Here is a 72,089-nt window from a genome sequence, read left to right as displayed (position 1 = left end):
CACTCCCAGCGCGATCTTGTGTTGAGCAACCCAACACCACAGCCAACAGCCCACACATACTGTCAAAACACTAGATTCTGTGTAGCAAGGATGCAATCTAGAAAAAGAGAATATATGGTGGCCCAACCACAGGGTGATAGTGGACAATTGTATCAATTGAAAAGCTAAAATAAGAAAATTTCCACAACTTGTATGCAGGGTTTTACCTAGGGTTTTTAAAGGGCTTTGGCGCAAGTTACATCAGAGGCCAATTTGTGAAGGTATTGTGTAATCATTAGCATAAAGCTTGTTGGTTGTTGGTTACAGCCGAGCCCCAACCACAGCAACTTCCTGGTTGATACAGAAGTGTCAAAAGTTGCAGTTCCCCCGGTAGTAATAAAGCAGTTTCTGATTGACCCCCATGTTAAATCGGCCATTTTTGTACAGTGTAATTAAACCTATTTTAGGCCTGGTACAAAAAACATTGTAGTCTGTATGTTTAGGTCATATCTCTATGACAACACTGAGGGGGGCAAACTTTTTCATACCAGGCTAGTTTTTCAGTATTTTATTGGAGGTTGAGGTTTCTGAAAAATTAGGGGCGCAGCCACTTGAGTGACAGCTAGCCGCTGGCCCTCACTTCTCTTCGGAGGTATACCTCAGCCAGATGGACATATCTCCTTCCCCCCAACGTCACATCAATGCCCTTTTTGGTAAGAGGAAATGAGGCGGAGTCAATGTCTGGCAAGATGGTGACTCCCGTAGGTGAGGGCGATTGGATCAAGTTGAGACAATGGACCTTGACAGAGATGCTACGTCCGCATTTTATACAGTCTATGGTTACAGCGAGAGAGATCACCTATACTAAATCAAAACTAGCTAGTTGTCTCTATCTGCAGCTGGTGATGTTAGCAAGCAAGACGACTTTGCTTGAGTCTGAAAGAGTTGTAGCATGTATCCACTGACAAATAAGCTGTACAAACACTGCTCTGCTACTTTCACCACTATACTGTTACTGCTGACTTCATACTCACAAAAGCTCTTAATGTGCAATGGCCAAACTACATGGGCACGACACCCACATTTCTGCTGCGCCCTGCCTATGTACGCTGCATGTCCATTCCCCATGAACTTTGTTGCCAGTGTCATACATTTGGAAGTTCCTAAAATGAAATTTTCTATTTTTTTCAAAATTTTAGTAAAAATCTCCTTTGTAGATGACTTTATATTATGGTGATTCACATTGTTTACCAATCCCAATACTCCGCACAATAGCATGCTCACATCTTGTGCAGGGGAGCAATGTGACAAATAGTAATATATGCATACACATACGGCATATAATGGAATATCTGTTAGGCCAGTAGTACTACATTATAATACGATAAAGAAAACTGGAACTCTTTTTTTTTAAGATTATTTTTTTGGCAGTTTTCCAAGCCTTTGTTATACAGGACATGCAGGAAATGGGGCTAGAGAGAGGGGGAGACATGCAGCTAAGGGCCGCAGGTCAGAGCTGAACCCATGGCCACTGCCTGGAGGACCTTCAGCCTCTTTACATGGGCTGACTGCCCTAACCACTCAGCCACCAGCCGCCCCTTGTGCAACAGTGTAGAATGCACCAGGCTTTCAACTGTAAACCCATCTGCTGTGATATTAGATGCTCAGAGCAAGTGCTGCAGGATTAGGAAAAAAAAACCAAACACTGGACTTTGACCTCTTTCACCCCAATAAACCAAACTACACTAAGGTACCTCCACCCACTTTAATGTCTATACTAAGTGTGCTACAGTATGTGGACCTAAAATTGACATACACATGTGCTCTTATCAGGAATCATCTCTCAAAGCAGTCTTTTGGCACAGTTTGTATGGCACTTGGGAACCTCCTGCAGGGGAAAGAAAAATAGTTGCTAAGCTTTAAAAAATAAAGTCTAATTGAAACATGCTAAACATTCTGAGCTGTATCTGAGTAGCCTTTCCATAAACTATGAACATGCTACAGAAGTAGGCTTGATTCAAAATATTTGAGAGACACATCTGTTATGATATTTTTAAAAGGACTGGAATTTAGAGAGCAGCACGGTGGTGTGGTGGTTAGCACTGTCGCCTCACAGCAAGAGGGTTCCTGGTTCTCCGGCTTCCTCCTACAGTCCAAAGACATGCATATGTTAGGTTAATTGCCTGTAGGTGTGAGTGTGAATGGTTGTCTGTGTGCCCTGGGATAGACTGGTGTCCTATCCAGAGTGTACCCCGCCTCACGCCCGATGTCAAGCTGGGATCGGCTCCAGCGACCACGATAGGGACAAGCAGTTGAAGATTCAATAAATCTCAGCTATGGCCACTAGTGTGCATTGTCTCTTTGACCAATGGCAGGATGTGTTGCTATAGTGATGGACAATGACCACTAAATGTAAACAGCAAAGACAAAAAGAAGGGATCAGTGTGTGTTTGTGTGCTCACAAATATTAACTTCCCAGCCTGTTCTATTAGACCAGACTGGTTAAAGTTTACTAAAGTGCACAGCTTTTATATGACAAAATACTGTACAACTTAGACTCATCTTTTGTCAAACCAACTTCAACATGTGAAACCCCTCAATGGATTTTTACACAGCACTGAATGAAGCACTTAATTTTCTGCAAGGTATTTGAAGTATTAATGTCCTATGATAGGTCATTCTCTCAGCACAGGCCTAACGTTACCACCACTGTCTGTGGAACAGTTAATAATCAACCACAAAGCTGCTGCTGTCAAGACTCTCTTTACCCAAGTCACCTGATCCTGATCACTGTGCACACAACACACATACAGACACACACCTTAGAGATAAAGTTCAAACCTGGGTGGAGATCTATTGAAGCAATTACATATGATGTAGTCTAAAGGTGAGACAATGGATAAGATATATTCTTATCCAAAGAAACTTAACAGTTCCAAAAGGACAGAAGAGGCATTCATGCATGTCGTAACTGCTGGAGAAGGGCAGAGAGTTTGTTCTTGAGGGACAAATTAGAGCAAGGCACTAGAGATGGGTAAAAGAGGAGATAACCTTTTTTAAAATTCAATTGGCTGCAAGGTGAGCAGGTAAGACAAAAAAAACTGAGCCATGACAGAGGGACAAGAGGGATTGTAAATACAAGAAAAACTAGATAACTAAAGCTTCAGCCTCCCAGTATAGTGAGACAATTGTTTAAGGTGGTAGCACTTTTTTTATTTCATCAACAGGTAAAAATGAGGAATTTATGTCAGCAATCTCCTTTCAAAGTTGCTGCTGGTCAGGCCAGTTCTGTTGGAACTTTTCAACCTGAAGCAATCATCAGCCAAGATTGAATAAATGATCCAGTGACAACAAGCGCAGCCACATTCCTACCTGCAAAATGTGCTTGTGTACGTGTCTATGTGTGCATGCTTTTGTGTGTATGCTCAAGCGCAATCATTGTTCAAACTTTATTTTTATTTGTTTCTTTTTTACAGCTCCTAAAAACCTCTCCCTCCCTGCCTCTCCTTCTGTCATAACCTGCAGATTAAGCATTATGGTTGAGTAATCCTTCAACCCCAAACCTTCGTCAACCATTCAGAGTGTGACGGAGTGTGTTATGCAACTTCTCCTTTGCTAACTGGGTTATTTGGAAAGCACTACCTTTTTTTTCTTGGAAAAGATAAAAACCCGAGAGGCTAATGCACCTTAAAATACAGTACTTAAACAGGTTATCTGAGCTCTGTCCCAAATACTCCCCCTAAACCGCCTCTTCATTTGGTAGTTTCCTGCAGTGTGGAGTGGCCTGGTAAACTAGTGTATCTCTACAGCACCACTGAAACAAGATGCAAGTCATGATCACAATCTATAAAGAAAAGTAACGAGCTGAGAAGGGTCAAACATTCTTATTCTTCTACTTGTGCCGTTTAACAGCAATTCACGTCCACTTTCATGTCGCATTACTGCCCTCCACTGTTCGAGATGTTACGGGTCTCCCATTATGCTTAGCGCAGCGCTCATGACTGATAGTATTCTTTAGTCACCACTATGATTCACGTTCACATGCAGACTGAAGGAGATAAAAGAGAAAAGTGAATCTGAATAACTGAGGAAAATAAAGATTTGGGAAAGTCACTTTCAAATATATATTTTCCATTATTTCCCAATTATTCGGCTAACTCTTGTTCAAGACGGCGTGACTTCTGATTATTTTTAAAGCAAAAGCTTAATGGGAAACTTCTTCCATTTCACTAACCGCTACGGGCTGTTATCTATAAGCAGAACTTTGTTAATCCTAAGCTTTTTCATTGTTTATCCACAGTGCACTCATTTGGAATACCACATGCCGATTGCAGCGGAGTGTATGCAAATGACTGAGGATTAATTTTTCCCCCCAAATGTATTACACACAAGGAAGCTTTTAACATACTCTATTTATCCATTTATCCATTTGGTACTGCTGAGTAGTCTAAGATGACTCTCCTCTAGCTCTATATATTTTAAGAATGCAACTTTAATGTTTGAATAGTTTTTTTTTTAGGAACAAAGCAGAATCTAATTGACATGATACATGCTCCATGCACATACAGTAGATTCACCTGCCTATCCATCCATGCACCAAAAGAAACATCCCTCCTGCTGCTAACATAGATATTTACCGACGTATTTAGCTGGAAGAGGGGAGGAGAGACCCAGAGAAATTAGGAGAATAGCAGCGTCAGTAAGTCAGTCTTGGCAGGCAAGGAAGGAGGAAATATTTGAGCAGTGACATCACAGCAACAGAGTGGAAGTGCTATCCTTTTATAGCCATGTTCTCTCCCTCTGCCACATTCCTCAGCAACAGAACTCAATCAACTCCTCCTCCTGCCCTCTTTTCCTCCAACTTCACTCCAGCCCCAGCCCAAGAAATGTGACGCAAAAGCAGGGAACAGGGGGAGGAGACGGAGGAGGAGGAGGGGGAGAGGAGTTGGCAAACTCTGTGAAAATCCCTGAACTCCCCCGTTCTTAAGCCCTCCTGACCACTTCTCTTTCCCTTTCACTCTTCCTCTCTACACTTTTACTTTCATTGGCTGGTACAATTTGACAAAGGTAGAGGCAGACCTGGAGGAATTCATGACAAAGTTCCTAAAAGTTAATTTCCGATTTACAGGAACACTTTCATTAGGTGTTCTAATGTGTCTTGAAAACCCCCGCTACTCACAGAAAGGCCTCAGGGGAGCTTGTCATAGTTTAATACTAAATAGTATGTTTATTTCAAATAAAAAATCCCCCGGGTCTTGCATGTAAGTCACACATTAAGAGTTTGTTCACAAACTTCAAATGAGGTTAACAAAATATAAAAGTGAGGAGAAATGACTGCTACTATGAAAAACCTATTCATCCACAAGTATGGCTGTTACGTACATTATAATCTAATTTCTGTGATCTTCCTTTTTTACAGAACAAGAAGTGAAATCTATTTGAGTATGTACGAACTGATCTGAAAAGCAGAAACGGCACCCATGAGCTGCTGCGCAGATACACACAAAAAAACAAGACGTATACAACTGGCAGCCTTCTGTAAAGCTATGATCATCCCAGAGATTTCACTCATACCAGACATTTGAAAATGATTTACACAAATCAATTCAACAGTCATTTATAAAAGTGTTTCTTTCGATGGTATTACATTCCCCAGGGCACGTCCCCAGATTTAAGAGGCAGAGAATATCCATCGTTCAGCAGATTTCAAAGATTGTGATGACTGATGGCCCTCCAATATTCAGAGCTCAGTGCAGGGAAGCCAAACACTGTGTGTCTGCACACATGAAACAGAGCTGGATTTAAAATGAGTAAAATATCTCTTTAAAAATATTGAGACAGAAAGACAGACACACAAGTTTAAAACAATACCAACGTCTCTTTCACGGGTGGTCAACATGAGCGGCATTTCACGGTTGGTCAACATGAGCGGCATGTTTCTGTTGACCTTTACATGATTTCCTGTGTAAAGGCAAGTTAAACTTCGCCCAAGCTGCTATTGATTTTAAACACAAAAGCCTTTCTTGCTACACTGACCTTGAACTGGAGAGCAAGATAAGTTTTCTCCTTCTTTGACTTTGGCTTTAACTGATGTGTTTGCTTTACAGGCGTCACTTGTTTGTTTTTTTTCCTTTTCTTTCCTGTTAAACATAAGTCCAATTTATGCTTGGCATTGCATTTTACTGTCTGAATACATTTTGCCAACTTGAAACTTGATAAACTCACTGGAGTGAAAGCTCTCTTCCTTGTATATTTTTCCAACATAATTAAGATTCATTTGACTTTAGATCTACCCCAGAATTGTTAGACTTTTATAAACTTCTATGGTCTGATCAGTTGCCTTAGGGTGTTGGGCAGGAGAAGAAAGTCCCTCTAGACAGTTTCACATCTGTTTGTGTTATTAAAGTAGATCTTTCACAACTCGCTGGCCCATACATGTACACTGCACACTTCCTGTTCATGCTCACACTCAGTACATGCTTCTCCTTTTAGACTTCACACTTCCTGTTTATATGTCCTTTTCTTAATATGGTATGAAAAAAAGATTTGTACTGCGTCAGTGTGTTTATTAACAGCAGATGTGTGACCTGCACGTAAGGAAGGAAACAGCTATCTGCGTTAAAGGCTAAATACCTTAGGAGAGGCCTGTTTGGTTTTAAAACATAAACTGAGTGGACGGCTTGACAGCTCCCTGAAAATGAACCTAAAAAATCTCCATTTCCCCCCAGTGGCTGGCTGCAGTATAGGTCATAAGTCCTGCCCCCTCCACGACTGTAATACATTTTTTTCCAAAGCTGCTGACAATGTAGGTAGTTATCACACTGATCATTGTTCAAGTGGTTATCTTCTGATTAGCTTTGTTTTAATTTGTTATTTGATGCTATAAAAACAGGGTGAAACATCACAACGACAGCTGTGATTGACTTTGGTTAGTAGGGTGTATGGGCGGGACTTTGATACCACCTGATCATTACTGGGCAGACAGGTTGCAAAATTACAAAATGTCGGCTTCACTTTTATACAGTGGGAGGAAGTGAGGACGCATTGTCCATCTTTATATAAAATCTACATTTGAGACTGTATAGTATGTAAATCAATTCATATTATATCATATATGTGATAAAAAGGCTGCATTTGAATTTGCATGATTGAATATAAAGTGGAGTGTATTTTACCTGGAAGCAATAGAAGAATGGATAGGCACTAGACTAATAATGATAGTTAGTCCATCCTCCCAAAAATCTGTGTAATGAGCTTACACAACTTATATTGACGTTTATTGTTATATGGCCAACTGACCCTCAACAATTATGATGGACACAGGACTTTCATCCAGGAGACCATTGTTTATGTCTCATGTGAAAGCAAAAGTCAACATTGACTTTTTTGAAACTACTTTCTGTACTTAACTTACAACAAGAACTTAACTTACCACATACAGAAGTAACAACCTTACATGTGTATGTCGTTTTGGGAGTCAGTGGCAAAAGACCTCTTCCTTCGTTTAGGTATGAAGACTTGTTGTTAATATAATCAGTACACAATCACTATATATATTAATACCAATAGTAATATTTACAAAGTGGTGTCTTTTGTCACTTACACCAATTTTACTGGTCGTTTTCTAGCGGTCCTCTGCTACTTTCAGGTATTTATTTGGGGGGGGGGGGGGGGGGGGGGGCAGATGTACATGGTCTAAATATTGAGGGGAACATGACCATGAACTGACCCCCCGTGAACTGACCCGCCGTGAACTGCGCCCATGGCAAACTTGGGACTATTCGTTCTGTGGTCTAAGCTTTTGTTTTATTTGACAGTTCTTCTCCACTTAGATATTCACATTGATGATCTGTTCTCTAAACTGCCGTCTCTACAGAAAGACAATATCCTCGTTTTCCACTGTATGACAAGGTTTTCTGTGAATCACATATTTCAAGACATTGTGATTTACATCCTGACCATCAGAAACACCAAAGTCTCAATGCTGAGAGAGCAGTATTAAAGCTCAGCTGCTCCTTGTCAGTGTAAGTGTTATTTTAGGTCTGGTGTTTAAGTTTTAAGTTAAAATCAGCAGTGGGCTTGTGGCCGCCGAGCCAATCCATGACACAGCACACACATCCTAGCCTGGAGGACAATAGGCCTCTCTGTGAGGAAGCGCTCACACATATGCACATATACACACTGCTATGTTTGTACAGGTGGGCAGAGAATTGAGTGGTTAGCGAAATGTGTGTGTGTGTGTGTGTGTGTGTGTGTGTGTGTGTGTGTGTGTGTGTGTGTGTGTGTGTGTGTGTGTGTGTGTGTGTGTGTGTGTGTGTGTGTGTGTGTTTATGTGTGTGTGTGTGTGTGTGTGTGTGTGTGTGCGTGTGCATGCGTGTGCATGCGTGTGCATGCGTGTGTGTGTGTGTGTGTGTGTGTGTGTGTGTGTGGCTGGTTTGGTTATTGAAAGGAAAGGAATGGATATGGCATATGTGTGTTCAGCCTTGGCTTCCCTCCCAGGGATACATACCACAGTGACACTGGCAGTGCAGAGACCAGCAAAATTCCTTCTTATGAAAATAAGCACCACAGAACCTGAGAGGGAACAAGAGGAGAGGAGAGAAGACAAAAGGGAAAAGGGACTAGAAGAGACTAGAGGAGAATAGAGGAGATGTCAGGATATGAGAGGACGAAGGCAGTGGAGGAACAAAATAAGGCATATGGACACAATAACATGAATACCTTTGTTCAACAATGCACGTAATGTATATGTGAGAAAACTGGTTTCAACTTTGTTACTGTCATAATAAGAAAGCAGCGGTCAAGAAATCACCATTACAATCGTCAACCACACATGGTTCTGAGCTGATCAAGCTCATATTGGGAATTTACAAACGCCAGGGTACATCTATACATGAGTACCTAGCGACGGGGTGAGCTTTTGGGAAGTGACATGTTGTGTGAGATGGTTTAGCGGTACTGATGGCTGTAAAAAGAGGAAGCAGAGATTATGATGACGCTCGACAGAATGTTTGACTAGTGGCACAACAGAGTCTTGTTGCGCGCGGGTTAACACAATGAGGAAACACTGATCGAGGCGTGTGTTCTCTTCTCTACGAAGGATTTGTTCCCAAGAAAACACACACACACACACACACACACACACACACACACACACACACACACACTGAAGGCAGAATCATATCAATTAGAGACGCTCCCAAACAACAAAAACTGAATGTTAAACCCATGTATGGTAATAATTTCTGTCATAACCTTCACACTTTTCAAACTTTAATATGTTAGATGTTCCTCAACCAAGCATGCTATCATTAAAAAGAGCAACTTTCATTCTAATGAGCAACTTTTACTGCTGTGTAGTAGATCCAGACAGTTTTGGATGAGCACCTACAATAGTCTTTATTAATGAGGCTGTAACAATGGTTACAACATGAACATCTGGTCATTTCCACAGGGAGACATCTTATTAAAGTCTTTACTGTCAAGACACCAACAGAGGTGTCTAAATGGAGAGAGGAGATTCAGGAAGTTCTGTCGGTTAAGGGCCTATGTCAAAATTGTACTAGAGAAATTCAAGGAAAGGCAAGAGATGCAGTTCTTTGTGACCAAATTACAAACCGGCTACATGACCACGGTGTAATCCTCTTTATGTCTTGCCGCCTGCACGCTCTAACCAGGCGACACCCCTCGCCTAAACCAACAGAGCCCTTCCAGTAAGTGAGAACACGTCTGACAGACAATCTCCTGTAGTGTACTACATGGGTAAAAGGGAAACTTGGGACAATGTTCAGTCTTGCTTTGTCAAACATTGTCAGGAATTAATTTGAGAAAACGGCTAAAGACCACCAATTCAAGTTCCTGGTGAGATTTTTGATTAAAGAACATAAACAAATATTGTGTGGCCGAGTGTAACATTTGAATCCAAAAGTTACAGAAGCTGAGGTAACATAATTTTAGGAATATGAAAATATTTATTCAATAATCATAAAATAAATAATTGCTTCATCCCTCCAGATAAAACTTTGGACTTCACATTTTGTGCTAGGAATCTTGCACCAGGAAATTTGGTCTACACGAGTGCTGGTATAGCAGGTTTAATTTCCTGTACAATATGAATTTTTTTACATACCGCCACAATGGTGTTTAGCGACAAAGAGTGTTATGGCCAGGTCAGGCCAGGAGAGTATTGACACATTATCTCTATTAACGGCGTATAATTCTCACGATTATACCTTTTCACAACAAATGAAAACGAACTATCTTTAAATAGGCACACAACACTTTGTGTGATACTCCATACACACATTGAAACTGTAGTGACAGTGCTGTTATGATGTCAATATCACTGTCAAAAACCAGTCACTATCTCTTTTTGCTGGGCACGTGTAACAAAACAAAAACCAAAAAAAACTTTGAAGACTTTGAATCTCCAGATGATTCACTGCTGAGCCGCACTGCTCACAAGAGATGTGTGGCTCAGATGTTACTCCATCACCTTCATAAAGCACATGGTGGAGCGACACTACGAACGCATTAACAATCCACCTATGCAAGGACATGAACCCGCTGCCTTTCAGTCAAGAAACACAGGTTCAGAGCAATATTCAAACACTGGAGGCGAGGTAACGTCTTACTAGGGCGAAAAAATTGTTTACAATGAAACATTTTCATGCATTCTGATTCCTTCATATAGCCTATTGTATGATTTTGTGGGACAAAGCAAACCCTGTAGTAATCACAGTCTTTGGTACATGATGACATTAAAATGTTTTTATATTTGACGTACTTCTGAAAGTAGACTAAGCCACTTTAAACCTATATAAAAGGGCAAGCCATACAAAAGGAAAAAAAATACTGATATTCTGTAAAACTGACAGAAACTTTGAAAATACTGAGATAAAAAATATATATTTTGGACATATCGCCCAGCACTAATGACAACATCAGTATTTTTTTAAGGACGTTGACATCATTCACAGACAGTTAAAACACATACAAGCAAGTACAAAACATGGAAACTACTGGGGGAAATTGTCACAGGAAACAGTGTGGCACAGACACTTCCTACCGCACACAGAACCCACGTACCATAATGACACAAACACTTACACATGCAGACATGGGCAAATACATCCCAAGTCTCATGCCAATAAGTAACATAGAGGAAAGACAAGGAAAAGGAGGAAAACTACACCAAGCTGCACACAAAGAACTGTTTTTATAACAAGCTCCCTGGATACCAATACATAAATAAGAGAAAGTGGAAGAGGTAATGTGATACAAGGCTCCAGATCCATCAATATCCCTCTGATCAAACACACTGATAGTATGAGCTGTTGCCTGGATACAGTTGGATGAGAGTGCAGTGCGAGAATAAAGAGACCGGGAATCATCCTTTGGCAGACATTCAGTGGCATGGAGACTCACACTAATGCTCACATGCACACATCAGCTACTATTGGAGCGTAACTATTTAGCTTGTGTTAATGTATAAATTTTGTTTCTTAAAGGATTTTTAAAGGATTTTTATTTATAGAAACAAATCACACACTCCATGGCCATTTTGTATAAACAACGTATTCTCACCAACCAGGTTCGTATGACATCTTAAGAAATATGACGTTCTATTTATCGCTGTAAAGCAGCATCACATATGTGACTGCAATGGTTAAGTTTAGGCAACAAAACAACTTGGTTCAGATTAGAAAATAGTCCATGCTTTGGCTTAGTACTTCTGTGAGACAAACAACAGTCTCCCAGGGGAAAGTGCTGTGTTTTGGGACCCATCCAGTGGAGATTGCCCTTAGACTGCAAGGGAAGCTCTGTTCGACGCTCAGCTTCTACTGACTTAAATGGGGAAGCGTAGAGCGGGTTGCTCCACTGCAGCGAAACTAGACAGTCATTGGATAAAAGCTTGACCTTGTCCCGCCCATTGGACGCTCAGCGTCTCTGGGGGTCTATGGGACAGTGGGCTGGCCCGGACACTCAGCTTCTGCATGATGATTGGATGAGCTTTCTATGGCGGAATCCTTTTTTGATTGACAGCTAAATGAGCAAATCAGCGATCTTAAGGAATAAACATCCAGCAGAGCATTTTCCCAGTTTTTCTGTCCGTTGTTCTGAACTGATCTGGAGACTTTACTGATCCCCAGCGACTTTATCTTTGTTAAAAACTACTAGGGTTGTGTTTTAGCAACTCTGTTTTGTCACTCTGCAGTTTCTTTCCCCAACGAGCAGCGGCAGCTGCGGAGCTTCTCCCCCTGTCACGATCACGCACACTCACGGGTGGACACACTTCACAGCAGTCTGGCGCAGCAGCTCCAGCTGGGCCAAGGCCGTTTAAGCAGCCTAGCTCTGCTGGCCATTGAGAGGACACTGGTCAAGTCCCTGGAAAAGATGCCTAGTGGGTACAACAAGTTCACAGATCATTTTCTTGAAAAGGAACGAAGGGTAGAATTTACATATAAATAAACAAACACATTTATGATGTAGGCCATAAAATGAGCTTCCCCTCCTTGAAAGACCAGCAGCCACCACTGGACCATCGACCACCCCGGCCATCCTCAACACGGTTTTTGGTACTCTTCTATTTAGTCACCTGATTTGCTTCTTTGCTCAGGACTAGATTTCTACACTAATAAATATTGTATGTGGATTACATACAGATTACAGTGCATAACTTTTCATAGTGTACGAACAGTGAATGAGAGCCTGATATACAAAATATCTTGAGACACAGAGTGTAAACACAAAGCGTTCATAGTGTAAAATGAAGGTAGAAAGAAGTCACAGTTGACTTGAATAGAGGTTGTAATGTTATGGGAGACTTTAGACTTAAGAACAATTTTGGTTTCTTCGACTGAACACATTTGTGTCATCCACAGACCGTCTGTCATTATATTTAATCTGATAAGGAACATGCACACCCATCATCTCATCATTATCACACTTTCATCTCAACATGGTACCAAAAGGATTTGCCTGACATCTAACAGGATTAAATATTCCTGTTCTCTTTCAGTTGTCACAAAAACTACAAATTGGATGATGCTGTAAGTTTCCCTCGTCTGCAGCAGTCCTGACACAAAACTAACAAACCAATGGAAACATTTTCTTGGGGAATTTGACACACAGAACATGTCTGACATTACAGATATGGTGTTGAACAGCTCCAGTAAATAAATGTGGCAACACTCTTCTTATGACGTTCTTTCTGCATTTGGCTGCACTTCAGTATCCAAACACCTGACATCACTCTGCACTCTGTCTTTTTACGTTAGTGATCTTGTTCCTCTCTAAGCCTGAGGCAATTGCGAAAAAAAAACCCTTCACAAGATTTTATTGGATTAGATTTGTACTGATTAGGGCCAATTATTTTTGATATCTCAGTTAAGTCTCTTTTGGGCACTGGGATAAACTTTTCAAATGACATTTTTTTAGTCTTTCACATTTCTCTCAAGGTAGAATGTTTGAGATGCAAACAGCTCTGTCTTTCTCTCTCTCTCTTGTGTGTAGTGACTACTACTGTTTGCTTGGCTTTCTTGCATTTTTAAAACATACTCAGAACAATGAAATTATCACCTAAGGGTGCCCAATTCCGGTCACTGTCCTGTATGTTTTAGGTTTCAGAATTAGAAATACTTTAATAATCCCAGGGGGAAATTGAAGTTGTTCTACCCGCTCTTACACACCTGATTTTAATGATGTTCTCATTATTAAGCAGCTGAAGGTTATCGCAGGATTGAAAATCATTAGAATCAGGTGTGTTAGCAGGCAGAAACCTAAAACATGCAGGGCAGTGGCTCTCCAGAAGCAGGATTGTGCACACCCGACCTAAGGGCTCCCTCCATAGTTTTCTTTCTGTTCTCTATCCTCTCTTTCTCCCCACTATCTATCACTTACAATCTCTCTCTGTGTCTGTTTGGCGCAACATGTTCATTTAAAACATAAAGACTCCACAGACTTTACCTCTTTATATTTTTATGTTTTCATTTTTCCTAAATTAACCTTATATTTAAGTCTTTGCTTTTCTTCCTCCTCCTGGTCGCACATGATGCAGACAGAAACGTGAAGTGATAAACCATATCTGTGTTATTGCAACAAAGATTTGTTTGTTTTGTGAGGATCTCCAAGAACTGTTTCCACATACACACACACGCACATGCACACAGAGTAAATTCCCCTGTCTACTAGTCTCTGTGTTCACTCAACAGCTCTGGCTCTCTGCCTTGGCCTCTTTCTTGTCTCTTGTGGGTGTGTCATAAAACACACTTGTTTCATGTGTTTAGTATGCACAGACATGGAAACAACAAATACACATATACAGCCTAAGGTAACAGATGCAGATGGTGTTAGTCATGTCTTAACACACAGACTGAATTAGCCAAATTATTATTCACTCAGTGAGGTCCACAAACCTAACTGGAAACAGTGCAACAGCTCCCCTCGCTGGTGAATCAGACAATTGGAAGTAAATTGCAGGATTGTGTTTTACAAACATGCCTCTATCATGGAATCCAATCTAATGCATATTATCTCTTAACATTAATCAACAATCACAATTATAATACAGCAGCAACTTTTCAGTGTGGCAATGGTATCACACAGGCCTTTGATCTACAACCTGTCACAACCTACACTTTGTCAGTAAATTACACAGTATGTCCTTCATTAAAAATAGCAAGCACAGCACTTATATTCAAATAAATTGGACATATTTCTGAGAAAATTGGAACCTTTTATTAACCTCCTACCACGACCTGACCTTGATATTGACATATGTTTTGTGAAAATAGCTATTATTTTTATTTACTTATTTATACTTATTTGATTATTTTATATTTCTGTTTTTTATTTCTGTTTATTATTAATTAATCTCTTTTTTTATCAGATTTATTATTATGATTATTATAATTGTTATTATTATGTTGTATCCATTTAAATGTCTGGCATTGTTAAATGTGGAAAATAATAAAGAAATAATTTGAAATAAATTGCAAGAACTTTACTCCATAAATCAGAGTGTTGTGTGTACACCAAAAAGATGAGAGTAGTAGAATATTGTAGTCAGGTAAAGGGACTGTTACTTTAAAGAAATTAAAAAGTAAAAGTACTTGTGTAAAAATGTACTTAGATATAAGAAATATCCATCTATACTGTACTTGCAGCCTAAAAAATATGACTTCCTCAATAGAATTAACCAGATAAGAGACAAAACTCAGACAAACAAAAACGACCAACAATAAATTTAAAAAAAGCTGCGGACAATGTGGCGGGTGCGACAAGCACTATTATGCTGCATGAGTTAAATTACATTTTAACAGAATATGCCATAACCAAGGCAGCAAACACATAAACACATAAACAATCTTCCACAGCAGATCCAGCCACAAACACAAATAATGCAAAAGCAAAGAGATACAGTTTTTACACACTGTTGCATAGACACAACACTATCCTGCTAGCACTGGTACTACTTCCATGAAGATGGGTAGGTTACTGATGAGAAGGTGGGTATACTCTTCTATATATTCCAATTCCCTTTTGGTTGATAACCACACATGTGACTCACGTCATTTGGTCCATGTCTCAAGGGGCGTCTGTGTATCAGTAGTAGAGTGGGTCGTCCTCCATTCGAGAGATTGGCGGTTTGATCTCCAGCTCCTCCGGTCAGCATGTTGAAGTGTCCTTGGGCAAGACACTGTACCCCGAGTTGCTTCCCGTGCTGTGCATGGGTGTGTAAACATGGTGTGAATGGTTAGATTGGATGGTATGAAGATGCCATCGGTGTAAATGGGTGGTGTGACAAGTAATGTGAAAGCGCCTTGAGTAGTCAGAAGACTAGAAAGGAGCTATATAAGTACAAGTCCATTTACCATTACCATCAAGTAAATCCAGAGTCGTTTTTTCTAGATCAAGTAATTTACCTGGGCAGTATCAGGTCTTTATAAAGAGAAAAGACAAGGTATTAGTAGCTGTCTAACAATGACCAATTTTCAAACATGTTCAAAAGTATGACTGAATTGAATATGAATATTCAGTGAAATACATGAAATCAAACAAAAACAATATTTTAATAATTAAACTGAAAACATAAAATGAACACAAGTAATTCGAGTCACCATGTCTCAAGCCACAAGTCTTAAACTTGCAAGTCCAAGTCAGGAGCCTTGTCTTTTAATTTATGTCAAGTCAAGTTGTAAGTCATCAAAACAGTCACTTGAGTCACCTCAAGTCCAAGTCACCAAGTCTCAAGTCTACATCTCTGCTGATGCGTGGGTATACTGTAAACCACCAGAAAAAGAGGTGTGTGTGCCTGTATACTATACCCTCCACTACACCACTGATTGCTATGTGTGCAGGTTATTGATGTCCCTCTCTGTGGTGAATTACATCCATGTATCAGTGTGTTTGTACTCACCTGTCTGCACGGCATCCTGCGTCTCGTTTACAGCAAAGTCCTGCTCAGTCTGCTCAAGATTAAACTTCTCTTCTCTCTATTTCTCAAAGCATATTGTAACCAGTTCACTCAACCTCTCTGTCAAACTGACATCCTTTTCAAACACGTAGAGGTTAATGAAGCTCTGTAGTCAAATGAAAGAGAAATGCCACAGCAGAACGTTCTCACACACCGCACAGAAGGTGATGATCCACTGGAAGCATTGTAGCATTTAGCAAAGCGACACCCTGCACACACCTGTCGGTCACACATTACCATAGATGTGTATGACTTTTGGATATTTGGGCCACTTAGCGTGCAAGCCAAGTTAAGACGGATATATGTGGCCTTTTTTTTAACTATGCAGAGAATATCCCTAATCCTATCAAAATAATGACTTGATCCTTATTTTAAACACATTATTGTGAATATTTTGTATTGTATTTATAATAATAATTATTATTATTAATATTATGATTAGAATAATAATTGTGATTTTTATTTTTATAATAATCATAATGAATGCTTTATCTCGAACATGTCACTAAAAAAAAAAAAAATTTGATGAAAGCTAAGGTAGGAAAAGAAACATGTCCGAAAAGGGATCGAAGAAGGAAGAAGCTTATTTAATAATAATAATAATAATAATAATAATAATAATAATGATAATAATAATAATAATAATAATAATAATAATAATAATGATGATGATGATGATGATGATGATGGTGATGATGATGAAGTAGGCTTCACAAAAACGACTTTGTTACGGTAAGTGGCCCAAATGTAATTCGTCACTCCTACGTCTGATGTAGGCCACAGGCTAAAGAGTCAACATTGCCTCAGACAAAAGCCATCCTGTGACACGTTTGGTTCCAAACACATCCCATTTTTTGTTTGTTTGTTTGTTTGTTTTAATCGGAGGTCTCTCCATGTAGCGTGGAGGACATCACAATTATTGGTCATAATGCAGATTTGTAATCACACTTTAATCCAGCAGAGGGCAGTAGCATGGAGCAAATATCTGCAAGATCCCAGTGTGATCATACAGGATTTAAATATTCTGTACCTCTGAATATACATAGCATACATATAGTGTGGTCACACCCTAACAAAGTAAAGGCCTGGAGAACATCTGAACATTTACACTCCTATGTGATTGTTGAGCATCTCACTCCCGAACCACAGCTGTTAATAAACCATTACAGCCTTCACCTTCAAGCTAATGTTTGGCAGTGAAGTCTGCCTTACAGCCAGTGTTCCAATTATTTCGAGTGCAGGACTCTGGACCAGTAAAGTTCTTCCACACCAAATTCAGAAAACAATTTTTTCTTCACCTTTGTGCTCTGGGGACATTGTCATGTTGAAACAGAAAAGGGCTTTTCCTAAACTCTTGCCTCGATGTTGGAAAGCATGGAAACTTTATTTCCTTTCAGGAAGGCAATACAAAGTGCTGCTTTAAGACACAAAAGGAACTAAGACAAGATATAGAAGAAACACAAGCCAATAATAACACTAGGACAATGTAAAAAAAAGACACACAACGGATTTAAAAAGAAATGAATAAAATAGAAGATAAGAATGAACTAACACAGATGTGAACAAATCCCAAAAGCAAAACTCTGTCACTATGTCTGTTGTTGTTACCACTCTCCTCCAAAACAAATGAGATAAAAGAACTTTTCTAAACTCTCCTCCATTATTCTCTCACTCTCTCCACCCTAAGTCATTGTCTCCTCTCCCATTGCTACACCTTCTGCGGACATTTGTCACTGTTATCTCGTTTTTTGAACCTTCTACGTCCTCCTCTCTTGCTCTCCTCCTCTCTAACTTTCTAATTGAATCCACAGGAGTAAATTCCAGTGGGCAGGAGAGGGAGGAGGTGATGTCAGAGGTCAAAGGTTACGTTATGACCTCTGCCATGTGAGTAGAACCCTACTGTGCGGCGTTTCTGGATGTGTGTGTAGGTTGTGTGTGTGCATTAAACTGAAACAAGACATAGTCATAGTTTGTATGTATTTATGCACAACTAAAGATTCCAGTGCAGTCGCTCTGGTTATCGTGTCTATTCACGAGGTAGCTGCAATGCCTTTATGTTAATGGTTTGATATGTGTGTTACTTAATGTGAAAGTGTTACTTAAGAGTCTATGATGTCTTTTTTTGTGTTGGTAAGTATATTTACAGAAAGTATCAGTTTAAGGAGGTGGCACATTTGTTAAAAAATTATGTAATTGGAGCACTGTATAACAGAATAGATGCTCAGACTGGATGAAAAGGTGGTGTGACTTTGCTCTTGATCACATCCCATAATACTTGGTGTACTGATGGTATACTGTAGATTTGTGACCTGTTAAAATTCCACTGTCAGGGAATCTCTCGTCCAAACTCTCTCTCTGTGAATCCCAAAGGCTCTCTTTAAGCACAAACACACACACACACACACATGCACACAAACAAGTGAATGGGGCAGGGGGTACATTGTGAATTAAGGAAGGTGGTGAGGAGGAGTGGGGTGGGGTAGGGTTGAAGAAAGGGGAGTAAAAGAGGAGCAGATGTTCATAAGGTCTACAGACCCCTCCTCCGCTCTCCTTAATATTGCAATGGCAATAGTAGCCTCTTAACTGAAGAAGCCTGTGTGGGTCTGTGGAGGAATGACTTCACTTAATCATGAGGGTTTCAATAGGCTGAGTGTGCAAGTGTATGTGTGTCGTTCTCTGTAACATACAAACACACATACACACACACATACACACACACACACACACACACACACACACACACACACACACACACACACACACACACACACACACACACACACACACACACACACACACACACACACACACACACACACACTGTTGTGATTATGGATTAGCTCTCCCACCCTGACGATTCGCCCGTCTAATGAACTCTCAGACCTCCTTCCCATTCTTATTGATAATGAAAACCTACTGCAGTGTTTGTTCATCGTGAGTCCTGTCAAGTTTTTTTTTAAGAAGACATGTATTACTTAATGTTTCACCCAATTTTTAAAAAGACAAAATTGGTGCACAACAGCTGCTTCCTGTGGTTAGTTGTCTTTGGGCAACCCCACGGTGCAATGCCACCGCTGTAAATCTCTTCTAATATTAAACAGATGTTGAATCAGCCAATGCTTTCCTAATGACTTGGTTAATTATTTCACTACAGGAACATTGTGTGACAAAGCAAGGGAATGCGTCCCATGACACATATTTATGCATCTTGATTAGTCCCAAATCTGTATATTAAACACTTGTTGCAAGCCCGGTCTTAACGAAACCATCTCTTTCCTCTGATTCCTTTCCTAATGCCTTCCTCTCATTTCCCGTTTCTTCTTAAATAACCCCCAATCCTGCCCCCTTCATCTCTCTCCTCACCCCCATCTCTTTCCTTCTAATACAAGCCCTTCAATCCCACCTATTCACCGTCTGTGTGTGTGTGTGTGTGTGCGTATGTGTGTGTGTGTGTGTGTGTGTGTGTGTGTGTGTGTGTGTGTGTGTGTGTGTGTGTGTGTGTGTGTGTGTGTGTGTGTGTGTGTGTGTGTGTGTGTGTGTGTGTGTGTGTGTGTGTGTGTGCATGCGCGCGTATGGGGGTAGTCTCAGAGGGCGGACCATTAGTTTGTTAGTTGGTTCTACAGCTTATTGTGCTCCAAAGGCCCTCGAGCCCAGCTGGGCTACTCAACAAGAAGTAAGAACTCTCTTTCAAATCTTTCCAATACCACCCCCACACCCCACCCCCCTACCCCTTACCCCTTTCCCTTCACCCCCACCCCATCCTTACCCCCTTCCTTTCACCCCCCCCCCCCCCCACACACACACACACACACTTCCAGTAATCCCCAACTCACCCAAAAGGGATTTGTTTATAGAAGTAAATTCTACTCACTGACCAAATAGCTTGTTTATAGAAAACTATTTGTTTACTTAGCCAAATTCACACAAGGGCCTGCTTACCCCAAGGCGATCGCGTTGTTGACATCTTGCTAATGGCTTGTTGTTCACAGTTGTGGTCTTCATCTCAGGGTAAAAAAACAAACACAGAGCCAACCTCTTATGACAATGAACTAATTAGGGCAGTGTCTCATTAGCACCTAAAGGTCAGTCGCAATATAATTAGGCCTTGTTCCCACTTAGCATTAATACACCTTAGGTGAAAGCAGGCAGCTTTAAATACAGTAGTGACCACAGCCATCCTGGAAATTTGCCCAACTACAGTACGTGGGGCTGGGGCATCATGATGGCCTGGTCATCAGCCTAGCCTGGTGGTTAAGATAGTGTTCAATGTTTGATTTTCATCTGTGTATTTTCTGCAAGATTTGAACATGGGATGTCATGTTTACACAGATCCGTTGGACACCAAGATATCTCTAAGTCCCCTTTAATTGCAGTGGAGGGACACCAATTCAGTTTCATACAAAAATCCCACAGGTCAAAACACAGCTGGCTGAGACAACATTCAGGCTGTATTGAGTGGACCTATACCGTTACATCATCATAGTACTGGGAAGGGGGGCTTTCGAACACACACAAGCATGTATACACTCACAAACACACACTTAATGGTGACCACTTGGCTGGACTGAAACAAAGCTGTTTGGCAGGCTTTGTTCTCAGCTGAACTCATCTTTAAAGGGGCTCAGAGCTTTAAGCTGGTTGGTTTAAAGAACTTTCTTACATTTCTCAGAGTGGGGGCCCGGCATTTCAATTTTTATTTATTAATGTACACCTTTTTGACCAATTTCTGAAATGTCTTTATTTACCTTTTGAGAGCTCTTGCGAATGCTTACTGCCTCTTTTAGAAAAGTGAACATTGTCATCTTTAATGTAAGCTACTCTTACCTTTTATTCTACATGCTTTCCATTCTCAGTTTAAGCAGTGCTCCAGTGGGATTCAAACCTCTATATTCAGCCACTGGAAACTCTGAACTGTACAGAACAAAGCTGTTTCTTTTCACTTTAGTTGCAGCCAACTGTTTGCCAACTTGTCAGGCTACTGGTAATGCTGTCGCAATCCTCTTAACAATCCCAGAGGTGTGACAACATCACTCCTGTCAGACTTGTGTGGGAGTTCTGGAAATTCTGTCTTTGTGAGGACCATGTCTACCAGTGATGGTGGAATCAGCCTGTGTGTGTGTGTGTGTATGTGTGTGTGTGTGTGTGTGTGTGTGTGTGTGTGTGTGTGTGTGTGTGTGTGTGTGTGTGTGTGTGTGTGTGTGTGTGTGTGTGTGTGTGTGTGTGTGTGTGTGTGTGTGTGTGTGTGTGTGTGTGTGTGTGTGTGTGTGTGTGTGTTTGTGTGTGTGTGAGTATTCTCATGGTTCTGCAGTGGCATTTCTCACACATCTACCTTTACCTTTGAAGTCAAAGACCTCACTCCTCCTTGTCTGTCTCACCGGACTAGGCTGTCTCCATACTGTCTTTTCTATCCATGTGTTCAGTCCTCCTGTTTTCGGCATGCGTTCCTTTGGTCCTTGTGGTTGCCTTTTCCCGCTGGTGTTAGTCTGGAGTTCTATTTCTTATGTTGACCTTTGTTTTATTACATTTCTTTAGTGATTTGTTTTGGCTATACCAGTGGCATAACCTCTGTCCTCTCTGACAGAAAAAAAATGGCTTCACATCAACTTTACAAGTTACTATCTGGCTTAAAATGAGCTTTTAGGATTTGGAAAAAAACCAAAACATTTTTATACTGTAGCTTTAACCCACAAATGAGTTGTATGTCTTCCTGCTTTCATACATTATCATGTCAGGATATGATTTAAAAGTGCACATTGAATTAGGCCTTATTATATTAATAGCAAAAATTATATCAGATGATTTCAGTGACACAGCCTGCACTTCTCAGCAAAGTGCTTGTGCAAAGCAGAGTGACAACATTGAATGTACATATTAACTTCATATAAACAGGTTTCATGGGCATCATTTTCAGCAAACTCAACACACTACCCCTTATATGTTATAACAACTATATATGCTTTGCAAATATCATGGGCCTTGTTGGCCTGCTTAGGTGTTAACTTTCTTGCATTAATGTATAACTATGAATATACGTATACGTATATTACGTATATTCCAGGACCCTGAGGAGAGCGAGGAGGATAGCTGCTGATCCCTCCCATCTTGGACACTATCTGTTTGAACCTCTCCCCTCTGGCCGGAGGCTGCGGTCCATCAGGACCAAAACCTCCCGCCACAAGAACAGTTTCTTCCCCTCTGCCATCAGGCTTTGGAATTCTGCTAAAGACACTTAACGGTCATTCGTTATATTAACGACATCTGGAACTTATACGTTATATTAACGTACCCAAATCACAGGTGTTATATTAACAGCCCCCCCCCCCCCCCCCTCCTTTTTTTTTCACTGGACACTTTAACTTGCACATTACCACCTGCACTGGTCATACAAATACAATCACTTATATCTCATGTATGTAATGCCATATGTTTAGTTTTGCTTGTGTTCATGTTTATATTTATGTAGGCACTGTCAAATCAAGTCAAATTCCTTGCAATGAAAATTGTCTGGCAATAAACCTGATTCTGATTCTGATTCTGATACTATGAATATATCACAACGAGAATGCAAACATGGTGGTGTAAAAGCTGTTTCAAAATTTCAAGGGCAAAAATGCACAACATTTTGTTGTTTGTAACTGATACATGTTACATAATTTGTTATCAGAATCATAAATACTTTAATAATCCCAGGGGGGAAATTATTTTCGTTGCAACAACAATATTATACCGATAACATATATGGTATATATGGTATAGTATCTTTTTCACATTTTTCTGGTATTTTTCTATGTATGTCCTTGAATACAGTACTTTGATTAATGTTTATTTCTTTTTTAATTAGTGTGCGCATTGAACACATACTTGGCAATAAACCACCATTCTGATTCTACATAATTTAAAAGGATGTAGGCTTTTATTTTTTGCATTGTCGCTTGTATGATGAAGTTAGCTTTATATCTACATCCTGAATATAGAATGATACCAAAAGATAGGGTTCCTACATTGAAACCAGACTCTTATTTATAAAGAATTAAACAAAAGTAACGTTACCCTCGTGCAGTTCAGGACTGCTGCGTCTGGTGAAAACAACTTTGGGCTGACTCACGGCGGCGTGGGCGGGGCTAATAGCAGTGTTAGGTTTTAAATCCACACGTGGTCTGGGATCTTGGGCTTGTTTTTACACCGCGTATACAACGAGAAACTTCTGACCAACTCATGCTAGAGAGTTGCCCACGTCTATAACGGCGGGGGGCAGAAGACGGGATCGGACAAAACTTTTTGATAAGCAAACATGCCATCTTTCCCCCTGAACCAGTTTACTGACTTGGAAGACATGATGTGCAAGGTAACAAACGAAACGGCGCAGAGAAAGTTGAGCGGAGCAAAAGTTGGCTAACGCTAGCAAGCTAACGTTACACTGCTCACTTTACGTTGTTCGCTTTCTTCATCTTTTTTTTTAAAGGTTTAGTTGATATTGTCGTCCTGTATTGACCGTTTATTGTTTATTGTTTACCGTGCCTTTATCGAGCTGTTTGCTGTATTAATGTTATTAGAAAGTGAGCCTGGACTTAGTGCTAACTTGTCACAAAGTGGGAGCGTTAAAAGTTGGTGTCGCGGTTCGTCGTAACATGGCCACATTTAACCGTTTAGTTAGTTAGCTGATGTGGCTAGTTACCGTGGTAACCACTGTAGACGGGTGAAACCTCTAAACTCCTTATTAACGGTAAACAATGTCAGCGAGTTGAATCACACCATCGTAGACAACCTAACGTAACTGTATAACGTGTGCTCTAAACCAGAGATATTCAACAGGGGATCCTCAGTTACAGCAGGGGGTCCGCCAAATTGTTAATAATCTTTCCAAAGTTTTTTTCCCCCCTCAAAAGTATGCGTGAAAATATGCAGTGCTATTAGCAAAGTTAAAGTTGTGGACACTTGAATTCTAGCGTGGTGTTTTCAAGGTTTGAAAAGTGCTTGCAACGGCTTGAAATGTTATGTTATATGGGATAGCATATATGATATAAGACAGAGAAGAGAAGATAGCCACATTTGAGACTGAAAACCGCCTTTTCTAATATTTTTGCATGAAAAATGACTTGATATTTTACAGAATATCCAAATCGTTGGTGATTAAATTCCTGTCGATCTATTGGTCGAGTTAGTGTTCCTTTCATTTGTCGTCCTTCTGTAGAAAGCTGTCTTAAACCATCATGTTTGTTATTTATAGGACAATAACATCTAACTTAATGTTACTAAACAAGTGCAATAGTAAGTGCACTGAGTATTGTACTGTGTACAGACATGTAGTTTACCACAGCTATAAGGTGTTGGAAAAGCATGAAAATGCCTCAAAAGTGCTTGAATATGACTTTGGAAAAGTTGTGGGAACCCTGTAAATGAACAAATGCATTTACACAACCTTGCTGATAGGCTTACTGGCTTATTGGCAAGGTAGCCATTACAGCAGCCATGCACATATAAAGTTGAGCTGAAGGATTCAATGTGCCTTCCAAATGTAGGTTTGCCATAAAATATGATATGCATATGTTTATAAGGATCACTGTAATCTTAGTATTGTATGCAGCATAAAAAGCTGTGTGTTGAGGCTTTAAGCCACCCTAGCTGTTAATACAATATTTGTAGTAGGGGTCCCTGCTTCGACTCTCTTTCAGCTAAGCTTAGAAAAAACCCTGCTCTAAACAACAGTTGTCAAGTGGTGACGATAGCATGGAGAGGTGTTTAATTCACTGATGCTAGTATGTAGAAGCAAGTTGTTTTTATTTATACAGGGGTTGTACTGTAACGTATGTAGTACGTGTAGGATGCAAAGTTAAAACTTTGTGGTCTCTTGTCTGATTTGAAAAGGGAAGAAAGATTGTTGCTCCATAATAGTGTTCATGCAAGACGTTTGGTCAGTTGTTAACTTACCGTGCAAATCCATCTAGCAATTTTGAAAATAATCACTAGCTTCTGTATCCATCTACTCAATTAGCAGCAATGTAATTATCATTTAAGTAAATTATATTCAGCATAGCATACTGTTATGGCAACAGTCCTATAATGTGTCATTTAGGTAAGCACGTTTGGGTTTTAACTACTTCTCTAACATATTGTAGGTACAATAATGAAACAGGTCTTTATTATACCAATCGGCCTTAAATATTGCATCAGAATGCATTCCTATGTCTGCATATTCATGTACTTTCACTTTCTGTCAAGTAGCTGTTCCAAAAACAAAATGGGCCTGTTTCATCCAGAGAGGAAATTTGTGTTAAACAAAGTTAAGATGGGCTGATCAAATTAGAAACCTAGAGGCTGAGTCACATTAGACATTGCAGACTTTAAAACCATGCAGCCAACTTTAAAAATAAATTGTAGGGGTGGACAGAAGTTCATAACACTCCTGTACCAACAGATAATTGAAGAATAAAGTTAAATGCTTTCTAGGTTTGTTAGATAATTAAGTAAATGGGGGGGGGGGGGGTATTTTGCATCTTCCAAAAGCAACCATTACAACCTTGTAACAGTAAGTAGCACAACTGTTCCTTTGTTGTTCCACGCATTTAGGGGTATGTCAACAGATGTCATAGTATAGAAACTTACAATCATCATGCTACAAGGATTTACTACTCACTTGATATTAATTTTAAATATGTTGACTTATGTTGTGTGGTTTGTTCTTTTTACAGCAGTTACTGCATCTGGACTTGAGGGAGCAGAACGGACCAGTACCGCCCCTCAGTCTGGAAATGAAAACACCAGGGTGCATCGGTCAGCCTCGCAGCAACATGTCGTTTTCCCTCTCGTCTCTCTCCTGCCTCCCTACTGATTCTTCAGATGGTGTATTTCTAGCCTCCAACCAATGGGGGCAGCAGTCAGAAAGCCTTTTGCCCACCCAGCTCGCTAATTCCACACACTGGGGAAAGTCAGGCTTCCTTGCCCAGCGCTCCATCAGCATGGTAGAGACCAGCAGCACCACATCAGCAAGTCTAGGCTGGACAGGGAATGACATAACGCAGTCCCAAAGTGACATCAGTCCCACTGCACTGAACACTAGCTCCTCCTCTTCCACCTCATCGGTTTCCTCTTCCTCATCACGCTATAAGACTGAACTGTGTCGATCCTTCACTGAGAGCGGCTTGTGCAAGTATGGCGGCAAGTGCCAGTTTGCTCACGGGCTAGATGAGCTGCGGGATCTTAACAGACATCCAAAATACAAAACTGAGCCGTGTCGCACGTTTCACACCATCGGCTTCTGCCCCTACGGGATCCGCTGCCACTTTGTCCACAACAATGAGGAAGAAATGAAACACTCCCTCTCTCGTTCTTCCTCTTTCTCCTCCTCCTCAAGCATTCCCCAGCAGCCACCTTCCTCCTTCCGCTCGCACAGACCTCCTCTTGTCAGACAGAGCTTCAGCTTTGCTGGGTTTCCCTCTGCTCCCCAGCAAGCCCTTCAGCCTGCCCTCAATGCTCACCCTCCTCCTGCCACTGCTTCTTTATCACACGCTCCATCAGCCTCTCCCCCCTGTGCTGACATTACTGACCTCCTGTCAAATGCCTTCCTGGAGATGGACTCTGCCTTTGAGGCCTCCCCTGCCCACCAGTACCAGCCTCCCATGGGCCAGGCCACTACAGCAGATCCCCGGTCTCCATTTCTGCCTTCCCCAGACTCCGGCTGTTATCCGTGCGGGCTGTCTCCGACTACCTCCCCTTCCCTGAGGCAGAGCCCCAGTGCTATTGGGGTCTTTGCAGGGCCAATGGGTGCCCGATCCCTGTCCTACACCTCTCTGTCAGACCAAGACCAAGATGGAAGCAGCTCTGCTAGCTCGCTCAGTGGATCTGAATCCTGCGGTGGCATTAATGACGTAAACGGCAAACGTCTGGCGGTATTCAGTCAGCTCTCTGTTCCTGAGGATGCTACTGGGTTCTGCCTTTAGGCTGCAATGTGCTGTGAAAACAAACATAAATATTTACATACATTCAGACACAAACATACAGACCCGGGATACTCTGAGACACAATGAATGCAAAACACACACACCCACATTCAGTGCTCACACACCAGAACCCTAAAAATGCCACATGTACACGTACCATCACACCCACAGCCACTGGACTGACACCTCAGTCTTTTTTTGCACCTGTGTGGCATCAAATAATACAAAGACTTTGTGACTGACTGAGAACACAGAGAGATTTGCCCATCAGATTTTTGTTGTTAAAATGTCACTGTTATATGTTTAAGGGAAGCCATAGCGATGCTGAAACTGAAATGTGTTTCCACCTAAGCAGAGTATATATCAAGACAAGTTAGTTAATAGTGCTGGAAGTGTTTGATGCTTCACTAAAATAGTAGGTTGGCATGGCAAATTGCGACAAAGATATTGTAATCACAGTGTGACTGGCCTCAGTGCCGCCTGTTGTTGAGTCCAACCATACCATTTATATTTATAGATATTACCAACATCTAAAGAATGTGCCAAAGACATTGTAGCTCAAACATTTTGATTATGGTGGTACAAACACACAATGTAACTCATGGAGGAGTCTTTGATTTTCCATTAACTGTACATGTGTTGAAACGATATTTGCGGGTTTGTAAGGAGAGATGTGTGGAGCGGTGCGTGTCTTTTTATGTAGTCAAGGTAGCGTTAGTGAGTTCAGGTCTCTCTGTTGTTAAGATGACTACAAGTGTTCTTCTGTCTCTTGTGCGTTTTTGACAAACTGCCACCAGTAAGATGCCAAATGCCCAAATTTAACCTGCCTTAAAGGAGGAGGAAGGGGGACTCACTCAAGCTCAACAAAAACAAGCCAAGTAGGCTCGATCATACTTGTTCTTGATCCCATGTTAATGGCATGTCGTGGCAACTGCATGACTTGCGAGCTGGAGGAGCAGGACACAAGAATTTTATGGGATTTGATTTGCAAAGTGTGCCTGCACAAACGGCAAGCATTGCAGAAAATCCATTAATATTGAGAGTCAAAGATTGGACCAAAAAAACGGATGCCGTGACATTGGGTTTAAGATACTGTTGAGTTGCGAGGAAAATCTCACTGAGTCATGTGAATGTTTCATGCAAGTCCTGTTTTAACTCTGGATTTTTTTTTTCTCAAACTTTGTGGTGCTAATGTGTATTTTAGATTATCTTAAACATAAGCATTCCCAGGAGTTGTTTTTCCCCCCTCCCTTGTCCGCAGGCAGTACTGGTGTTACATTTATGATCAATATTCATGTTCTTGTGACTCACCCCGCCATATTTCATCTCTCCGTCAGTATTAATTCTTCCTGTTACGAATGTGTAGCGTTCCTAGTCACATGTACGTGAACTGTCTACCCAGATCTGTTGCCTTACTGAGCTAGATCAAGCATTCTGTAGCAATAGGGTATGTATGGTTAGTTATAGAAATGTTTCCTGGCTGTTTTGTGTGTTGGCTAGAGGAACAGACATTGTGCTGTTACTGGTCTACTTAAAATTGCCTTTTCATCAACATGTTTGAAGCCTGTTTAGTGTTAAAGGTGATCATCTTTAGTAAATTAATTTCTTTAATTTATTTTAACGTATTTATAGAGGACTTTGACTTGGTAAGGCTTGTATCAAGTTTAATATATTTGGTTTCTTTTGTTGCTCTTTTTTGTACTGGAAATAAAGTTTTTTTGTTTGATTATTTTACTTGACTTTAAGTTTGTTTTGCTTAATCTCAGGATTCCACTTAATCCTCTACAGGTAAAATATATACAGGCACATTTCCTCAGAAACCTTATACTGAGTTGCTGACTTCAACTGTCTGTCTGGTTATATGTGTTATGTTGGCTTTAGTAACTTTGCAGCCAGGTTCACGTATTTGTGACATTTAAGATGTGAGGTGCAGAAAGGAAGGAAGGAAGCAAGCAGGAAACTAGTGACCTGTCATTTATGGTTGTAGATCACATTACCCCAGGGGAGCTGCACTGTTGAGGTTAACTGCATATACACACAATGTCAAAAGTTTGATATCTCAGATTAGACTGATCCAACAGGGATGTTTTCCTGGATAGCAACACAGAAAGAGGGCAGCAAGGACAATAACATAAATCAATAAAAGGGTTTTTAGTTTTAGTTTCAAATGAAGTTGGGTGTTCTGAGTTAAGGATTTTTCAACTCAACGCTTCACTTTCATAGAAAACAGTTTCAAAATCCTGAGCTGCTAAAATGTCTGATTGGTACCATAGTGTTACATTGGATTACAGTATACTGTATTATTCAATTCATTCATAATGGCTAGCATGGGTTATCAGACTATTTTCAACTACAAGTTACGCTATACAAGAGTGAAGCACAAGGAAGCAGGAAATGAAACACTGAGTGCTTACAAGCCAGTGTTACTGTTAAAAGTGAAGAAAACAATTCTTGGTATATTGGTTTATTAATGTCTTAATATTTTGTTTGCAAAAAATGATTTAAGTAAGGTTATTCATGATATAGTATAGTAATATGTTAGTTCATTTCTGCCTCAACCAGTCTACTGTAGGATAGCTGTGTGTGTGTGTGTGTGTGTGTGTGTGTGTGTGTGTGTGTGTGTGTGTGTGTGTGTGTGTGTGTGTGTGTGTGTGTGTGTGTGTGTGTGTGTGTGTGTGTGTGTGTGTGTGTGTGTGTGTGTGTGTGTGTAGTCATGCCATTAAGATTTCATGTGGAGATAAGAAGTCTTTTGTTTGGAGTTTAATCTGACCAATCCTAGGCTCCCACCCATACCCCTTCTCCCTCACTGCCTCCTGATTCCATCCTTCCTACTTCACTTTGTTCCTCTCCTTTCCTTCAATTACATCCTCTCGCCTCTGCACTTTCTACACTGAGCAGAGTTTAATCTTCTGTTACCATGGTGAGCAACACAAGGATCGTTATTAGCAGGGTAAACCACACAGCTTAATTCTACATATGTATTTAATGCAAATCTGTGATCTGATATCAGGAAGTATACAATGAAAACATGAAAACAGCGCTATGTAAAACCAGATTGTGGCCTAAATTACCTTAATTACATACGGTTAGTGAAGGATGTTTACATCCAAATCATAGGGAATGTCACCGTGATCACTTTAAAAACTTAAGGGTAAGATTTGTTTCACAATGTCCCACAAAAACGGCTATAGATGCATGGTCCACCCTCCAGGGGTTTTCTCTTTCATGCACACAAGAGCTATTATCTTGTCACTGTTAACATGAGATGGGCTGGCTATCTGGGAGTGATTAGTGGCTGTGAAGGGGTTAAAGGCATGTGTGTACTTGTGTGGTTTGTGTGTGTGTGTGCTGTATTGTGTCTGATAGACATTCTCCCACACTCTTGCCCTGTGGGACATAGGAGAGGCAGGCAGATGGCTGTATTCAGGTCCACCACGGGTCAACATATGGCCCCAAGAGACAAAGTTTGTGTTTGTGTGCGTGAGACAGAGAATCTCACTCTTACTATGCATGAGTGGAGGAAGTTGAATGAGTAGGAAAGGGGGAAAGGCTAATAGTGGGGCAAGAAAAAAAAACTGTCAAAAAGAAGTGAGATAAAGAAGTGAAGGGACAATTTGAGAGGATGAAAGTGGGCAGCATCCTGTGAGATCATACAGTTTGTTAAATAAAGCACACTTGGTCGTCTTAGTCAGATTTGTTTAGAATAGTATAGGATATATAATAGGAGGATCAGACCATTCTTTTGATGCAGTGAGGCTTCATGCTTTTTTATTCTTTACGTATTGGACACTACAATTCATTTTCGCATAAAACATACAAGCAGATCAAATTAAAAAGAAATATATTAAAAACTTGTCAGTAATGTCAATGCTCCTCCCCTTCTGCCATATCCGCTATCAGGTTAAGCGCAAGGTTTAGTGCTGCCAGATGTTTGTCATTGGTTCAGAGAAATCCAAACAAGCCTGAGTATTTTTCCGCTATCCCATAAATGATAAGCAGTGTAGCCAGACCAGAGACAGGCTGCGAAGACAAATGCTCCCCTAAAGATGTGATTAGTAAAAATTTGAAATATTAATGAATGCTATTTTTGCAAGCGTTTCTATTTTTCTGTATCGAATTTTCATTATCATGGGTCATACGTAAAATTATGCTATTGCCTTAATCTGTGACGTTGTGGGCGAAACCGGAAGAAAACAAACCTCCGCTAGCTAACACAAAGGCAGCAACGAAACTGTCTAACTGGAGAGACGACGAGATTCGTGAACTTGTCGGTATGGACCATAGACTGTATAAAAAATGGAAGTAGCATACCCGTCGAGGTCCGTTCTCTCAACTTGATGCAATCGTACTCGCCATCTTGTCAGACTTTGACTCATTTCCTCTTACCAAAAATGGCCACTGATGTGACGTTGGGGGGAGGGAGATACGTCCATCTGGCTGACTTATACTTTCAAGGAGGGGTGAGGGCCAGTGGCTAGCTGTCACTCAAGAGGCCACAGCTCTAATTATTCATTATAATTCATAGGATTATTCATAACTTTAAGCTTCCATAAAATAAAAACTAGCCATGTACAAAAACATTCATCCACCTAAGTGTTGTCATGGAGATATGACCTCAACATACAGACTAGAATGTTTCTTTTGTACCAGGTCTTAAATAGGTGTAATTATGCTGTGAAAACTGCCCATCTAACATGGGAGTCAATGAGAAATTGCTCTATTATGAAACATGTCCCTAGTGGCCACTGGGTGAACCGCAATTTTTGGCACTCGCGTATTGGATCATCCAGGAAATCGGTTGATTGGGGTTTGTTATGTACCTACGACGAAATCATCAGACAAATTCAAAGAATGACAAGAGACAGAGTTTACTTTCAGTTTTCTCCTGTTGTGTGCTGCATTTGTGAAAGTGAAACTCCATGCTAAAGACCTATTCAGACGGGATTAGTTTAATGTTTGGACGTGGAGTAAAACAGTCTTACCTCAGGACGTCTGTAATATAAATGGACAATTTGCACAGGATTAAGAAATCCCTGTATTCTACGGGGAGTGGGAGGGGTTACTCGATTTACGCACTACATCACCCCACTAAAGGAGAGAACTGATTATCTAAATAAGGGATTGGAGTGCTTTTTCAAGCGCTTTCATGCTAAAAAATATGTGGAAACTACGTATTGAGGGGATATGACGGAATATCAACATATGTTTACAGAGGGTCGTATTCAGAGGGGACTAGTTTTACCCAAGGTATTTTTCCCGGACCCCTTTACAGAAGGTGAAAATCGCCTTAATTTTAACTGACATTCTCCGGAATAATTTCTGACATGGTGCATTAGGACAGGACTAAAACCCCTGGTAAAAATGACCTTAACCTATGTCCCCACTTTAAACTCATTCCTTCCAAATAGGGCTTATGTCTGCACCCAGTCCTCCTGACATCGTCCAGGATTCATATGTGAAAACGGCTTTAGTTGGCCGTATTGTATCATACTGTGATGTTTAGTTTTTGAAAACTGTAAGGAGGTTTTATGTGGTCATTAACTGGTTAATATATGTCATATGTGGAAACATAACATAAGTATGCTAACATGCTTGCAGCTATGAACGTTTAGCAGCTAAGAGTCACAGAGAAAGTGAGCCCCCCTGAAAGTCATGGTACAGTTTGCACACCGGGGCTCTGGCTATGAGTACTAACAGTCATGACCGCTCTAGTTGGGTATGTAGATGCTGTGCAGCTCCACATGTGGCTCAGTTTACAACTTGACTTGGATTGTTTTGAACCCAACTGTAGTATTTGATTTGATTTTAACGGCAACCACCAAATTGGCAGGGTTAAAAAAAATGACTTTAAAATCGATTTGGAGATTTAATTTATATGTGTCTACAAACTGGGGGAGTTCTTAGGAAACCATAACGCAGATCAATGAACTCTGTCGACTTCTTACACAACAAAAGACTTCAGTCAGTCTGTGTGTGTGTGGACACTGTTACTGAATTTTAGCAAGTCATCAATTTGAGAGAATGAATGCGGGTTTTACTTGCTCACCCCCAACACTCCTTTCTTTCTTCTGGCCCCTGAACATCCCCCTCCTCCTTTACTCTCCTCCCTCCATTCACCGTTCCTCTTTGGGGAGTGTATTGGTGATATTGTGATGCAGGGTAGAGCAGGAGGAAGGGGAGCGAAGCCCTGTAGAGCACTAAACAGCTGTTGCTGAACTCTCCCCATTATCCCCGCTGAGCCAGTCTCCAGATTCCCTCACTATACTGTTTCTGAGACATTTAGATACAGGTCCACTGAATCCTCTCTTCCCCCACTCCCCTTGTAAACTTATTTTCTACTTTTCAATTCCTTCCAGCCTCCTAGATGCTCTTCATTCGCTCAGTCTCATTTTCATCTTGCCCACTCTCTCAATCGCACCCTCTCCTCCTCCACTGACTTTCTACAAATCCCAGGCTTTCTCTCTAATCCCCCTTTATGTTCTTTTTTTTTTACCTCTCTCCAGAGAGGATTTGAGCAGTGTTTAACGGAAAGCAACAAGTGTGCAAAAGGGTGGGCTATAGTCAGGTGCGTTTCTTATTTTACTATACAGTTGAATAGAAGTTCTAAAAAAACGCACCTACAACGCACAATGCTGATCAGCAGGGGTAGATTGGCAGCCTACTTATAACCAGGGATCTTTTTTTTTTTTTCTTGAACTCTTAAGCTCATTCAAGAACTCTTGTCTTAAGGGCACACATACTGAAGTAAGGACAAAACTCAATTTGAGTTCTAATCCGAAAGATTGGGTTATAAAGGAGTTCAGAATATATTAAAGAGTAGTATTGTGCTTCCATGAAGTATTGTACTCTACCCATGAAGTTGGGTAGAGCGTGAAGTTGGTGCTTCCATTAAGTTACTTTTTTAATTTTTTTTTTTTTTAAAGAATGATCAAAACTGTTGGAGCAGAAGCCCAGGCTTCCTGACTTTTAATCTCCAGCATGGGTCAAGCTCCAAAAACACTGGATCCTACACTTCCCATTATGCAACCAATAGAAACTCTTATATTGACCCTTCCCCCTGCCCTAACTCTACACCATCCGTTCATATTTCAAGCTTTTTGTAAAAAAGAATCTGTGGTCTCCAAATCCAAGCCAAAATTACCCTGATGACATAACCAGGGTTCTTTTCTCAAACTATATAATTCTCCCTCAAGAGCCACAGACACAATTTTACAACTGTTTTCACAGGCTGACTGGAAATTGGTGGAGTGCCTCTTTAATTCCAAGACATCCTCTTTCTCTCCTCCCACAATTTATGCCTCATGGTGGGGTTTATGAACAAACAGATGACTTGTTTCAATGCCGTGGTAACAGAGATTTTGTGTAGATGTGGTCACATTGTTTCAGGAGTTTACAAATGGTACATCATTGTCATTATTTCAGTCAAACTTTGGCTATAACAGTATATATTTCTGTCTATTATCTGCAGTGTTTTAACTATGATGAACGTCTACATTTAGTGGACAATTGCATAAACCTTATTGTCTATATACTGTATGTGCATGACAAGTTTTCCACATCAGTTGGTTAATGAGCATGATTTTGCCCTATGCTATTAACTGTCCTGTTACAGACATATAGTATAATAGCCATTGTGTCAAATATTCAATGAAATACTGATGCAAAGATTTCTTCTTGAAATTCAACTTCTATGTTGTGTCTAATATACTGTTAACACAGCAATAAAAGCAAATATGGAAAACAACATCGACACTTGTTTTTCAGGCTGGAGACTGAGCGAGAAACCCATTTGGAGCACATTAAATGGATAAAGTTACATGTGAAGACCTGTTACACACGAGGGCAGTCGGATATACAGGAACATAGTCAGGGATGCTTTATTAGAGCAGAGACAAAAATAAAAGCAGAGTGAGCACCATAATCCATCAACTAGAGCAGCAATGTCAATGGTGTCATACCAAAATGTAACTATAATGAAAATCCAGAGGGTTTCTTTCTGAAGTGTAAAATATTGTACAGAGTACTGATGATGGATCTGACCGAACTTGGATAGACTTATTGTAAACACTAACACGCAACTCAAATAACTAGATTGGTTTTCTTGAAAACTGAAGGTACAGTTCAAGCCTTCTGGGACAAAACATTGACACTGAATATCTCAGAAGTTCAGTGCACTCACATACAGTATAACTTCTCAATACCAAGCTCATGATATGGATCAACAACCTGAAGGAAATATTAATAACTTAAGTGGGGGATTATGGGAAATGGAACTGCTGTTGCTGGTGCACATGCATGTGTTGTTATGCAGAGGAGTAATAAAAGAGAAAAGGTAAAGTAACACATTAACATAAAATTATTATAACAACAATTCTCTTTAATGTGCATTTTGTTCATTGCAGTGCCATGAAAAAGTGTGAACAATTATTGTAATCTTGGCATAATTTTTGGAACATTATTTACGTCAATGTGAGAAATGTTTGATAATTTTTATGAATTAAAATACCATAGATGCAAAATAGAATATGCAAAGAGTATAGGCACATCCTGTGTAAACACTGGTTACTTGTATCAATAGCAAATATTTGAATAATTAATGGAATAAATAGTGATGGCAAACATTTAAAAAAATGTATTTATTTTATAGATTTTTTACAAAGTGGTGTTTTTCATGGCACTGCACAACCGAGTGTGTTGCGTTCTTTTAATCCCAGACAAACACTAGGAGTACATCTGAAAGATAAGCTATAGATTTGAGAGAAATAAAAGGTAGAACAGACAAGCAGACACCGGATAGAACTGGTAAAGCCTCAGACATGAACATAATCACAGCTTTATGTCTCCCTCTAGTGGCACAAAGAGGTAACATCAACTACGAGAGAGGTGGATTTCTTTATCACTGTATCAATTATGTTGTCTCTTCTTGTTCAACAGGCGTTGTTTCTGCGGTGTCTGTGTCACAACATTATTATTTCATTTAGAGAAAATGTTATGTTGAGAAAATAAGGGAATTAAAACAAACGGCACATACAGTTTTTAAACTATTTTAGATCTCATATTTGAGGAGACTTCTATAGTGTTAATAAGAAATGTAACCCAGAAATCCATGTGAAATGATTTCAAAGCCATACAGCACGATTCTGTCATATTTGCACTTACTATATGCTCAGAAAATCTCAATAGTACATATATTAATGCTGTACAAAAGGACAAAAAAAAATCACATTTGGTACAAAAAAATAATAATAATCTGTAAACCCAGTTTGAGTCGTCAACTCTGAAATGTGTTATCACTAAAGAGGAAAAGAGTGATGCTCAAAAATGAAATGAAATTTAAATGATCACCAGTATAGACCGAGCTCCTAAAGGCAATCTGCTACAAGGCAGAGCTAAGCACCAGGAGCTAACACAGATTCTGTGTGTCTGTAGAAAAATGTATTGAATAATGAATCTAATGCTAAAAGAGATGGTATGGCAGTTGTTGTCGTATCCTAATTTCTTTTACATTTTCAATTATTTCTTAGTAAGGATGTCTTCGTCATTCCTCTTAATATGGGTACTTAACACTGCAACACACTACAAAGAACCTTGTGATTTACTATACATTCACATTATTGTATTCACATCACTGACGGCACAATATTTATTTTCAAATCTCGGTCAAGTGGTGTCAACCCGGGCCAGGCCCCGCATATTTAAAGAAAACCAGACTCGAGAACATTATACATCGTTTCACTTAAATGGAAAATAAACTCAACAAAATCATTAAAACGCAAAATAAATAAAACTTATTGCGAGGAAGTAAAAGCTTAGCCCGGGCTAAATTGCCCTATAGGGGTAGCTGGTAGTCAGCAGACGTGGAAATCGGGGTAGTGTGTGATTCCCTCTGTGGTTTACAGGAACTACTATCCTCTCCTTAGGATTAACAGAACCCCACACGGCCCTGCTCGTCAGCACCATGGTAGCAGAGAAGACTAGATCACAACTTCTGGACCACCACCTGGAACTTACCTGGCAAAACAAAATGAAGGGGAGGTGAACCATTAGTTTGGACAATAAAAGACGTATCAGTTTTTTTTCTTTAAGTATATTACTGAAAGAAACATGTTATGTCATCTTGCTGTTTCTAACAATAGAGACATAGATTGGTATTCTGATGGTACTTACAGGATGGCATAACAGAAACCTCGGCTGTCACCACGCTGTCCAGACCAAGATTAGACAGAGCTCCTCTCACCACGCCACATGAAAAAGCGAGGTACTGAGAAAAAACACACAAATTTGAATGAACTAAAATGATATGGATTCTGATTTCTTTGGCTGTATGCATATTAACAAAGCCTTAAGGGCATACTTCTAGAGACAGAAGTATAGTAACCTTAGGAGCTTGATCCAGGTACTGTTTTCCACTGGAAAGCTGAGTCAGCAAAGAAAACTTGTTGTCCTGCAGGACGTAGGTACCCTAGGGCAGAAAACAAATGCATGTATAGTATAGTATATAAATCAGAGCCGATGTAAGTAATATATGATATTAATTGAGTTTTCCTGAAGATTAAGATTCTCTAAGCTCTTCTTATAATGATCTGTGATATCTATCATAAACTAAATCACATTTTCAGATAAGAGATAGGCATTCCTGTTGGTGGAATACTCTAAACTTATATTTTACCTGGTGGTTTGTTCTGAGGTTGTCCACCTGCCTCCTGAACACCTTCGTCCAGAAGTCTTTACAGACAAACTTCATTACATCCAACTCATCCTTGAAGCTGGGAGAGTCCTTGGTCAACCTAGACAGAGCAAACATCAACATAGGCATGTAACCTAAGCGATGCTGCATATCACACAGCATTTAACGTTGCAAGTGCATAATATGTTCGTCTACCTCTCGATGAGTCCTTGTCCCACCCTGAATCCCATGCTTTCAAGGACAGAAACACAGATAGCTCTGTCCTGAAGAGAAGAAATTCAAGCAGTTAATTATGTGTATGAGTGAGGTGTGTCATGCAAAAGCAACAATGTTATAATGTAACGGTGAGCTGAATTCTGAAGCTGGTGAGAAAGAGAAACACAAGATCAGAGTGATTGTCAGGGTGTCTATTTACAAATATGCGCTAAACAGCTAGCATTATTGAATGAATGAATGAATGATTAATTTCGAACATGTATAATGAAAAAAAGAATATATATATAATAAAGCTAAAGGAACAAAAACACAATATTAACTTAACCTGTCTGAAAAGGAATATTAACTAACAACTTAAGATGCAAAAGCCTATTCAATCCTTTTCCACTACTATATAATAATAATAATCATAAAGCATGACTTCACATTTATATCAGCTTATCTTTAACACATTAACACAATTTGCTACATATGAATATACACACCACAAAAAAAGAAAATATAAATATTTACACATGTATATATTCACCATAGGAAATAAATAATGTAAATGAACTAATAAATTAATGATCTGTGAGAACACCTAGCCCAAATACTCCCTAGAATTTGCAAGGTGATAACAGACCACAGCGTAACTCAAGGCTAAGGAAATTGAATTGAACACACCTTGTTATCCATCTCTCCTTTACTGGATTGTTGCTCCTTGTATATGTGTGACACGATCTCCATGTGGAGAAAGTCAAACAGAGACTCGTCTGCCATTCCTGACACACATACACACGCACGCACACACGCGCGCACACACACACACACACACACACACACACACACACACACACACACACACACACACACACACACACACACACACACACACACACACACACACACACACACACACACACACGATTATTATACAGCCAGATGAAACGCTTGTGTAAAACTTGCTTTACTCAGTTAACGTTAGTTACTTTTCAAAGGAGGAAATCAACAGCCTTTTTTCCACAACTTTATTTAAAAATTCTCGCAAACATCATGTGACAGTTCAATTAACATTACAATATTACACCATGATGACATAACATTAGTAAATTTAAGAAGAAAGACTACTTAAATACACAATAAAAAAGTAAGTAAAAAAAATAATTGAAAGGTAGGCTATAAAATAACATTTCCTTTATAAAAACCGTGTTGTTTATCAGCTGTGTAAATAATCTTGTTAATAATTAATATAAAATTTGACTATAGACCTTTTTAATATAATTTCATTGCTAGGCAACAGCCTTGGTCTCTGTTAACCTTCCTGTCAGCTGATGTCGTTCACATTCACTGTAACAGGAATTGAACCTGGACACATTCCGAATGTTTATGTTTACAACTTTGCAAAGGTTCAAAATTATTTCCAAAATTCAATTTTGAAGGGATTCAATGTTTGCCGAGATTTTGTACATGTATTGTATGTATGTAATGCTCATGGGTAGACTAAATGGGTCCATTCGGACCATAACATTAAGTCTTTTACAGTCATATGTCAACAAGATTCAACCAGGCATTTTCACCTGGCTTCATCTGGTATTTATGAAAATTAGCACATAAGTAATTAGATTATGCTCCATTTGCCCATGCTAACAAACAATTTCGATAAACGTGTAATACATTAATTGTTTATCTTGATGTAAGTAATATCTGAAGGTTATTTGTTTTCCCTTTTCATGTGAGACAAATAATGAATAGGAGAATGGACATGGTATATTTGGGTCTATTTTTGGAAATCCCTTATTGGGATTATTCGGGGCTTTATTTCCCTTACACAGGACGTATTGAGGATAAACAATCAGCTGAGTTTGCTTCTGTAGCAATTAAGTTGAATCTTCTTTCATAAAATGACTGGACTATTTGTTCGAAAGACAACAGTCTCTACATAAATGTGAAAAACATTTACGTCAGCGTTAGCTAGTAGTTAGCTACAGTGCGCTAAGCTAGTCTATTTTGCTGGCAACATTACACACATGCTGGTCTAGTTTTTCCTATATCGGCATATGAGAGATAATGAGGACAAAAAGCCCAACCAAAGTCATGTGTTTATATGCATACCATAACATTAAGTGTGAAAATAATTAAATCGACTGTACCTGTCAACTAACTGTAGGCTACACGACGTAAACACACCACAAGTCTGCTTCCTGGGTGGCGTTCGATATTTTACCAGCGTACTCCTCAGTAGTCATGGGGGCGGAGTTAAGCCCGAAAATAACGGCAACGCACCCACAGTGGCGGTGGATCACATGCTCAACAACATCAACAACAACAATAACAACGACGACAACAACAAATACATCCAGCATAAAACATATTATTATCAAATCTGGAACTCCAGAGCCCACTTAAATCCATTAGAAAATGACGTTAAGTTTTGGTATACGCTGATTTCTATTTCAAACACTCCTAATTGTGGGCGGGCAGGTTTTCCAATCGCGGTAGGGAACGTCAGACATCACGTGACAACATAGCTCAGATTTGATTGGGTCTTGGAAAACAAGTGACTTCCTTCTCTGCTCATGTGACTTGTGTTTTTGTCATCACAGAGAAGGTTTGACAGTTGGTGGATTTTTGGATTTTATATTTTAACAGTGAGCTTTTAGCTAACATTACGTTATAGATTTGAAATCAACTGTTTTGAACTGCAGCTTCTATGTTCTCTTATTCTGTTCCTTTGTTTTAACGATTGTAGTTCTGATGTTTTCTGCTGTTTTCTTCTGTGTTGTTCTAGTTCTTTTTCAGACTCTTTTGTTATTGTATATTGCATTGTTACTGGAGCACATTTGGTTTCCCTGCCTTGACTGGAAAGCACTTTTGGTCAACTTCTGTTGTTTTTATGTGCTATTTAAATAGAGTGACTTGACTTGACTTAGATTCTCTCTCAGTTAACTTGTATTGAACAAAGTGAGGCTGATATGTGAGGACTACTTACCGTTATTAACAGTCTATAACGTCAGTTTGTCTTTGTGATTTTCTGTATGTGTGTGTGTTTGTGCGCAGTCATGTCCAGCGGGTACCAGATAGTGGTGCAGGGGGAGGCCTCTGAGACAGACTCTGATGATGAAGTCTACCTCACCTCCATGCCTGCTCCCCAAACTGCCACAGCCGGGGCCAAGGTGTGTCTTGAGTGATAGAGATCTAAATAGTTCAAAAGTATCAACCAATATCTCCACGCCCCACCCCCCATAATGAATCTACAATCTGCTTTGCCTTGGATGCTGCCAGGTTCCCGGGGAGGCGTCTGAAACAGACAGTGAGGGTGAGGAGGAGCAGGCGGACCGAGCCTCCTCACTGAGCCAGGAGGGCGCTCAGATACTCAGGAGAGACCTTCCTCCCCTTATCGTAGTTAGAGACCATCCTGATATACAGTCGATAGTGGAAGACAGGCCGAGTCCCACACACAGGCCACAAGGTGAGGAATGTCATTTAGCAATGTCATAATTAGAATAATAAATATTCCAACTATGAAACTTACCGTGTAACATAATGTTCTTAACTGAGAGGATCATTTACAGTGCGTCATCTGGCTGTATACATGAATGGTAAATGGTCAATGGACTTGTACTAATATAGCGCCTTTCTAGTCTTCTGACTACTCAAGGCGCTTTCACAGTGTTTGTCACATTCACCCATTCACACAGACATTCACACTGATGGCAGTGATCATCTACATACCATCTAATCTAATCTAACCATTCACACCACATTTACACACCCATGCGCAGCACGGGGAACAATTCGGGGTTCAGTGTCTTGCCCAAGGACACTTCGACATGTGGACCGGGGGAGGTGGGGATCGAACCGCCAATCTCTCGAATGGAGGACGACCCACTCTGACTCTGAGCCACAGTCGTGAATTAATCTATGAATGGGGGTGCAGCTTCATTCATTGACTAAACCTGGTGCTTTTGAGATGTGGTTGAAAACTCTGAGAGATCTGGTAACTGAACATTTGAGGTCAGAGTCTATCATCACAAAGGTCACAAATGAGCCTCCGTGGTCAACTGTAAACTGCTCATCATCCTAAAACATATCTAGTAATCGAAAATATGGGAATCCCTATATAAGATTGTACATTGTGGAGTGATAGTTGTAGTTGCATTGATAAATTATCAATTTTGACCAGTGTATTTCAGTGTTGTGGATGGCTTTGAACAAATGGATAAGTGAACAATGAAATGGAGGATTAGTTATTTCAGTATGTAATTCTGTTTCCAGGTGACACCCTTTTACAACAGAAGCTGCAGGAATCTAACAGCCGACTGTTTTCCGACGTGGGACAGACACTGCGTCAGGTTTATGGCAGCGCCAGTAGAGAGGTATGTGGATGTCTTTGACTCAAAACCCCTTATTGTTAAGCATCTTGACATAGCCAATTGGCTGTGGTTGTAATGCCTTCATTTCAATAGTTTTGTGGCTGCAGTTTGACACTTTGACTCTTGTTTTTGCGAAAGGTACACAGTGCAACAGCTCAGCTGAATACTTCACAGAGTGCCATCATCAATGCCTCCCACAGCATCAGATTAATCCTGGATGACCTGAAGGCTGTGTCCGAGAAGATTGACATCATTACCAGCTATCAAATACTGCCTGATATTAACATTAATAGTCCAAATAATCATAATACTCCTGTACCTTAATGAAACAATATATCACTATGGCTATATTTTCCTTTAAATATCAACTAGATAAAATAGCGGGATAGCTTTACTTCACTGTTTACAAACAATGCCTATGCATATGAACAAGCATATTAACACGTCACACATTGTATATGTTTTTGTCTCTCAAGATTCTTTCTCTGTCTCTGATTCTCTAAAGTGATGTTGTTCTGTCATTCACTGTTTTGCAACTGTCTTTCATGGTTACACATTTTAATTTTACATAAGAATTTAGTGACAATATAGGTTTTTTCCCTGCAGTTCTTTGTAAAGATAAATATAACACAACACAATCCCTTAAACCATTGGACAGTGCTTTTTACAAGGCATATTCTTTTCTAGCTTAAGTGTTTTCTCGTCCTGTGTGATAGGTCAAAGATTGTTGAACATGAATTCTAAGATGAATGTAACTAATTAATATAAACTGCTTTTGTTGGAAACTTGAATGCTGTTAAATGTTTCTAAATGTGATGGCTGGTATCAAAAACAGAGGCCGTAGCTGCTGTCTTGATGGTTCAGAGATGTTGCTTTGATGAACGTAAAGGCGGAGAGAACTGAAATGATTCTGAAGAATTTTGTGATGTGAGCTCCATTGTTTCTAAAATTTATTTTCAAAAAATAGCATCAAACACACAAAAATACAATACATATATTAAATACATAGTGCAGACAGAATTTGCGGTACTATGTCATGTTCAAAGTTTGTTAACTCACGGAAAATCAACAACATACAATTTGCTGAGTATTGGTAAAACATCTCACCTCATGCTATTACTGCAAAAGTTGGTAATATAAGACTTTAATGCCAGTAAATTATCCTCAACACAAACAGCATAAGAGAATGCTACCGATTGGCATGTCTCATTACTAAAACAGTCCTGTTTTCAAATCACCCTGTCTCTTCCTTCTGGTTGTCCTTCCATCCATTCAAAAATTAGGTGATGTCCCATTTCTACACCTGCCCATCCCATCCACCAGTGGACAGCTTCCCCATAAATCCAGTCTGTGTGTAGGCATGTCAGATGGGTGTGTAGATATACACTAACACCACTATCAGCAGGTTGAGAACTGTGCTCACAATACCAACGATGCCAAGCATGTCCTCAGGGTCCACCTTCCATTTGGCTGACACAGGAAGCACTTTGACGGATTCGGCCACCTGAAAGAGAGAGAGAGAGAGATGTGCAGTGTGTGGCCCGTCCATACAATTAAGATGCACTCAGGCCAGGACTAAATTTAAAAAAATGTTTTACTTTTAGTGTGTTGACATGTTTCAGCCACCTGATGGCACCATCCATGCAGACCTAACAACACTCACAAAAAAAAACAACACTAAAATTCTCTGTTCTCTTCTGGTGTCCTACCGTTTCCTCCATATCTGTTATAACTATATAATGTCTAATACAGTGGAGGAAGAAGTACAATAAACAAAAGTATATATAGTGTGTATTTATGTGTGTGCATATATATATACACATAGTGGAAAGTTTCTGTTAAAATTAAAAGCCATCCAAGTGACTGTTGAAAATTGTTCAAAATAATCTTTAAGTACAATAGTTTGCACTATGCAGAATTGGCCATTCCAGAATAATGTTTATCATTGGATGACGGATATTGATGCATTGATTTGTACAGTTTACTTTAATTTTACATATGCAATTTAACATAATAATAATCACAATAAACAAGCATATCTTTGTAGATTTCATTCAGTATTATTAATCTGAATCTGCAAAGTAACTCAAGTTATTACTAAGGGCTACAATAGTAACCACTGAATTGCTGTCAAGTAAAAGTAGCAGAAAATGGAAATACTCAATCAAAGTACAGCACTTGAGTAAATGTGCTAAGTTACTTTCCATCACTGGTTAGAATGTAATATACACTATAAGATAGTGAGATAAAATAAGAGTGACCTTTCTTCTGATGAGCTAAAGTATTTATTTTTTCTGAAATTTACCTCTGTAATGTTTCTCTTTCCTCTGCCATTTCTCTGCTCCGTTGGCTCCATTTCTCACCCCTCAAACTCACTCAGCGCAATAAAAGGCTACTTCATCCGTAGTCCTGTTCAGTCCCAAAAAAACAGATCGAGGAATTATGACTGACTGACTGGTGTTTGTGCAGCACCGGTAGCTGACTGAGTTAAAGTCTTCTTTATTCTCCCCTCGCAGGGCTCCGGAGACCCACAGGTCTGTAATAAATGAGAGAAGAAAGGGATGGTTTTGTTTGTTTCGCTGTGCAGCTAATGGCACAGACTGTCACACAAGGCCAAGAAGCTGCTCTGCTGTCACGCTACTATTTCAGGTCATATATTGTTGGCTTAGCTGCCTGTGTGTGTGTGTGTGTGTGTGTGTGTGTGTGTGTGTGTGTGTGTGTGTGTGTGTGTGTGTGTGTGTGTGTGTGTGTGTGTGTGTGTGTGTGTGTGTTACTAATGGAGCGAAGAGGTCCCAAATGGTGTTGATGTGTTTGTGTGCATTATAATTAATTATAGCTGTGCCTTTAAGTGTGATGGATAAGATTTGCATTTGTGCTTGTGTGTGTGCATGTGTGGAGACAATTCGAAAGCTTTTTATGGAGATAAAGATTTTCCCAGTGGAGACATCTGTACTTAAAACTACCAGCCACTATCAGTCATGTTAAACAACTCCTTTATAGAAATAAGTTTCCCTTTTACATCATTGTTCAGCTTCCAATTATTAAAGTAAACACACACGCACACACTCACACACACACACACACAGACAGACACACACACACACACACACACACACACACACAGTGTCACATCTATCATTCTTAAAGTGATCGAGCAGAGTGTTTGCCGTAGGAGAACCTTGATTGTAAAGATCCACTGATGCTTAATTACAGGCATAGCTGAGGGGCAGAGGTGAGGTGTTTTGTCAGTGGCTTCACCAAATAATAATTGGACTTAATTACTTTAAATATTTAGGTTCAAGAAAAAAAGTGTGCTGTAAAGGCAAACAATGAGAGCAATTGGGAGAAAATGAGCTAAATAAGAAAAGACACTCCTAGCTAAAACTAATTAAATCTAATACAACAGTCCTTCAACAAATGATACTTTCATGACTGTTAGGATGCTCAGTTTTTGTTTAAATGATTTAGAGAGGTGTTAAGGAGTTTGTCTCATCTCATCTCATCTCATCTTCATCCGCTTATCCGGGGTCGGGTCGCGGGGGCAGCAGCTTTAGCAGGGGACCCCAAACTTCCCTTTCCCGGGCCACATTAACCAGCTCTAACTGGGGGATCCCGAGGCGTTCCCAGGCCAGTGTGGAGATATAATCTCTCCACCTAGTCCTGGGTCTTCCCCGAGGCCTCCTCCCAGCTGGACGTGCCTGGAACACCTCTCTAGGGAGGCGCCCAGGGGGCATCCTTACTAGATGCCCGAACCACCTCAACTGGCTCCTTTCAACGCTAAGGAGCAGCGGCTCTACTCCAAGTTCCTCACGGATGGCTGAACTTCTCACCCTATCTCTAAGGGAGACTCCAGCCACCCTCCTGAGAAAACCCATTTCGGCCGCTTGTACCCGCGACCTCGTTCTTTCGGTCATGACCCAACTTTCATGACCATAGGTGAGGGTAGGAACGAAGATTGACCGGTAGATCGAGAGCTTTGCCTTCCGGCTCAGCTCTCTTTTCGTCACAACGGTGCGGTAGAGCGACTGCAACACCGCCCCCGCTGCTCCGATTCTCCGGCCAAACTCACGCTCCATCGTCCCCTCACTCGTGAACATGATCCCGAGGTACTTGAACTCCTTCACTTGGGGTAAGGACTCATTCCCTACCTGGAGTAAGCAATCCACCGGTTTCCTGCTAAGAGCCATGGCCTCAGATTTAGAGATGCTGATCCTCATCCCAGCCGTTTCACACTCGGCTGCGAACCGATCCAGTGAGTGCTGAAGGTCACTGACCGACGATGCCATTAGGACCACATCATCTGCAAAAAGCAGAGACGAGATCCTCAGCCCACCGAACTGCAACCCCTCCCCACCACGACTACGCCTTGAAATCCTGTCCATGAAAATCACGAACAGGATTGGTGACAAAGCGCACCCCTGGCGGAGGCCAACCCCCACCGGAAACGAATCCGACTTACTCCCGAGGATCCGGACACAGCTCTCACTTTGGGTGTACAGAGATTGGATGGCCCACAGAAGTGACCCCCTCACCCCATACTCCCGCAGCACCTCCCACAGTATCTCCCTAGGAACCCGGTCATATGCCTTCTCCAAATCCACAAAACACATGTAGACTGGATGAGCATACTCCCAGGCCCCCTCCAGGATCCTTGCGAGAATGAAGAGCTGGTCCGTTGTTCCACGTCCAGGACGGAATCCACATTGTTCCTCTTCAATCTGAGGTTCGACTATAGGACGAACCCTCCTTTCCAGCACCTTGGAGTAGACTTTACCAGGGAGGCTGAGTAGTGTGATACCCCTGTAATTGGCACACACCCTCTGGTCCCCCTTTTTAAAAAGAGGAACCACCACCCCGGTCTGCCACTCCCTTGGCACTGTCCCAGACTTCCACGCAATGTTGAAGAGGCGTGTCAACCAAGACAGCCCCTCCCAACCCAAAGTTTTCAGCATTTCTGGACGAATCTCATCAACCCCTGGGGCTTTGCCACTGGTAAATGGTAATGTGTTATACTGACAGGTCTTTTGATTATTTTGTGCTCCATTTATATCAATGATTGTAGGCAAAATACACCTATACAATGCAATACAGTTGGACAGCACCACAAACTACATCCTCCAAAATGATCACAGCATTGATTCAACACCTCTTCAAAACAGGATTTATTACAGGACAGTTGTATTAAACTTTATTATTTTAGCTACGTAGGTGCACCTAATAAACTTCTGACGAAAGATATCTACAATGTATTGTTTTTTGGCTGGCAGCTTATATTCTCTCTTTCTAATGTTTTCGAACCTTAGCTAAAAGGTTTTAAATCCTTGGAATGATAACTGTATGTATGTTCGGGGACCCCCTGGTCTTCATCCTTCTTCTTTCACTGGAACAAAGGTAGCAGACCATAGAGGGAGAAGAAGCCATTAATCAGTTGATCAGGAACACTCCTGGGATGTAGATAACATGAGTATAATGAGTCCCCAGGGACGTGTGAATCCGATATCGTCATTTGAGGAACCAGCTAAAAAAGCATTTCTCAAATCCTCAGATAGCTATCTAGTCTATTAGCTCTCCAGCGTGTGAGTGCATCCCTCAATCTCAGCTGCTCTGATTGAGCTCCAGGTTCTGAGGGCTACATGATCGGTAAGTAGTTTGGAATGAGGGCAATCACTAAAAACACCACTGGGACTGAAGCATCACATAGACATCGAAATCAGCAAGACACAACAGCATCCCAACCGCGATGACAATGACAACGTGAAAAAAACAACGGCGATTGCGATGGCGATGGCGATGGCGATGGCAATGGCGATGGTGATGGCGATGGCGATGACAACACCAACGATGACAGCGGTGGCTATGACAATGACGAAGAGTGTTGCATCCCCCTATCTATCATATCCATGCTTATTATACAGAAATGAAGCTTAAATATAAAAACAAAAAAGGAAGTTATACGTATTCTTTCCTCACTTCTGTATTTGCTAATGTCTGAGGGAAAACATATCAATTGTCAAATAACAATAAGAATATATGAATATTGATGTCAGGCTAATGTTTGTCTTTTCTTGTAAAGACAAGTATACTTTATAAGCAAAGTTATTTGTTATAAATAAGTAAGTAGTAAGTAAGTATATACATTACCATTGAAAATATGTACATATAAGTATTATGTATAAGATAGTGAGTCTTTATGTCTTCTTTCACAAGAAAATCAAGGATTTTTTTGTTTGATATTCCTCTGAAAATACTGTTACTTACTACTGTATATTCTGTTTACTGTGTACTGGTAGAGTGGGTGCCAATACAGTATAATGACGCTGAGTCCTTACTGCAGCTACCTGGGTTCAACACCAACCTATGGCCCTTTGCTGCAAGTCATCCCCTCTCTCTCTCCCATTTTGTCAATCTTCAGCCGTACTAAAAACCAAAAGGCATAAAAAGCTGAAAGAAAGTAGGTGAAATAAATGACTTAGATCTTTCTAGACACACTGTAGCTTGTGCATTAAACAGAGAAAGCTAGGTGCATCTGAAGGAGGATAGAAACAATACACATGAGCAAAAAACTGTTTGACTCAGGAAGTATTTTCCTTCAAGGCTGGGTGAACTTCTAAGGGACTTGTTACACTCAACAGGCAAATAGGACAGTATATTACTGTTTACATAAAACATCTTCATCCTTGTTCTAGTGACTGTGGCTTGAGACTTCGAGTCAGGGATGGGGTTCATGCTTGAGCTGGCAAACGAACTAAAGACTAAAATAGGAACACAGCAAACAATGGACTGGGGCACTGAGGAGAGATCATAAATTTTTGCAGTACAGAGAGTGCAGAGTGTAAGGGAGAATAGAAAAAGAGGAAAGAGATACTTGATTATTGAATCCTACTAGATAATACATTTGGGCTGTAATCAGATTTTATAAATGTATTTGTGTGTGTGTGTGTGTGTGTGTGTGCGTGTGTGTGTGTGTGTGTGTGTGTGTGTGTGTGTGTGTGTGTGTGTGTGTGTGTGTGTGTGTGCGTGTGTGCGTGTGTGTGCATGTATGCGTGTGTGTATTTGTGTGTGTGTGTGTGTGTGTGTTTGTGTATGTGTGTGCGCGTTTGTGCATGTGTGTGTGTGTGTGTGTGTTTTTGTGTGTGTGTGTGTGTGTGTTTGTGAATGTGTGTGCGTTTGTGCATGTGTGTGTGTGTGCGTGCATGAGAGGGCAGCCACCCATATTAGCCAGGTCAGTGCCTTTCTCATGGGGTGCCTGAGGACACACTGTTTATTTGGCTGGCTGAACATGGCTGCATGCAACAGCACAGGTCTGCCTAAGCAGCTATACTACTTTAAAAGTGCCCTGCTCTTTGGGTGATGACCTTGTTTTCATGCTGATAGTGCATTCAAGACAACACGGAATTAGGATGCATCTCACTGACAAGCCGGAAGAATAAACAAGAGGGGAAAACCCTCAGAGGAGCTAAAGGGAACAACAACACCAAGCACTCAAGCTGAATCCGGGTGATAAAAAGTGAAAACATAACTAGACTTCATAAGAAAACAGAATTGGAGGAAGTAGGCCACACAGCTTGATTATCTTGTCAGCTGAAAGGATTTACTTTCACCAAAATATTATAGGCAAGAGTCATTGGGTTAGAAGGATAAAACCCTCACTGATGCAAGTATGAAACTGGAAACTGCAACTGCAACTGCAACACTGGGCATAGACAGAGGCCCACCTCTGGCCTTCACCTGCAAGAGACACACTCACCACAAAGAATGACCACTAAGGAACAAAAATGACCACAAAGAGATGCAAAGCAGCTGCAAGGAGACAAAAAACGACAACTAAGAGACAAAAATGACCACAAAGTGACACAAAATGACCACAAAAAGATAGAATCACTACAAAGAGGCACAAAAACTATTCCCATTCACTGTTTGCAAATATAACTCCGAAAAGTAATGCACAGAAATTAGTGTGAATTCCACGTATTTATTTGGGTGTATTTCACGTATTAAAAGCAAGGGACGTAGTATGAAACTGAGTCCTAAAGCACAGGAGTTTGACCTGGGGGACTAGAGTTGGTGTCCCAGCGATTGTGTTTTTGTCCCGTAAGTACTAAGCCAAACAATGATTTCTTTCTAACTAAGTCGTTTTGATGCCCATACCGACCCCTATTGTTTCCTAAACTTAATCGGTCATGTAATGGTGGTGCCTATACCTAAATAACACCTTTTGTTTCCTGCATAACTTTTTTTATTAGATATCATACAAATATGTTGATGTGATTATGTTGAACGACTACAGAACGACTACAAGACTCATAAATTACGTGTCTTGGTCTATATGTAGGAAAGTGGTGGAGCCCAGAGGCCCTTGCCTCATAATCCATCCATGTATGTAATCCATGACAAATGTCTAAGTGAAGAAAATAATGTGCAATTAACGGTATGTGCATCTCAATTATAATGCAAACCCCTCATTTTATGATCATAAACACAAAACACCACAGCTGGACAGTGCCTCAAAATCAGACTCATGTTTCATATTTGTACTTATTTTGACATGTGAATGTGATTTAAAAATTAGAGTCGGAACAATTGATGGTCCAGCTGCCTTTTCCAGTCAGATGTTTGTTTATATTCCAGTTATCCGGAAAACATCCCTGGGTGGTCAGGATTACAGCTAACTACAACAGATCTGGGTGGAAAAAGACGCAGAATATAACAGGCATGAGAGATGTAAATGTAATGTTTGTCTCTGATCTTGCATTTGAAAAGTGTTGCTGTTTTTCTCAATCTTTTCTAGCTCAGTTTTTTAACGCCAGAGGTCATAGTCAAAAACATTATCAAGTCAAAGCAGGAGGCTTGAGCTAGAGATTACTACCAAAAGCTTTTCCCAAACTGATTTTATAGGACTAAGATGTTACCATTTGTATCAAAGAACAATAAAACTCTTTGAAAGTGGTGTTTTTATTTGTTTTTTTATTGGCATTACTATAACTATGCATCATACAATATATACAAACATTACATAAAAGTACAGCAGATCTCACAGCATTTGTTCAGAGGTAACGCTCAAGGATTGCAACAAACTTACTTTTTCCGACACTGAAATAATGTTATTACACAGATGCAGTACTTTCTTTCTTTTAATAAAATATCTGTATCATTTGCTGATAGAAGCAAACACTATGGGGAAGTAATTTAAAATAATTTAAAATCTAAAGTTTGCTTGTTTAAATAAAAACTTTGGTTACAGGATCGTTTCTAAGGCTTTTTTCCTGAATCATTGGTCTTCTCATGGCCTGCTCATTAAATAATCTGACACATTAAGTTAAAGTTAAGTGTGGAACAAACATTTATAAATTAGAATAAAACTTGGTAGTTCTTATCCAGCATTTACATAAAAATCTGTTTTTTTTTTGTATACAGAGACTTATCTTTTGGCAAAATCTGAGATAATTCAATATTCTTCAGCTTTGTTGCTTTGAAATAACATTAAAATATCTTAGGGATAATCTTGTCTACATTATTTTCTCCTGTCTAGTCTCAAACAATCTGTGCACAGTATGCCCTCTCAGGCTAAAAATCAATTCAGCTCATGCATTATGAAAAAACATGAGAATCCATCTTTGCATTGGCTGAACATGACACAGACGCTGGCTGGCTCAGACTCTGAGAATGAACATTTGTCTGTCTTTGAACATTGCTTTCTTGTTTTCTGTGTTTTGTGTTAACAAGCCGTGCCTGGAGCAGTGGTTATTAGTCCCAGGTGTACTTTGATGCACCTGTTTTTCTTCTGGCATAAGAAGACTATTCCCAGAACATAATGTGTGTGCACATGTTAGCCTCTTTACCTTGTAAAATTATAAAAAGAAAATACAATAAACAGGCATCAAATGAGTAAAAAAAATGTTAGAAGTTCTGTATATTGATGCATGAGTGAGACATTTGTATTGTTCAAAAAAGCTGTGTGTGTGTGTGTGTGTGTGTGTGTGTGTGTGCGTGCGTGTGCGTGCGTGTGCGTGCGTGTGTGTGTATGTGTGTGTAGAGGGCTAGGACTCACCCATTGGCCTGCTTGCCTCTACACGGTTCTCACTAGCCCAACTTGTCTAATATCAACGTTTTGGGACACCCCTCGCCACCTGATACTGAGGCACAAGGCACTTGCATGCACCAACATGCTTGGCCGGACCGTCTATCAAAATCAAAATCAAACTCAAATTACGACCATAGACTCGAAAAAATTATGGATGTAGCCACTGCCCAGACACCGATTTATTTTACTGATTTTCAACTGGCTGATGCGAATCAGTTGAGCAGGAAGCTCCCGATGTAATAACTGTGCCTTATTACAAAGAGGATCAACACCAGTCAAAGGGCAACCCAAAACATGTTCTTATTAATGGCTTGAAACTAACTTAGGCTGTCAAGCATTAGTGAATTATTTATTAACCAATAATAGAGCCATTATTTACGGCTTACAAAACTTTTATAAGAGGCCTTTATTAGAAAGTGGTATCTTAAAACCTGTATCACCACCAGTATCTATGTAAACCTGAGTATAACAGTTGAATATGCTACTTCATTTAGTTGATCTGCCAACATCAAGAGACTCTTTAGTGGCAACACAAAGTGAACCAAAAATATCTCCAGTGCTTTTAGGTATTTTAGAGTCTACAATGTGTTGTTGTGGCTTCGACTGTCACAGTCTGACAGCAGATGTCTGGCAAACCAAAGGTGGCTCACACTGTGCTTTGGTGCTCTCTTAAAATGGATTTAGCTCAACAAACTCCACTGTAGAGTTATTAGATGTGACAGGAAGTAAATGTGCAAGTCACATCGATCTCAACGTGCTAACGGTCGAATCTTCTGATGTGTGCTGAAAGACGGTGTAAAATTAAACTAAGAAGCGACGTGTGTAAGGGGTCTTGTCTTACTAACTTTGTGAGGACCATATGAGCTTTAGGTATTGAGAGTGAGAATATTTGTGGGATGGTTTGGCTTAAGAAAAACTTTTTTTTTATTACAACTTGGGTTTTATTTTTGGGAGTGAATTACTCTGTTGAGAGCTCAGAACTAAAACTAAGTTCATCAGCAGGAACATTGGCTGCAGGGCGTAAACAAACCAGATTAACTTAATTTGAAGATAAAATCTCTCACTGCATTGGAAAATATATGAGTATGCATAACAACAGCAAATATGGTAGGTCAAAGTTGATCCGGGAAGTAGTTCTGAACAGGCAGCTTGAATATTAACACTTTGCCTTAATTTTCTAAAAAATAAGCTTGATTAACCTTGTGTATATTGTTGCATTGGATATATATTTTTTGCAATACCACCATGTCCCCAGATCACAGCTTTCGGTGAGTATAATGTTACATAATGGACCTAAAGATGCCTAAAAGAATTCTGAAAATATATGAATGTACATGCTACATAAAGTTTTGGGATTGAGCGTGTTGTATTAGGATTAGGGATATGGGCTGCAATTTGTCAGTAAAGAAGTACAGATGTGTGTGAGACGGTGAGAAAGAGAGAGAGTGTGAGAAAGAGTCCTAAGGCAGGTAAAACGAAAATTTGTACCCTTTAGATATTTCTTCTGCTGTATTTGAACTCCACAAAGCAACTTATAATTCATAGTAAAAGTTAATTATTCCTGCAGACAAATTGTGGTCACTTGTTCATTCGGCATTCTGTAGACGTGGCCATTGACAAAATGATCTGTACCATTCTACACTTTATAAAAAATAGACTTTAGCTACCAGTACCATATATATACTACTAAGAGCAATCGTACACTATGTAAGAAGAAATTAAGCAATGGTGATCAAAATCTCACAAGCCACTATGGAAAATTGTTAAGAGAGCAGTAAGAGATGCAGGATGTTCATTTCGGTAACAAACTGTTTCTGTGGTCCTCGTATTGTCTTAACCCCCTAGAGAATCTGACGGATGTGTGTATGAAATTAAGTCTGTGCGTGTGATATATATAAAAGTATTGTGCTGTGTAAAACGGCAGCAGAGACTCATGTGGGTCCTCTCAGTACTATGTCTTCTCTGGCGTCAGCTTGTTGGTCGAGAGGAGGATGACGAGGATGAAGTGTAGATTCAGGCCAGTCCTCTCTACTCGCGTGTCAGCTGTGTTTACGTTCGCTCCTTCATTAGAGGCATAGTGCTTAGACCTATAGTCATATCCATAGTGATGTGCAGCTCGAGTAGAAATGCTGTAATCCAATCCTGGGGAGTTTTTTGTCCCTCTATGAGTTTTAAGACGTACAGCAAAGCTTTGCACAGAGGTTTTATGTCCTCTTTTTTCAGACAACCCACACTGGTTCGACCTGATTCGTTTATTCCTGTTGCATTCCTCTGTTTTGTTAAGCTGCAGCCGGCCGCTGTCTTGATTTGTGCGAAACTGTCTTAGTTCCACATTTTGTTGCTCCGTGCCTGACTTACAGATCCAATCACGGAAACATGATAGTAGAAAATAGACCATTATCCTGTAGTACCGACCTTCCACAGAGGGATCTTTGATGGCGCGCACAACTGCTGCACAGACTTCAGCATCAGCAGCATCCACTTCCATATCTGGGTGTTTTCTACATTAATAAGCATGTACAATTACTGTAAGAAATGGCTGTGTGTACATCAGGTATTTTGGTAAAAGTAAGATAAAGATCATTGTAATACACGCTTAAGTAAACATCTCATCATGCACATATGTGAAAGAGCGCTGTAAATACAAAACCACCAACTGTAGGACACATTTATACAAAAAAAGATAAATTTTAGAGTGTTTTCTAATATAAATGACTGAAAACATTTATTTTTTTCTTAACCTCTTGGTATCACTGCTTTTGCCTCTAAATTTTCTCATCACTTTCTCTTCACCATGTTTCCACTATTAGGAGAGTATCATTATATTATTAGGCACAGAAACATGCCTAGAATGTCATACAATCTCAAAATCGGCTATGAAGCAGTGTGTGCTTGTTAGACATTACAATATATACAGGTGTGGTTGAACAACATACTCTATGGTACAGGTGCTGTTAGGTGTGACAAGATGATCTCATAGCTGATAATGCGTTCAGGCACATATATCAGATGGAGGTGTATATATAGACAAAGAGGAGCAGGAGGAGGTTGAGTACTATGCCGATGACTCCCAGCACAGCCAGGAATCTCTCCTCTGGTGTGCTCAGGTGAGGACACATTAGGTCCATGTAAAATTTCTTCAGTCACTCTACTAACTACATAAACTGGTATTTAGCAATGAGTGCGAGTGATCATCTGTATGTATGTATATTTGTATCAATGTTCTGTTCAAGTAGTTTTAAGTGTGCTTAAGAATAGATAGGACTCAATGGGTTCCTATGCTAATAATTCACTTGGCAATTTTTTGGTCCCTTTTAAAAAGTTTTCAACAGCTCACCACATCTGTCCCTGTCAGTGGTAATATCTTAAATCTCACAAAAGAGCTTGATTGTTGAAAGACAGCCTTTTACATGTTATATGAGTGGAAGATGCAGCGCAGCCAAATATGGCCGCTATCAGATCAAAGACACCTTGTCTTTTGCCCCGCTTATATGAATACAGAGACATATGGGACAAAGAGACATATACATATATTATCAGAGTGGACACACTGTCAGCAGTGATTTGACATGTGGATGTGTGAAATTGTCTTGAAAAATGGGAAGATGATATTTAAAAAGTGCAGATTATTCCACCTGCAGCTCCTCCTCTGTGAGTGACAGCGGTCTTTAGCTAAAAGAGCACAGCTGTCTGAAGGGATAAGCAGTGATGCAGGTGTAGATAAATATGGCTACTATCCAGCTGAACACACTGCCAATGATCCTCACGTCTTACTGCTCACACTGAATACTCAAACCTTCTTAAGTATATAAATACTTTAAGAGGAACTGCAGAGAAAAGTTTGGGGACAGTACCACATCTCTCGTTCAAGTGTTTGCAGAAATCCTTAGGTGACAGATGTGTAGATGTAGACAAATATAACCACTAAAAGATTGAGGATGGTTCCAATGATGCCCAGCACGGCTAAAATTCGCTCCTCGCGGTCATTCGGGGCGTCTTCCTCTCTGGCGTGAGCGCTGCAGACATAGCGGCTGCCGGGGATCATGGTTACCATCACAGAACCCCACCCCCACAGGGCGTGACGCCTGGATATAGAGACAGTGATCGGGGCAAAGGCGAAGGGTAGGCCAAAGTTGGAGAGAGAGGAGAGAGGCAAATGAAAATAGGAGGCAGAAGAGAAAGAAACAGGTTAATTATTTCTGACACAAAGTAGCTGAAAATTGTTCCCCTCTTTCCCAAACACACACATCTTTTTAGTCACAAACATGTCCCTACTTGCATTTTGGGCATTTAATATAAATAAATAAAATGTTAAAAGTCAGTGGAGAATGAAATGAGATTCCCTGTCTGATCCATATCTGCACTAATTGTAGAAGTGTGTCCTCATTCTTCCTGTTCTTTCTGTCCTCTTTTTCCCCCTTCTTCTTGGCTTACATCTTGTTTTCTTTCTTTCTTTCCTTCCTTTCTACTCTTCCTTTCGCTTCTCCTACTGCTTGTGTTCTCACATCTTCTCACTACCGGTTCCTCTTTCTTCCTTCATCCTTTCTCAACTCTTTCACTTTCCCATTGACTGCAAGACAACTCCAACTCAACAGACATCCAACACAGCGCCGTGTTGTTAATGGACTGCATTCATTTAGCATTTATGTTAAATGCGGGTACACACGGCGAAAATGGGTATCTCAGGATGGGTGGCTGGAGTCTCCCTTAGAAAAAGGGCGAGCAATTCGGCCATCTGTGAGAGCCGCTGCTCCTTTGCATCGAAAGGACTCCGTTGAGATGGTTTGGGCATCTAGTAAGGATGCCCCCTGGGCGCCTCTCTAGGGAGGCGTTCCAGGCACGTCCAGCTGACAGGAGGCCTCGGGGAAGACCCAGGACTAGTTGGAGAGATTATATCTCTACACTTGCCTGGGAAGGCCTCGGGATTCCCCAGTTTAGAGCTGGTTAATGTGGCCCGGGAAAGGGAAAGTTGGGGTCCCCTGCTAGAGCTGCTGCCCGGGACGATCCGACCCCAGATAAGTGGTTGAAGCACTGCATTTATATAGTGCCTGTTCTTAACGGACAAAGTGCTTTACAATTTCGCCTCTCACTCACCCATTCATACACAGATGGTCGCAGAGCTGCCATGAAAGACATGGACTGCCCATTGGCAGCTATTTAGGGTTCAGTCTCTTGCTCAAGGACACTTCGACATGTGAACAGGAGGAGCTAGCGATCCGACGAGAACCTTGTGATTAAGAACTTTTCTTGTTGTAAAAAGTTCCTTATAGTCCCCCTTTTCTTTCCTCTGTCACAAAGTATTTTTGCTGATGTGGGATTGATGATGTTGGTTAAAAATGAATGAGGCTGAATGCTGATGAGGGACTTATCTCCAGTCCTCTGAGACAGTTTGGGAGCACGGAGAGAAAGAGAGGTTAGGATGAGGACAGTGCGAGAGTGTGTATTTATATCTCTGTGTGTATTTATATCTTAAATGAGAATGACTCCTGGGCTTTACACAGGACATGAGATTTCCACTCCGCTGAACGGTTCACAATTAGGCCCACCAGCCTTGGCTCATTTTGTCAATAATTCACACCTCTTCAATAAAAGCACAGACATATATACATAATTAAAAATACAGATTTATTTATGTGTTATGGACAATCTGAACCTCTCCCTGGATAGCTCTTATGCATATACTACAGTACGTAAACACAAACTGCCTCCTCTTCTTTTTTGTTTCCTTCACTCTGCTATCCACTTGTTGTTCTATCTTTTCATTTCTTTGGTGCGCTGAGAAACATTTCAACATCCAGCAGCTGTTCTGGCAGCCCAGGGGTGTGTGTGTGTGTGTGTCTGTCTGTGTGTATAATAAGGACAGGGACATAGCACTATCTTTTGATGCAGCTTAGCCATTCAACAGTGTAACGTGATTATTTCCAACCCAATTAGAGGGAATGCATGGCACACCTCAAAAGTCAGGGCTGTAAAGCCTGCAGAAAAAAGGGAGGAAAAAAAGGATAAGAAGATGACAATACACATGGAACACAAAGATCAAAGGAAAGTGCAATAGAGAAAAGGGAGTGCATGAATATCCAGATGTTTCTACCTACTTTAACTGGATGAAGGTACTGTATGATTTAGTATTAAAGATTGGTAAACTGTACACTGCAAATACAATGGTAGCTTTACTGCCACTCCCTGGAGCTGTGGTAGAAAACAGATGGCTACTTGATAGTGTATTTCATTTTATCCACTTAAACCATCACATGAGACTAAACTCTGCGTTTTTGTGTGCCACAGGAGCTGAAGCTACAATCCTGCAGATCAGTCTATATAAGCTATATTGCGTACTGTACAATACCGTCCTGAAAATAAGCTTCCACCAAACATTGTCTGTCAGCCCAGATGCTAGAAAGAAACGTTGGCATTGTACGTCACTGAAAACCACGGCTACGTTGAATCTAAACGTTTCTGAACTGCTGTAACCTGTCCTTATTCCTTGATGCTCCATGGTGGCAGTTTAAACACATTAACGTACAAACTTTTAATGTTACTTTGGTTTATTTTAACAAAATCCACATTCTTTTCCTAAACCCCACCAATACGTTTTGATGCATAATTACTATTATGTAATAAAGTTTCCCTTTTACATGGGACGGAACATGAAGCGTCGTTGTTGTCAAATTATGCGACTTCCTCCAGGCATTTACAGCATTAAGATTCAAATACATGTGTTACAGCATATGTGTATGTGTACATTGTGAATGTTCATGCATACATTGAAAAGGAAGGAGCATGAGTCAGTACTATAGGCTTACAGCCCCTTCTACAGATAAAGGCGCTCTATCACACCTAAATATACTATTTACATATGCAAAGTATTATACAACTGCAGCATTCTACCATCCAGTCACAAGCTCACACAAACTCTACACTCCCAATTTATTCCAAGATTCAGTTACTTTCTCTTCTACTCTTTCTGTCTTTCCCTCCCTTCAAGAACAAACATCTTAATGAATCACAGCAGCTCAATCATATAGTCATTTAAATTAATAGTTGAACACATCCATTTTATTTCAGCCATTCACACCTCTACTATTCCACATTACTGTCACAACAGAGCAGCAGGAATCAAATGTGATTGTCCTGCAATCTTTTATATAATTTTTGGTTATAATTTGGTTTATAATGGTTGATGAATTAAATCTCATGTTTACCCATTTCAATCTGACGACTTCAAAAGTTAAAAAGCTTTTATTCAGAAATCACATTTGGACTATAAATAAGTAACTACTGTAAAACAATAAAGCTGTGTTTCTAACTCTCACTGCCCTAATTCGTTCATACTGTTTTCATGGAAACAAAGTATTATTTTAGGAATAATATTCAAATATTTTAAATGTATATTTCAAACCAGACCATGAGGACACACATATATACATACTCATACAGTAGTAAATATAGAGCAGCACTGGGGAATTCACCAACGGCTTCCCCGCTAAATGAGCAATGCAAGCCAGTCTGCCCCATGAAACTCATGCATAATATTCATCATAATTGGTGCATAGCTGCCCCGCTTATTTCGCTGTCAAATTAATTTATATAGGGTGTGATATGAATTCCCTATGGATGGTCCATCTGCAGTGCAGTGTGCATTAGTCTGAAAGGTTACATTCCACTATGTAATCTGGTGGAAATATCTAGAATGGAAATAAGAGCCTTTGAGATGCATATTTTAAATTACACAAGAAAAGTTGATAATTAAGTAAAACAAACCTTTAAAGTTTTATTTAAGAAAGTTTCATTTTAGTAAATGTGAGCAGTTGTGTTGAAATAGCCGGTAACCACTAATCTGTGCAGACATAAGGAGATTTAATGTTCTTGAAGGACTATTTTTCCCTTCATTACACATGTAGGAACTCCACTGCGGCTCTGTAATGCTCTGTAAAACATGTATCATTGTAAGGTTTTATTAATAAGATTTCAATGGATGGAGATTTTTGGAGGATGGGTGGGTGTAAGCACTGCATGAAGTCTACCTCAGGGGAAGAAAGTGTGATGCATTATTTCACTAGGAAAATTATTTGTTTTGTATTAATTTCTTTTGTAAAAAAGTAAAAAATATATATTTTTGCCTATAGCCATGATATGACTTTTTACGTAACTTAATTACTGCTTCAGCTCGATAAGTGTTTCTTTGATACTTCAAATTTCTGAGTTCCGTCCAAATAGCCAGCTCTATGTGTAGATAGAAAGAAAGACAGATACGCTCAAATGACAAATAGAGGATAAGCGGAGAGGTGCACACAGTCAAACATTCTGTACAAGAGATACAGTCGTAGATGTAAATACTGTATACAACTAAGGAACAAAAGGGCTAGCATTCTTGGAGATAGAAGATGGAAGTAAAGATGTAGAAGGAAGAAGAGGTAAAAGATTGCTATGAGTATGCATCTGTGTGTGTGTGATTCGGTATTTTGTGAAGTCTCAAATAGCGGCAAGCTTTTCCTGTGAGAAGCTCTAATGGTCTTGTTCCAATCTTTGCCTGAAACATTAGCAAAAGCTAGACTAGATTGTCATTCTGTAACACACACACATACACACACACACGCTTCATCTCATGTGTACTCTAATTTGTGCTTTAATCTACATTACTACTTCATTAATTTTGTAATAGAGGATACCATTTTTACTTTTATCTTACACACGCTCTTATCTCACATTGCTCTCTACATCCTAAAACTTTTGCATTCTCTTTCTTTCTTACAAGGGCGAATATACAATATAAACACTACATATACTCTTCCGTGAACCTAGTTTGCCCGCTACTGCAGTGTGAGTCGATTTTCAGAGGCACCGTCCACTTAGCTCTGCCAAACACAGTAGCAATTAAAAAAAAAAAAAAAAAAGCAATCTTTGTTCCTCTATCCCAGAAAGATAACCCGGTGTAGCCAGACCACCACTGCAGTATGGTCTAGCAATGTCATATTAGATAGCAACAAGCAATGTATATTTCCCATTTAATCCATAAGCGGTTGGTTATACTCTTTAATTATTGTTGAAGGATTTAACATGGAATAAAAATCAGACCCTTCAAACATGTTAGATTGTTTAATTCTGCTGTTACATTTCTATATGAAAAGATCAAGTCACTGCTTTATCTACCAAGCAATCACAAACATCATAGTAGGGTTGATGGTAGTTTGATAACAGCACATTTTTATTTTATTTCCCACAGCCACCAGCAAGTCACCTGCGCCACATGGCAGGCAGATGTTAGCACCATTGAGCCAGCAAAAAGTGAGCAACTGAATTAATGTTTTATTGCTCAACCTCTTTTGTAATCTTTTGCAGTATCTGAACATGACTGCGTTCATGTAAATCGCTCTGTTGTCTGTCACAGGCATAAATGCCACTTTTTCCTCCTTTTGTTTCAGCTGACTAACAAAAGCAAAAAGGCCTCCATATACTTACAAATAAAGGTAATCTATCTCTATCTATCGGACATTGACATTGGCATCTGACCTTTTCTAACCTTAAACCTGCTCCACTGTTTTGTATAATTGATAAGTAAGGCAAAATAGTTATAATGTCAAATACAATATTGAGTTTATGGTGCGCTGTACTTTGTCTATCCAGTAGTGATCAGGGAAAAGAAGAATTACATGTATTGATTGGCGTCATTGATTGAAGGTGTTATTGGCTCCACTGAAAGTCTCGGTCGATGATCTTACAGCTTTTGTGGTTGCTACAATACAGACATTATGTTCAGTCTTTGCAGAGATCAATGATACACATACATACACACATGATGAGAGCTTGTGTGGGATAAAATTGAACTCAAAAAGACCAGCTGTTTGGTCCAACAGATACACACACACACACACACACACACACACACACACACACACACTGATTTGATGCACAGAGTGATGGTGTGGGAACCCGATCCGTATGACACTAGAGCTTTCCATGGCCTCATTACAAGCTCAGCTGGCCAGCGCTGCTAGAATACGAGGCCAGCGGCCATGAAGCGACTGTCACTTCTCCTCAGCCACGGCCCCGCTTCCTCCGCGTCTATGCATGTGTGTTTTTATAGTGTGTTTTTATAGTGTGTGCGTGTGTGTGAGGAAGAACCAGAAAGGGAAAGAGTGGATGAGTGTGCTTACTGTAAGATAGTGTGACTCCATATACTGTATGTGCTGTATTCATGACAGCAGGAGAAGAGTGGTAGTGCGTCAGTGTGAATGAGAAAGTGGGAGAGAAAGTATATGTTTGGCTCCGTATGTGTGTGTGTGTGTGTGTGTGTGTGTGTGTGTGTGTGTGTGTGTGTGTGTGTGTGTGTTATCATGGCAAACTGTGGTCCTGAAGACAGCGGGAACTAACACGGGTGGTTTTGATTATGTTGTGTTTATATTTCTGTCTGTCGGATTTTGTCACCGCGATAGCCTCCCGACCATGCACGACACAGTCACAAGACTTTACAGGTGTGTGGTTTAGATCATGAATGAAGGTGTTCAAAAACGGGTGTGGCCTGAGCATATAAGCAGCAATAAACTGGATCGATCCATGAAGCTTTGGTGGGGTTCCCAGCTGTTAAACTTTTGCAACACAATACAAAAGTCATGGCATTGCCCATCAGATGTATTCCCTGCTTATTTCTCAAACGACCACAGGCAGCATGCACATTTCCTGTGACAATAAATCAAATTAGATAAAGTTAAACTGTCATATCATGCATAGACAGTAAGGAGTGCATCAGTAGGATAGGGTGCCCAAATATCATCTCTAATTTCAGTGTCAGTCTTCTCATGGAATCATAAATCATGAAGTTAAGTTAATGATAACAATATTAATTGGCGATGTGTTAACAAGTTACATACAACAGTTACTGTAATCAGCAGAAGTGTGTTCTGAGGGTACTGACTGTGTGGCATGCAATTAGACTTAATTGGCCCAGCAAATGTATCGTAAGTTGTACCAAAGAATTGAGTTGAGCTCTCATATAGCATCTATGTGTGATTTAATTAAATACTCTTCCAAGCCCGTAGGTGGCGATAGCTAGTGCTATTAGTGATTTCAGTTGATAGAATTAAAGATGCAGGTAGACTGTTAGAAAACGTGACACCACTGACAATGGGGACAAATATTTGAAGAGGAAAGGTACAGGCCCTGGACATGATACTGATCTAAGTCTTTCCAGATCTAACTCTGATGTAGAGGGGGGAACAAAAACTGGGGATCCTAATGATCTAATGCCATTGTGCGTAGTATGTGGATAAAAACTATCCAACAATGCCATGTTCCCTAGCAAGCTTAAGCACCATCTAAAAACAAAACACCCATCATTTCAACACAAGAACACTGAGTTTGATTGCTCATACTGAGAAAGTTCTCAAAGCTAACTAGTAGCTGAACTTTGGCCAAGTCAAAAAAGCCGACCAACAAAATGCTAGAGTAAATAGAACTACAAATGATTTGTTAATAACAGGCTATCGTGTAGCATTTGGGATTGTGATGGGCCATGACATTTATTTTTTGGCACAAAAAAATGCAGATTGAAAAACTTTCATGGGGTAGGTTCAGTTTCCATTCAGGTGCCAGGCTGGCTGTCAAGTTACCCACTGGACTTACAAATCATGTGGAACACATCAGATCACATGACCTGCGTCCAATAACATGAACTATCTTAACACTCCTAAACCCTGAGTTCTCTGATTGATCTTTCACCTTTGATCTTGGCCAAACTCCTGAGGCTATATGAGGCTCATTGATGCATATGTCAACGTTCATGCACACATGAGCACAGACACTGACACGCATACCTGCCACGACGGTGTAGCATACACGTAGAAACATCTACTCACCACACATTGCACCAGGGGGGCAGCCGAAAACTATTTTCCTCCTTCTCTTTATCCGAGCATGATGTTAGTTTTTTCTTCTCCTCTGGCTTGCTGGTTTCTTTCACCTCTCTCTTCTTTTCTTCCTCCTCCCCCTCCCTGTCCCCCCTTTCACCACTGCTGTTCAGGTCCAGCTCTGTCGCTGGTGGGGAGAATCCAAGCGACACACACACACACACACACACACACACACTAAAAAACAAACAAACACACACTCACACAGCTCCGAGCGATGCTTTGAAAATGCAGACAGACACAGCTGAGCTCACACACACCTCTACACCCACACAAGCATACACACAAACACAGCTGAGCTTGACAGTTCTTATACCCCGACGCAGCCACACACACACACAATTATGCAGCTGGTCTATCCACAGCTGAATGGAGACGGAAGCATTGTGTCTCCCTGCATTACTGTCGTGATGTTTTGAGGAGTCAGTGATTCAGGACAAAATAAAGGAAGTCTTAATTTCTGGATTAAATTTAGTTTGAGTATCACCCTTATGTAGTCACAGAGACAAAAATGAAGAATACATCCTGCTTCCAATTAGAGGATCCTGCACGTTGTTGCACATCGAAGCATTTCCACACTTGTATTTCCTCAAGCCAAGACAGCAATCCTCAACTGGCCAAATCTCTGTAATGAGGACATTTTCAGAGATAGCTGGAAAGGTTCCAATCAGTCTGGGACAAAATAAAAATAGGAAACATTTATGAATGCTTCAGCCGTGTCTGCCGTCTCTCATGTGGCAGTGATGTATCCCCTGAGTGCCTGTCAAAGCAGGTACAGCATGTCAATGCAAAATATAAATATGTATTAATCAGCCGCAGCTGCTTCTTTTTTTCGTAGAAAAGAAGAAATTATTCTGGTTTTGATGTGGTCTCAGTGATCTCTGAAATCTCCTTCTCCCTTGTTGGTCCCACACAAGATGAAGGTCCAGTTTCTTTCTCTGTAGTTATTCCACTCTCCCGAAGAACTTGCACAGCTGGCGAAAAACCCCTCCAGGAAGCCAACTCTGCTAATCTGTATGTCTTGTCTTAATTTGTAGACAAATTTGAATTTAACCCCAGTCGGCTGCCATCTGACACACTTAACAGCTTGTCTATTCCGGTGTAAAAATCCCTTAGAATAAAAGGAGCAGAGTGTTTCTTCCACTTCTGTTTCTCCCTCTGTGGTCCAAGGAGCAAGCTCTTTCCAGAGTGGCCTGTCAGCATCAATATTTAACAGGAACCTCTTGCTGTGTTGCTGTCACAGTTAAAGTTTCCACATCTCCGTCGCTGTGCGCTGGATGACATGTTCTCTGGTCTGCAGCGTGTTCCTTTTTAGCTCTTGCTCTCAGCTTGGATGTTAAATTTTGCTTTCATCTGCCTGTGTTCCTTGTACCTATATGTTCTGTTGTTTTGGTCTGTTCTGCTATTATTTTAACCTCTCTACTCTCCACAATATTCTTTCTTTTTTATGGTCAACCTTCTTGAAGCTTGTCCCACCATATGCAGACCTCAGTAATGTCCCCTCTCGGTAGCAAGACAGTCAGGCCTTTCTCCCCCGAAGCTGCTCCTGTAGTTTTTCATTAAGCCTGTCCCTCTGTCCCTCACTGTTTTCTGTCCACTGTGCACCCTGCAGCAAACCTTCATTCAACCTTCCCTCAGCCCTCTTCAGTCATACCAAACCCTCCACTTTCTAAACTCACACTGTTCTTGCCTTCTTCTCCCTTTAGCAAACTGATTCACTTGGCCTATATCTCACTCATGCCACTCACTGCCTGCCAGTGTGGCTTCTTCTGTCTCATCCTGTCCTTTTTCTGTCCAACCACTGCTCAATTCTGATCAAGTCCTCTCTGTTTTTCCCCGATCTCTCTCATTGTTCATCTGTCTCCCTCCACCTCTCCTGTAATACTGTGTATTCTAGCTGCTGTGCGCTGACTCATACTGCTCTCTCCTCCCTTTTCCTTCCAGAAGCTTTCTAATGTCCCAGGCACCAAAACGACACCTCTGGATGCTGTTGAGACAAATGGAAGGACAGCCTGTGGACAGACAGTCCAGCACAGAGAGGAAAATTAAACTGACACACTTTTCCCCAACAGGAGTCCGGGTTTAAATCCTTGCCTGTTTCTCTTCCTGTGTTCTTACAGCTGCTAAGAGTTGGATTACAGGTGGTTCTTTCTCTCCTCTTCTGACAGCAGAAGTGTATTTTCACTTTTGGTCAGTGATGAAAGTTTGCTCTCTTTTTTCCCCTCTCTTTACCCCATTCTGCTGCCTCTTCATGTAACGTTTGTCTGAAAAAACAAACATAAAAAAACAACATTGATAAAGAAGGGGGTTTCCTGATAACACACACAGCTCTCTGATAGGGACTGGAGAAGAAGGATGTGTGGAGATTAAAAAAAAATAGATGCCCTGAGGATCTGTAGAAGTGACAGCAGAGGAGATATTGAGAGAGAGGGAGGGGGCAAGGAGAGGAGGATGAAGAAGAAGGGGGAGGTGTGGAGAAAAGCTTGTGTGTGGGTGGAATGGAGAGATGATGGAGAGATGGATATGGAGTGAATTGAGAGGAGGAGCTTGAAAGAAGGAAGGACAGAATGGATGGATGAGCAGATGAAAGCACATGGATGGATGGAGGGTTAGACGATGGAGAAAGATGGACGTGGATTTATGGATGGATGCTTTGACAGGCTGTTCTTCTATGACGTCCAGGCAATCTTTAATGCAGCAGTCACGAGGGAAAAGGGCCTCCCCCGGTCTCTAATTAGTCAAAGCTACAAGTATTCAAAATATGTGACATAAATGCATTATAATTCATTTGTAACTATATGATATTTTACCTGTATGGGAATCCTGCCGTGCTCTCTCTGACGCTCTAACGCTTCACTCCTTTCTCTTAATTTTTACCTCCCTCATCGATTTTTTTCCATCCCTCTGTCTGCTCCTGCAGCCTCAGTCTGTGCTATCACTAAAATGCAGCATCCCTCTTCCCTCCCCCTCAACTCCCATCTCTCCCACTCTGTATCCCTTATTACCCCCCCTGCACCCTCCACTCCCATTCTCTTTATTAGTCCTTTTCTGCCTGTTTCCCACTCCCTCCTTCCATCTTTTCTCCTTTCTTTTTCCTCTACCCCCCCCCCTCTCTCTCTCACACACACAAACACACACACAGACACACACACACAGACAGACACACACAGACACACAGACACACAAACACACACACACACACACACACACGCACACACACACACACACACACACACACACACACACACACACACACACACACACACACACACACACACACACACACACACACACACATATTCCATCACCACCTCTCCACCTCAATCTCTCCTTCTCTGTCCTCTTAACTTGCTTTTTTCACCCCTCCCTTGCTAAGAAGAGAAGCTTCGAGAACATTGCAGCCAGGCTCCGGAAATGGAAAGCTCTCAGGACATGTGGGACATGTGAACACCATTCATAACCATGCCACATGAATAATACAAACTATACATTCATATTTTCTCATATGCATGCACATGTGTAAAAAATACACAAACACACACACACACACACACACACACACACACACACACACACACACACACACATTAAAACACACTGAAGGCATTGATACTATAGGCAGTTTTTCTGCTGTGTGAAATAACAGTTGCAAATCAATGAAGAAAAGAACAGAGAATATATGTAGGATTCATATGACTGCGGCCATGCACACACACACACACACACACTAAAACGCACACGCACACACAAACACACACTAAAACACACAGTGCACATGCTGAGTAAAGAACGCTCTCATTTGAAATGGAGATTCTGTTTGACAAACAGCCACTGTGTGACCAGGGAAAGAAAGAGTGTGTTTCAGTATGTGTGTTTTTGTCCATGCATGTGTTGTATGTCTGTTGCCCCACATTGTGTGTGTATGTGTGAGTATGTAGTCGAAAACATTGTTATTGTTTTGTAGAAATTATATTTGAATGTGGCGCCACAGAAGAGCACATCCATTATAATCAGCTGAAGATGCTAATTATCTTGTGCGTGTTTTTACATTTCACGTTCAAGTCAATCAGTCAAATCAGTGTTTATCTAAAACCCTGTAGTTAAATTAATTCAGTACCAGTTAAAGGCGTATTACTTTAATATTGAAAAAACGTGGGGTGGATTGCCTCCACATGACACTCACATCAATACATGTGAAACTGATGTTTTTTCATGGCAAAAGGCATAAACCCGCTCTGACATGCACTCGTTTTTGAACTGTCTATCACAACAAACTCAGATTACAACGCACACAGAAGGAGAGTGACTTCATTCCGTACTCAGGACACCATTATTCCACTATATTTTTACAAATTAAATAGTTGTTTACTGTTATATTAATGCTTTGAACATATATTTGGATGTGTGTTTTTATTGTGAGCTATGTTTCTATTACAAATTATATTTGACTATTCCAGAGGTATTCATGTTCCACTTTTCCATCATGACCAGGCAAAAGACTCCAAATAGAAGACACTAGTTCAGTTTTGGCCTAAGAATAACTAATACATATCTGAAATGCATATCATTAACATATTTAATCAGTCATGTTACAGCTTTACATGGATAGTTAGTCCAACAATGTAGGACTAACTATCCTGACTAATAACTTCTGGTTGAAAGCCATATGACCTTTGAATGCATGCATTATTTATAATAGTTGACTTGCTCATGAGTCACAGTGTGAAACAGCTGAATAAGCATATCGTTTTCTTCTATATTGAATGAACAGTTTCAACATTTGTACAGTTCTGTCAGGAACATTAACATGATGCGTTGCAGCCCATTTGACTGTGACAAAGTTGGCAATGAAGATATAAACAAGAAGTCAGCCATATCCAAGCGATGCTTTCTTCAATCATTCAAACATGCAGTGGTTAGACAAGTCCTCATTTTGCTTTGCATCTGGAATTGTTGCCTGAAGCAAGAGTGAACACCCTGGTGTTGAGAGAACAGTGACAGAGGCAGCTGCACTGTAGCACGGGTAACACTTTTTGATAGCCCACTGTTCATTGTGTATACACTGGAGAACAAAGTATTAATTCTTGATGTATTCTGACATATTGTTTCATTGAATATTCACTGTGGTCATACCACAAACAACCAAGACATTATTTTTATTTTGTGAAAAAAGAGTAACCATTGTGTCAGAAGAGAATATTTAAACAATGCCCTTTCTTTGAACTGACTTGACTCCAGCACATCTACACCCACAGGACATCACATCTTTCTCACACTGTTCTGGTTTGATCTTAGTTGATTCTTCTTGGAGTCTCTTCCACAGTTTGATAACTGTAGTGGGTTTCTTAAACTGTGATCACACCGCCCGCAATGGACGCGAAGAAGCTATTTCAAGACGGACGGCGCTTTACTTGCATCTGCGACGCGATAATATATATATATCGTTGGATTTTCGCGTCCAAAGCCTCCAACATGCAACTTGAAAATACTGAACTTTTCAGCCAAATCACATGACACTATGGCGCATCAGCCAGTCAGCGGTGAGATTGCATTAAGCGTAACACCCGGGGGATCTCCAGGGGATTACCACATTATTGCAGTTCTTGACTTGATTTGATACAATATAATGGATATAACTATGACCTGTGGATGACAGCAATGTGCCTTTAGGCATCTGGTTTGCAAGAAATCCAGAAGAAGAAGAAGAAGAAGAAAGGCGTCATTGCAGAGTGAAGCGTATTCCATGAGCATTTCCCGGTCTGACCTACAGGAGAGCCACGGAGGCAGATCAGCACCATCTAGCAAGGGAGGTTGGATCGCTGATGGCTAATCTCACTGCTAATGGCTCCTTTAAGACCCAAACACTTCATCGGACAGCTTATTTCTGTTCTTTCAAGCATTCAGATTCCTGGTTAGCACTAGTGTAACGTTCCATTTAGCACAACAGCAAAGTAGAGCTGCAGGCACCGAGCTGCCGGCTGCTACACAATTGCCTTGACGCTCTAAACGCATGATTGATGCGATGGTCCAAATATGATCTAAATATGATAAAGCAGAGCGTTACTTGCTTTTCTTGCGATTTCATTGCATCTATCGCTCGCGGTGTGATCCTTGGTGAAAGTCCTTGGTGAGAAAGTAATGGTTCCCACTACAGTTACTGAACTATGAAAGAGATTGCAAGAACAATGGACCAAGGTCAAACCTAAATGTGTAAGAAACTATGGGTGCAGATGTGCTGACGTCCTTCAAAGCAAGGGTCTCTACACTTCCTCTTCATTTTTTAATCTTATAGCCCTAAGAAAACATTGTTGAAATCTTCACTTCTGACACAATAGTTACTGTTCTCTAATTTTGGCTCACTTCTTTTTCACAAAATAAAGGTTTTGTTCTCGAATTTTGATCTCCAGTGTATGTAAGTTGAATGCCAAGCAGATTAGTCTTCACAGATGAATAAAGTATCATGACAATGCCCACTCAATCTCTACCTCAAGTCCTGTACAGTAAAACCTCTGCCGCTCTGGTCTATTCATCCACTTAGGGGCTGAATGCATTTTTGTGCCAAATACGTCACATCAAGTCAACATGGCTGGACTTTTCATTTGAAGAGTCCTCCTAATACGACAGAGGAATACATCTTCATCTGTGGCTGAAAATTCAGCTTGACTGCTGATTCCACTATGCTTTTTCTAATCTCGCCTGTTCATTATTCACTTTACACCTGACTAACCAGGAGATTCCCTTTAAACATCCCAGTCTTATCTTTATAAGTCTTCATCTGTATCATCCAAGGTCTTCCTGAATGCATTAATATTAATTCAGCCAACCACTACCAGTAGAGCACTGGAATTTCTAGCAAATGTATTCTCTTGATTTATCAAGAGAAACAAGAAGTGAACACAACATTATTAGCATATCATCAGCTTTTAAGTTGATATGGTGAACTTGTTGGTTGCTGGTAAACCGGTTTATAGTTATGGAGTAACATTATCATTTAGCAGTCATGTTTCTGGACACATAGCAAATGAAAGTCCAATGTTGACTGTTTTAGCTTTATCTTGGTCTCTACCATCTCCTGAGTAAACGTTGACCTTTCACCTCAGGATACCTGAATGAAAATGGGTTCTATGGGTACCCACGAGTCTTCTCATTACAGATATGATAATCCCACACAGTGAGGGCTGCTTCTGGAAGGAGGGACTCTGTTAAGCAAAGGTTATGCACTGATGTAGTTCGGCTCCCATTCAATGGTACTACCCATGTAATACATGTTTGGAAAGGGGAAATGATTTACTACAATCATGATTGATGTGTTGATAGCCATCTACAGTGTTGTCCTACCATTAATGCATAAAACATCAACAACAACCATATTTACGTTCTACACTGCGAACACTTGCTGTACTTCAGGGCATTGGTTGACACTTAAGGGAATGGACCCATGTTTGGAGTTTACG

The 72,089-nt window shown here is 40.4% G+C and overlaps 3 protein-coding genes across 3 annotated transcripts; 2 read left to right on the top strand and 1 right to left on the bottom strand.

The window, feature by feature from the left end:
- Positions 1–23,659: 23,659 nt before the first annotated feature.
- LOC310947016 (mRNA decay activator protein ZFP36) lies at positions 23,660–29,045 on the top strand. The gene is made up of 2 exons (XM_083913633.1): positions 23,660–23,801; positions 26,146–29,045. Exons 1-2 carry the CDS (start codon positions 23,748–23,750, stop codon positions 27,391–27,393), a joined length of 1,302 nt encoding a protein of 433 aa, XP_083769759.1. The 5' UTR covers positions 23,660–23,747; the 3' UTR covers positions 27,394–29,045.
- Positions 29,046–35,246: 6,201 nt separating this feature from the next.
- trappc6bl (trafficking protein particle complex subunit 6B, like) lies at positions 35,247–40,482 on the bottom strand. Its single transcript, XM_083913429.1, has 7 exons — positions 40,429–40,482; positions 38,963–39,060; positions 38,276–38,343; positions 38,063–38,180; positions 37,772–37,855; positions 37,561–37,654; positions 35,247–37,404 (listed from the first exon to the last, which is right to left on the bottom strand). Exons 2-7 carry the CDS (start codon positions 39,056–39,058, stop codon positions 37,373–37,375), a joined length of 492 nt encoding a protein of 163 aa, XP_083769555.1. The 5' UTR covers positions 39,059–39,060; positions 40,429–40,482; the 3' UTR covers positions 35,247–37,372.
- A 373-nt stretch (positions 40,483–40,855) lies between these two features.
- Positions 40,856–43,364, top strand: bloc1s3 (biogenesis of lysosomal organelles complex-1, subunit 3). Its single transcript, XM_083914525.1, has 5 exons — positions 40,856–40,926; positions 41,336–41,451; positions 41,561–41,747; positions 42,554–42,654; positions 42,790–43,364. The coding sequence occupies exons 2-5, from the start codon at positions 41,338–41,340 to the stop codon at positions 42,973–42,975; spliced, it is 588 nt and encodes a 195-aa protein (XP_083770651.1). The 5' UTR covers positions 40,856–40,926; positions 41,336–41,337; the 3' UTR covers positions 42,976–43,364.
- Positions 43,365–72,089: the final 28,725 nt, after the last annotated feature.

This window comes from Echiichthys vipera, assembly GCF_963691815.1.
Source record: "Echiichthys vipera genome assembly, chromosome: 5".
Lineage (NCBI taxonomy): Eukaryota > Metazoa > Chordata > Actinopteri > Perciformes > Trachinidae > Echiichthys > Echiichthys vipera.
Note: the sequence above shows the minus strand (reverse complement) of the source record. Positions and strands in the feature narration are given on the sequence as shown.

Excerpts from the sequence above, each read along its gene's own strand:
- LOC310947016 (XM_083913633.1), top strand. The coding sequence starts at position 23,748 with ATGCCATCTTTCCCCCTGAACCAGTTTACTGACTTGGAAGACATGATG. Across the intron at positions 23,802-26,145 it reads TGGAAGACATGATGTGCAAG|CAGTTACTGCATCTGGACTT; the intron begins GTAACAAACGAA and ends TTCTTTTTACAG.
- trappc6bl (XM_083913429.1), bottom strand. The coding sequence starts at position 39,058 with ATGGCAGACGAGTCTCTGTTTGACTTTCTCCACATGGAGATCGTGTCA. Across the intron at positions 38,344-38,962 it reads AAGGAGAGATGGATAACAAG|GACAGAGCTATCTGTGTTTC; the intron begins GTGTGTTCAATT and ends TCTTCTCTTCAG. Across the intron at positions 37,856-38,062 it reads ACCTCAGAACAAACCACCAG|GGTACCTACGTCCTGCAGGA; the intron begins GTAAAATATAAG and ends TTTCTGCCCTAG.
- bloc1s3 (XM_083914525.1), top strand. The coding sequence starts at position 41,338 with ATGTCCAGCGGGTACCAGATAGTGGTGCAGGGGGAGGCCTCTGAGACA. Across the intron at positions 41,748-42,553 it reads TCCCACACACAGGCCACAAG|GTGACACCCTTTTACAACAG; the intron begins GTGAGGAATGTC and ends TTCTGTTTCCAG. Across the intron at positions 42,655-42,789 it reads ATGGCAGCGCCAGTAGAGAG|GTACACAGTGCAACAGCTCA; the intron begins GTATGTGGATGT and ends TTTTTGCGAAAG.